At 46.6% G+C, this 72089-nt stretch overlaps 1 protein-coding gene across 4 annotated transcripts; it reads left to right on the top strand.

The window, feature by feature from the left end:
- The first annotated feature begins 14817 nt into the window (after positions 1–14817).
- On the top strand, positions 14818–68646 carry LOC141073434 (uncharacterized). 4 transcript variants are annotated; one of them, XM_073560637.1, is made up of 17 exons: positions 14818–15038; positions 15374–15441; positions 21056–21075; positions 21155–21410; positions 38510–38707; positions 41786–41881; positions 42449–42538; positions 48056–48151; positions 48930–49010; positions 49115–49140; positions 50113–50380; positions 59127–59300; positions 63861–63917; positions 64993–65021; positions 66852–67137; positions 67504–67698; positions 68126–68646. In XM_073560637.1, the coding sequence occupies exons 2-17, from the start codon at positions 15378–15380 to the stop codon at positions 68155–68157; spliced, it is 1968 nt and encodes a 655-aa protein (XP_073416738.1). In that variant the 5' UTR covers positions 14818–15038; positions 15374–15377; the 3' UTR covers positions 68158–68646. The 4 variants fall into 4 exon arrangements, with proteins under 4 accessions (XP_073416738.1, XP_073416737.1, XP_073416740.1 ...); XM_073560636.1 differs by having other exon boundaries at positions 14819–15038; positions 59127–59321; XM_073560639.1 differs by lacking the exon at positions 21056–21075 and having other exon boundaries at positions 14819–15038; positions 59127–59321.
- Positions 68647–72089: the final 3443 nt, after the last annotated feature.

The following is a 72089-nucleotide window of genomic DNA, read 5'->3' as shown; positions in this document are numbered from 1 at the left end:
AGCTTAGGGTTCTGCAATCTGCTTAGATACCAACCATTCTGGTTATCTGGTTGCCTAGCTTATTCCCCGGTAATCCTCCTCGGTGACCTAATCATAACAGTCCTCCTCTAATATAAATTTCACCAACGTCTCTGTATATGATTCAGCTCTGTTAGTAACAATTCTAACAATTCTCATAATTAATCTCAACATTGAAATAGCAACAAGAAACGTCTTGGAATTATGGAAATTATAGGATGGATACACAGGTTACTGATTGCAAATTATGAAAAAATGGAAACAATATTTTCAAAAAAATCGCGATTTATTCAGTCTGGAGTATAAGCACCACTGGTACAAGCATACACTGCCAGTGTGACAATCCCTTGTGAAGGACTTCCCATGCCTTTTCCATTTGTTGGTCTCCACACTAATCTCCGGCTAGCACTGAATCCGAGAGAAAAGCGGGACTCATCACTGAAGAGGACAGACCTCCATTCCAGCCTCCTTTGCGTCTTTTCCTCTGCACCATAATGGCCTTTGAAAATGATGGTGAAAGGTTAATGGACACCTCTATCTAGACAGTTGGCTCATATCTCAATGTCTTCTACATCGGGGATTATGGTGCGGGGAGATGATATACAGCAGCCGGACTATAAGATTCTCCATTCCAGGTGTACTAACAGCTCAGAGTTACATTGGTTCAGTGGTAGAGCTAGTGGTGCAGCCATTCATCCAAAGTGTCCTAGAAGCCGTGTTTCGGGCCACATGTGGCCGGTTCTACTGTATGACCTATACGCGCTCCCATAGCTTTAGTGTCTCCTGGACTTGTCTCTCCCATCGAGCACATCTGGGCGGTCATTGGTTGTTGATTACACAGTTGACAGGAACATATCTGTTAATGACAGGTATAGGACTAGGGTTAAGATTAAGCCTAGGCTTAGTGCTAGAATGAAAGCTTGGTGTTAGGGTGATACAGATACAGTAATAAAGTTTATGCATTAAAAATTAAACAAATTGAAAATAAAAAAAATAAGCAATATAATAACAATAATATTTGTAAGATGTTTTTGAGGCTTATATTCCAATGAAATGTATTCAAGAACATGTAATACTGTAAGGCTGAGAAATGTAACCTATCAACATTTTTAAATGTTTGTTTTGAGTGTTATATATCACAAAAATGTACCCCAGAACGCCGAAGAGTGCATGGATAAGATATGGTAATAAATAAGCAAAATTTTCAAACACTTTGGTACTGTTATTCATCACCAAAATGTAATAGAAAGCACGTAATACTGTATGGATGAATAATCTAATCATGAAATATTAAATATTACAAACACTTTATGTGCTGCTGTCATCTAATGGTGTGGAAAAGTGTGGGCTAGTCCAACATTTGCTCATTTTTACGACAGTTCACAAAGCCACATTATCTCTGTGATCAGCTTAGTACGTCTCTTTGATAATCCTGATTATGTTATGTAATTGTATATACTGTATTGTTTTGTCCCCTTTGTAAAATATTTCTGCAAGTTTTTTATAAAAGCTGTCTAATGTTCTGGATAAATATAATATTTAAGATTTCTGACCCTTTTGTTCTTTAAACCACACCCTGAATCCATATGCTACCAGAACCAGGCCTCTAGTCAGCCAGTCTATAAAAAATGACTGGTGGCGGCAGCGAGTTGTGCTGGGCTAGTCGTGGTGCTAGCAGTGACTGTACCGAGGTTATATATATTCCATAAGTTGGAATCGGAGGTGTATATACCATATGCTCACTGTTAGTTTCCCAATAACCGTCCTTAGGGGAAAGAGCTGCAGCCTTTTCCGTCAATTGCATAATTGTCAGGACAATAGGGGGATTTTCGTGACAAAAAGATAACAGCGTGGGTGGTTCAGTGTGACTCCCCTGGTCGTGATCTTTGACAATTGGTGTCAAGCGGTGGAATCTGCATGACATCTCCGGTGTCGTTCCTTGACAATCTGAATTAGGGTCCTCCAGACAGGGAGCTGCTCATTCTGATTCATGTTGGGGGCTCCACTCATCACTGATGTTAAATCGATGACATCTTGTCTCTTATTTGATTTTATCAGATAATGTTATACTTTTCCCCATCTCAGAGATGTGGCCCCAGTCCTGTGTAGATGAACACTTAAAGGATGAAGGATTAACGGTGTAAGGGGAATCTGTCACCAGTAGAGTTGAGCGAAACGGGTCGAAAAAATTCAAAAGTCGCCGACTTTTGGCAAAGTCGGGTTTCATGAAACGAAACCCGACCCTAGGATGAGGTCGGCCACGAGGTCGGCGACTTACGCGCCAAAGTCGCGTTTCAAAAGTTTGTTTTGCGCTCTTTTTCAGCCAATCAGGATCCACGGACACTGTGGGCAACGTGATGACATAGGCACGGGTCACCACCATCTTTCAGAAGGGCATGCAAGTGATTGGCTTGCTTTGGTGGGCGTCACAGGGGGTATAAAAGGGCGTGCACGCCGACCGCCATCTTACTTCTGCCGATCTTAGCATAGGGAGAGGTTGCTGCTGATTCTGTAGGGAGAGCGTTAGGCAGGGAAGAAGACAAAAAAACTGCTTCTGCTGCTAGCGATTTGGCCTGTACAACACACCAGTCACTGTGTGTGCAGTGCAAGGGGAGGCTATATAGTGGTGTATCAGTGGTGTTGGTTGTTGGGCTGCCTTCTAAGGCTTCCTGACAGGCTGGCATTGCTGTTTACCCACTGCTCCGCAAACTGCTTTTTTAAAAGCAATCCAATCTCCCTTATCCTCTAGTCACTTTGGTCACAGCTGTGCCATCGAGCCTGTCACATAGCGCTCAGATATTCATTGGGCCTCACACAATCCAAAAGTGTCCAGTGTCCAAAAGTGTACGCAGAGATTCAAAATCTCCCTTATCCTCTAGTCACTTTTGTCACAGCAGTGCCCTCGAGCCTGTCACATAGCGCTGAGATATCAGTGGGCCTCACACAATCCAAAAGTGTCCAGTGTCCAAAAGTGTGTGCAGATATTCAAAATCTCCCTTATCCTCTAGTCACTTAGGTCACAGCAGTGCCATCGAGCCTGTCACATAGCGCTGAGATAACAGTGGGCCTCACACAATCCAAAAGTGTCCACTGTCCAAAAGTGTGTGCAGATATTCAAAATCTCCCTTATCCTCTAGTCACTTTTGTCACAGCTGTGCCATCGAGCCTGTCACATAGCGCTGAGATATCAGTGGGCCTCACACAATCCAAAAGTGTCCAGTGTCCAAAAGTGTGTGCAGATATTCAAAATCTCCCTTATCCTCTAGTCACTTAGGTCACAGCAGTGCCATCGAGCCTGTCACATAGCGCTGAGATATCAGTGGGCCTCACACAATCCAAAAGTGTCCAGTGTCCAAAAGTGTGTGCAGATATTCAAAATCTCCCTTATCCTCTAGTCACTTAGGTCACAGCAGTGCCATCGAGCCTGTCACATAGCGCTGAGATAACAGTGGGCCTCACACAATCCAAAAGAATCCACTGTCCAAAAGTGTGTGCAGATATTCAAAATCTCCCTTATCCTCTAGTCACTTTTGTCACAGCAGTGCCATCGAGCCTGTCACATAACGCTGAGATATCAGTGGGCCTCACACAATCCAAAAGTGTCCAGTGTCCAAAAGTGTGTGCAGATATTCAAAATCTCCCTTATCCTCTAGTCACTTAGGTCACAGCAGTGCCATCGAGCCTGTCACATAGCGCTGAGATAACAGTGGGCCTCACACAATCCAAAAGAATCCACTGTCCAAAAGTGTGTGCAGATATTCAAAATCTCCCTTATCCTCTAGTCACTTTTGTCACAGCAGTGCCATCGAGCCTGTCACATAGCGCTGAGATATCAGTGGGCCTCACACAATCCAAAAGTGTCCAGTGTCCAAAAGTGTGTGCAGATATTCAAAATCTCCCTTATCCTCTAGTCACTTAGGTCACAGCAGTGCCATCGAGCCAGTCACATAGCGCTGAGATAACAGTGGGCCTCACACAATCCAAAAGTGTCCAGTGTCCAAAAGTGTGTGCAGATATTCAAAATCTCCCTTATCCTCTAGTCACTTTTGTCACAGCAGTGCCATCGAGCCTGTCACATAGCGCTGAGATATCAGTGGGCCTCACACAATCCAAAAGTGTCCAGTGTCCAAAAGTGTGTGCAGATATTCAAAATCTCCCTTATCCTCTAGTCACTTTTGTTACAGCAGTGCCATCGAGCCTGTCACATAGCGCTCAGATATCAGTGGGCCTCACACAATCCAAAAGTGTCCAGTGTCCAAAAGTGTGTGCAGATATTCAAAATCTCCCTTATCCTCTAGTCACTTTTGTCACAGCAGTGCCATCGAGCCTGTCACATAGCGCTGAGATATCAGTGGGCCTCACACAATCCAAAAGTGTCCAGTGTCCAAAAGTGTGTGCAGATATTCAAAATCTCCCTTATCCTCTAGTCACTTTTGTCACAGCAATGCCATCGAGCCTGTCACATAGCGCTCAGATATCAGTGGGCCTCACACAATCCAAAAGTGTCCAGTGTCCAAAAGTGTGTGCAGATATTCAAAATCTCCCCTGTCCTATAGACACCTTGTACCTTGTTTTACATGACTATATAGTTTGTTGGATTTTGTCTACATTTCTACCAAAAATGAGGAAGGCTGGTGGAAGAGGCCGTGGAATTGGGCGGGGGTTGGCAGCTGGTAATGACGGTGTTGGTGGTGGATCTGATGGTAGTGGAAAGAGCAAAATAGGACCGAATGCAGGAGGTGCTGACCCTGCGTCATCGTCTGGCTACATAAGGCCTCGAACGCTTAGTTTTCTAGGAGTTGGCAAACCGCTTTTAAAGCCAGAGCATCAGGAAAAAGTTTTGTCTTACATTGCTGACTCAGCCTCCAGCTCTATCGCCTCCTCTTCTTCAGTTGTAAAAAGTAAAAGCACTGAGTCGTCATTGGAGGCTCATGTTCATGAACCACACCTTTCCTTGTGTCCTTCACCCCAACCAAGATTGAAGAATGACGCAGGCCATACTACTGATTACTCCATGGAGCTGTTTTCACATACCATGCCTGGATTATCAAGTGAAATGGTGAATTACCCAGGCCAAGATGAATCTGACATGGAGTGCACTGATGCACAGCCGCTGATGGATGATTCTGCTGGTACATTCACTCAGAGCACTACATTGTCCTCGCAGTGTACAGAGCCAGATTCTGACCCTGATGAGACTCAGGTGCCCCTTCCCGCACACTATACCACCATACACGGTGACACAGAGAAAGGTGCACATGACATAGAAGAGGAGGTGATGGATTACCCAGTTGTTGACCCAGATTGGCATCCATTGGGGGAAGAGGGTGCTGCTTCCAATAGCTCAGATGAGGAGCATCCACAGCAGACATCGACATCGCAACAGCTGTTATCTGGCAGGCCCGGAGCACTCCAAAGACAGGTTCCAAACATCAAAAGAGTTGCTGGACAGCTTGTCCAGAGGGTCAAAAGATCACAGCGTGCTAGGCCGCAAAATGTCTGCCAAAGTAGGAAGAGTGCAGTGTGGCACTTTTTTGAACAAAATCCTCATGATCAGGCCAAGGTTATCTGTAAGAAGTGCACAAAGACCTTTAGCCGAGGGAAAAATCTGAAAAATTTGAATACCAGTTGCATGCTTAGACATTTAACCAGCATGCACTTGCAAGCGTGGACACAACACCAAACCTCAAGTGCCACATGTGCAACTGATCACAACGAAGGTAGTCAGCAACGCTACATTGTTTCCCCCACTGTAAGCCCACCGGTTAGCACAGCAGCAAATGTTGAGGTGTCGTTGCAAGACCACAGCAGTCAGGGAATCCCACTGTTATATCAACGAAAGACTGATTCTAGGCCATCAGAAAGAACACCAACTCCATCACCATCATCAACCCTCTCTCAGTCCGCCCTGTCCACCGCTACTTCCACCATATGCAGCTCTCAAGTCCAGCTCACCCTCCCAGACACTATGAGTAGGTCAAGAAAGTACTCAGTCTCTCATCCGCGTACACTGGGTTTGAACGCCCACATTGTCAAACTAATCTCGTTTGAGATGATGCCCTTTCGGTTGGTGGAAAGCACAGCTTTCCGCGAACTCATGGCCTATGCAGTACCACGCTATGACCTACCCAGTCGCCACTTCTTCTCTCGCAAAGCCATCCCAGCCCTCCACCATCATGTGAAAGACCGCATTGTCCATGCACTCAAGCAGTCAGTGAGCGGAAAGGTGCACCTCACAACTGATGCATGGTCCAGTCGGCATGGCCAGGGCCGTTACGTGTCCATCACTGCGCACTGGGTTAATGTGGTGGATGCAGGGTCCACAGGGGACAGCGGTGGTGGGACAGTGCTGCCTAGCCCACGGTATAGGAAACAGTTGGCTGTAGGCGTTCGACCCTCCTCCTCCTCCTCTTCCAGAAGCGAAAGCTCGTCCACAGAGCGCAGTCGTACGAGCACTCCATCTGCAGCTGCCACTGTTGCACATGATGTGTCCCCCTATCGAGCAGCTAGTGGAAAGCGTCAGCAGGCTGTGTTGCAGATGATGTGTTTGGGCGACAGACACACCGCCGAGGTGCTGGCCGAGTACTTGAAGCGACAAACTGAGTCATGGCTGGGCAGTGTACATCTTGAGGCAGGCAAGGTAGTTAGTGATAACGGCCGTAATTTTGTGGCAGCCATAGCCCTTTCAAAACTCAGCCACATACCTTGCTTGGCTCACACCTTGAACCTGGTGGTGCAGTGCTTCCTCAAAAATTATCCGGAGTTAACAGCCCTGCTCCATAAGGTGCGAAGACTGTGCGCGCACATCCGCCGGTCGCCTGTACACTCCGTTCGTATGCAGAAGCTGCAGCGATTGCTCCACCTTCCCAACCACCGCCTCATTATCGACATTGCAACAAGGTGGAACTCCACCCTGCACATGGTGGAGCGGCTGTGCGAGCAGAGGCAGGCCATAATGCATTTGTGGGAGGATACACGGCCAGGCACTTTGAGAGCAGACATGGAGTTGACAGGTGTGCAGTGGTCGAAGCTGAAAGACCTTTGTAAAGTCCTTCAGTGTTTTGAGGAATGCACACGGCTGGTAAGCGCAGACGACGCCATCCTAAGCATGAGCATCCCACTTATGCGTCTGCTCATGCAAACTTTGACGCACCTTAAGGAGCAGGCGTCTGCAGCCAATGTTGATGAGGAGGAAGAGGAGGGAATCCTTGATGACATTCAGCCATTGTCTGCTCAGGGACCTCTCCTGGACGAGGTGGAGGAAGAAGAGGAGGAGGAGGATGATGATGGGGATGATTACTTAGGGGAGGAGGATGCATCTCGTGGGGCAAGTGAAAATGTTGGCGTGGCAAGGTCTGGTACAGGGTTTGTGCGTGACTGGAGGGATGTGGATTTGCCAGAAAGTGCTCCTCCACCCGGCACTCGCAGTGCATCATTGACACCGGGAACATTGGCCCACATGTCAGATTATGCCTTGCGGATCCTAAAAAGGGACCCCCGCATTGCCAAAATGATGAACGATGACGACTACTGGTTGGCCAGCATCCTGGATCCATGCTATAAAGGCAAATTACAAAACATCATGCCACAGGAGAACCTTGACCTAATATTGGCTAATAAACAAGCAACTCTGGTAAATCGGTTGCTTGATGCATTCCCAGCACACAGCAGCGGTGATGGTTCTCACACAAGCCGTACGGGCCGGGGGCAGCTTGGCAGAGGTGTTCGTGGTGCACACAGCAGAAGTGGCGTTGGAGACAGGGGTTTCATGACAATGTTGTGGACTGATTTTTCAAATACCGCTCACACAACTGGTAATACTGCATCGATGGAAAGTGACAGGAGACAGCAGTTGTCAACTATGGTTACAAACTACTTTTCCTCCCATATCGATGTTCTCCCACACAGGTCATTCCCCTTTGACTATTGGGCAGCTAAACTGGACACCTGGCCTGAATTGGCCCAATATGCCTTACAGGAGCTCGCTTGCCCAGCTGCAAATGTGCTATCGGAAAGAGTCTTCAGTGCAGCTGGATCAATCCTGACAGAAAAAAGGACCCGTCTGTCAACCCAAAATGTGGATGATCTAACCTTCATTAAAATGAACCACGCATGGGTTTCCAAGGATTTTGTCCCACCTTCCCCTGATGACACATAGGGTGACAGAAAAATGGCTTGCTTTGGTCCACCTCTTCCTGGTACTTCACCTATTTCGCCTTTTGCATAAGCTGAATGTCCAACATCAACATATGCCACTTTCTAAAACTCCCTAACTGTGCTGCCTCCCCCCCCTTGGCCGGGGTCACCACCTAGCGCACGACACCGTGCGAGTGCCGTTGCCCTGGACAGGTGGGTAGGCCGACTCTTGGGCGCGGGCACTGGCACAGGGTCCCTCATAGTGCAATCAAGTGTCTCTGACGGTGGTGGTGCACACCCGCCGTCAGACACACCGCTGTACTATGAGGGGCCCAGTGCCAGTACCGACGCCCACGAGTGGGCCCCCCTTGCTTGGGCAGGGCCCCAGCATTTGCGATCTTTACCTCTCCCTGCTCCTCCGCTGTGTAATCTGGGCCGTCAAATCCATACTGTGCCTGACACCATCTGAGCCTGCCTCCTGATGTATAGACATATATTTTGAATGTGTACGCTATCCATACATGTTATCCGGGGATACGGTACCCTTTCTAACCTTTGTGCAATCACGTGCAATCCATACTGGGCCTAACACCGTCTGAGCCTGCCTCATGCTGTATAGACATATATTTTGAATGTGCACGCTATCCATACATGTTATCCGGTGATACGGTACCCTTTCTAACCTTTGTGCAATCACGTGCAATCCATACTGGGCCTAACACCGTCTGAGCCTGCCTCATGCTGTATAGACATATATTTTGAATGTGTACGCTATCCATACATGTTATCCGGTGATACGGTACCCTTTCTAACCTTTGTGCAATCACGTGCAATCCATACTGGGCCTAACACCGTCTGAGCCTGCCTCATGCTGTATAGACATATATTTTGAATGTGTACGCTATCCATACATGTTATCCGGTGATACGGTACCCTTTGTAACCTTTGTGCAATCACGTGCAATCCATACTGGGCCTAACACCGTCTGAGCCTGCCTCCTGAGACATATATTTTGAATGTGTACGCTATCCATACATGTTATCTGGGGATACGGTACCCTTTCTAACCTTTGTGCAATCACGTGTAATCCATACTGGGCGTGAGAACGGCTGGCGAGCTGTTAAGCAAGCTACAGCACCTGTCCAGACAAGTACAGGGATTCCCTAGCGAGGAGACTTATTTGATTGTTTTCAATGTTGGGACAGCAATTTTTGGGGAGCACTATACTCTGGAGAATGATAGATGGGGCCCACCATACACTGGAACATTCCAAAGGTGGACATCAGACACTGGAGCAGCATGTACAGGGCCCATTATACACTAGAGCATTAGAAATGGGGCCCATTATGTTTGGAGCATTATTTGGGCCCATAAGACAGTGGAGCTTCATCCATGGGGACCAACATATACTGTAGCATTATGTGGAGCTCATCACATACTGTTTCAAACATTATATGGGACCAATGATTCTGTATGGAGAAATAGATGGGCCTCGTCATGAGATGTAAAAAGTGAGGTATTTTTCATTGGACTATACCGCTATTTCTCTGCCGTATCGGAGCATGATGAGTTGTGGTATGTGTTAAAGGGGCGCTCTTTCGCCCAGGGCACATGAAAACCTGGAGCCAGCCCTACCCCCACAGTTTGTAGCCAAATAACCCCCATTTTTCAGTGCGTAACTTGTATTATGAAGTTAATTAAGGTTGACAAGCTTAAGAAAGAAGAATTGATGCTTTTGGCATTCAAATGGGCACTGTAGGTGTGTTTCCTGTCCTCCTCTCACTGCCGACTTTTATTCCCCATTGACTTACATTGGGTTTCGTGTTTCGGGACGACCCCGACTTTTCCCTATAATCGGACGATCTTGCTCGACCCGACTTTTGGAAAAGTCGGGTTTCACGAAACGAAACGCGACCCTAAAAAACCAAAAGTCGCTCAACTCTAGTCACCAGAGTTATTATTATTTCATTTGAGAGCATCACAATGTAGGGCCAGATTAGGAAACAACGGATGCTGAATTGTAGGATCTGCCCTGATGACTCCGCTTGTTCTGCTGCATTGTCAGGTTATCGTGTCTGGAACAAGCCTTGTCTGTGGTCGAATAGATGAAAACCGGAAATCCCTTACTAAAGAAGCCTCCCATTAACCTTTCTATTTCTGTGTGTGCACAAGCATGTACTATAGTGTGAGTGTAATAATATACTCACCTACAGCTTCTCTCTCAGGTGTCCAGTGCCATTCTTCTCTGCTTCTCTGTGATGTCACCACTTTGCCGAATTCTTTCACCCTTTGTGGGAAAAATGGTTTTCTATCTTTCTTTGGTGATCTCTGTGACTAAACTTTGAGCTGCAACATCCTATGGCTATCCAGATTCATCTCAGCTGGCCGATGTTTTCCCTGCCTCGGCTTTTATACAGGCTATGATAGTCCCTCCTGATTGGAGAATGGAGAATGAGAATGTCCTGGTGATCATTGATGATCTGCAGGACAGTAGTGATTACCGGAGAGTGGGCATCCTACAGGAACAGCACAGCATGGTGGATCGGGCCGCTGACTTACCGCTGGTATCACATGATGATGAAGATGCATCTGGAGTTACTGAGAAAGAAAACCGATCAACTAAAGAGCCTTCCTCGAGATTCGAGTATGTTCATGTCCTGATTATCAGCTACATCAGGAACTTTCCATCTGGTGAGTGATTACATATGCTGAGGGACAATCCTTCATTACGTGACTACATGCTTTGCATGATACGGCCATGTTAGAATAGAAGCTTGTATTATACACAGAACTATCATCACTATTTCTTTGTTTCCTTATTACTCTGAGATAGAATTGTGCACAAATCACTGTCTTCTACCTTTTACACATTATCTTATTGACTCTGGACCATGGACCTTGGACAGTTTTAGAAATATTATCCCTTGTGTCACAAAATAACCGCATGACCCTATATTATATTTCTCTTTAACCTAATCTCCATATCTGCCGTGGTCACATATGGACAAAGCTGACATGATCCACATCATCAACCCTTCCTCAGATGTGTGGATACAAGATACAGATGAGACCACCAATAAGAGAGTGATCTGAGAAATAGGGGATAATACGGGAAGTGGACCAGGCGTTCCAGGACTTTACAGATGAAGGGAAGGTTAGAGACAGGTCTATAGTTAGTGGCACAGTTTTGATCGAGGGATTTTTTTAAAGTAATGGATGTATGATTGCATGTTTAAATCAGGAGGAAAAGATACCAGAAGAGAGAGAGAGGTTGAATATTTTTGTTAGGTGAGTGGTGGCAGCAGGGGAAAGGGTATGGAGGAGATGTGAGGGGATAGGGTCATGAGTGAATGTAGTAGGGCAAGAAGATGCAAGGAGCCTGATCACTTCTTCTTCTGTGACATAGACAGAGAGAGAGCTAGATGCAGTGGGGGAGGGAGGACAGTGCGTGGTATGAGGGGATTGGGAGAAAATTTCCTGTCGGATAGGGTCAATTTTTTCTTCAAAATAATTGGCCAGATCATCAGCGTGGAGATCCGTAGTTGGGGTCTGCATGCTTGGATTGAGAAGGAAATGAGAAGTGTCAAAGAGACATTTAGGGTTATGGGATAGTAGGTTTGTTGGAGAGGTGAAGGGCAGAGTTGCATGTCTTGATAGAGGATGAAAGAAGGTTGTGATCAGAGCGTGGGAGAGATGAGATAGTAAAATCATGCATGCAGCAGAGCTGGGAGAAGATCAGGTCCAGTGTATTTCTGTCTTCATGTGTAGAAGAGTTAGTATGATGTGAAAGGCCAAATAAGGAGGTTAGAGTTAAAAGGTGAGTAGCAGATGGGGATAGGGGAAAACCAATGGGGAATGTAAAGTCCTTCATGATGAGGGTGAGATGTCACAGGATAGAAATTCTGGAAGCAAGGTGGCAAAGTGATCCAGGAACTGACGGGAGGGGCCTGAAGGACGATACACAACTGCCACTCTCATGGAGAAGGGGGTGTAGAGTCTGACAGCGTGTACCTCAAAAGAAGGGAAGATAAGTGAGGGTACTTGAGGGATGACCCGAAAGGTACATTTGAGTGATAGGAGCAGACCAACGTCTCCACCTGCTCTGTTGTCTGATCTTGGGGTATGAGAGAAGTGTAGTCCACCATATGAAAGAGCAGCAGCAGCAGTGATGTCTGACTGCTGGATCCAGGTTTCAGTAAGAGCCAGAAGACTAAGAGAATCGGAAAGGAAGTGGTCATGGATGTAGGAGAGTTTGTTACACACTAAGCGAGAATTCCAGAGGGCAGAGGTAAAAGAGACAGAAGGCATGCAGGGAATATTAATCAGATTTGATGGGTTTCTGAGTGTAGTAGATGAGGGGTTTGACTTACTATAACATGAGGAGCTGGGGTTGTGAGAGATGTCTCGTGTGACTAGTAGAAGGAAAGAAAGAGAGAGCAGATGGTTAAGTGATTGGTGAGAGTGTCTCTTGTGTTGTATGGTGGATGTGAAGGGATCTATACAATTTAGGATTGTGAAAAGAGCGATGAGTGAATGCAGCAGCCAGGATATAATTTATACCAATACATATGGTGCATATTTGTTGCAATCCAAATGTTCTAGAAATAGGTTTACACAAGGTAAAGCTGTGCTCCAGCTACACACAGTGAGTGTACAGGGACTTTCTGGGATTTTATTTTTCTTAACAGTGCTTCAATGGCGATATAACACGATTGCTGGAGACAGAAACTCATCCTTAATAAACCGTACTAATTAATAGTAGCAGTACAAGGTATACAATAATAAGCATTATTCCAACAGCACAATGTACACAGGATAAAAAGGAAAACAGCACTGATGCCATGTAACTAGAGGAGATAGTATTCTGAGATTATTTGTAGGATTCTTGTACTTTTATGGCAGAGACCAAAGAGCAGCAGTCAATGATTGCAGCACCGCAGACTTCTTTCATTCCTTTACCATTCTCTAGTGTCGGCTGGGTTCTAGGCTCATGAGATAAACATCTTATCCTTAAAGGGATAATATAAGGCCATGTTCTGGGGGATATACACTGGGATGTGGGGTACACTGTGGGAAGACATTTTGGGAGTGCCTTCTATATTCTTGAGAGTAGATTGTGTGGGGAATATTCTGGGAGTTAATTCTCATGTATACGGTATATGGGGTTTCATGAATGTAACTTGTATACAATAAATGGGTAGAAAGTAATGCTGGAGTCTGATAGCTCAATGACGTCTCCAGAAAGTTGTGGTTACTTACTGGTTAATAAGTAGGGATGAGCGGGCACTAAGATGATTGCGTGCTCGTTGCTGGAAACGAACAATTCCTAAAACTCAGAAGCTCATTTCGAGTAACGAGTGTATTGGGAGTCAATGTGAAAGCCAAGCTTTTTTCCGGCAGACCCTACAAGGAGGTCTGGGGGGCAGTGAAAATGTTCAAATGATTGAAAAATGTGCAGAATGGAAGGAGAACAGCATGGGGAAGACCCCTGGAAGTATCTCTGAACCCCAGATCGCTGCTGAGAACAATGGGGTCACACATTTACTCCACTTTAAGGTCAGACAATAAAACATTCCAAATCAAACAGAACTTGGAGTTTACAGGAAAAAAATGTCAAGAAACATTCTTTCCTGTATAATGACTTGTATATAAGGCACGACTTAAAAAAGGATTTAAAAAAAATATTATTTAAGTAACCAGAATTTTTTTTTTATATTAAAAAGTAGCAAAATTCAGTGTAATATAGGAAAAAAGCAAGACGTGCCAAAAATAAGGCACTCAGGAACACCCCATATTAGCCATAAAGGAGGCCTCATACACATCTGTCACATTGTCATGCATTGGTCTCCTAGACACATAAAGGCTGTGCCCTTCTGGGGGTTATATACCGAGGAAATGTCCTCCAGACCACGGAATAGTCTGTAGGTGAGCAATAAATGCCAATAAGGGGATGTGCCCTTCTGGGGGTTATATACCGAGGAAATGTCCTCCAGACCACGGAATAGTCTGTAGGTGAGCAATAAATGCCAATAAGGGGATGTGCTCTTCTGAGAGTTATATACCGAGGAAATGTCCTCCAGACTACGGAATACTCTATGGGTGAGTCTTGCCCTTTACTCTCTGAGTAACGAGCGCATCCGAGCATCATGATCCTTGAGTGATAACCGAGTATCATCGAGCCCGTTTGCTCATCCCTGTTAATGAGTCTTGGGCTATTAGTGGCAACCCCCAACTCCAGTGTTGGGACCTTTATGCTTCATCATATTTATAGGAGACAGAGGATGGGAGTGATAGTTCTGGTTGTGCAGAAAACACCACTTTTTTGTAACTTTCGGATGTGATATCGACCTGGTCACATTCTCTTCGGACTTTTATGGGGGACAGTCATCAGAAGTAGAGCAAAGTAATAATGGAGGAGCATCTTGCTGCCATCAGTCAGGTGTCTGCTCTCTTTCTCCTGAGAGGAGTACTGGATCATTTTCTGGGGCAGTGGCTCCTTGTCCCCCTATTGTCCTAGTTTTGGTTGCTCTCCTCCATCCTCTTCTGGGACTTCGTCTTATGTTGAGATGTTTGTGAATTCCCCTCCCATGAATTCCTCTGCTGACTTCTCTCTCATATCTCTGGTTTAGAACTGAACATTGGACTCGTCCAAGAAAACTCTCTCTATTTCCTGGAGAGATAAGAATGAGGATCTTCTCAGGTTCATGTCTGTAGACATCAGTCTCCGGTGGCAGGTGGGCAGCAGAAGGACAAGAACAATTCCCGGCACAGAATGAAGACATAATGAGGCCACAACCAGGGAGGACGGTGCAGACAACCTGAGGGAGATCATCCTCCAAGACTGAACTGTGAGGGATCAGCACAACACAAGGATAATAGAGAAGGTAGGTAAATCCCGGAATAATCATCTTATGCTCAGATAATGTTAAGTTCCTTGACCCTAATGCAAAATCTGTAACCGACTCCCACCTACCATGTGTCATATTCCTAGTGTCTTGTGTTGTAGAGAGACATATGGGACCCCTCAGGTACCACGGCCTAGGTGTATGACCTTGGCACCTCCTACTTTCCCTGATAATAGATTTTATAGGTGGCAGTAAAGTGAGCCTGATCTCTGCACCGATCTGCAGGGCATGCTGCGATTATTGATAAATGGATACACAGTGACGACTCTCAGGATCTCATTTCCATAAAACCCAATGCTCTTTCTCCTGAACAGATCAATGTATCAGATCAAGATGGAGCAAGTGACTCTAAAGAAGTTTCAACAGATCAAAGACACCATGGGTGAGGTTTAGTCATCTTCATGATATATTTTCATATCACCTCTGTCCGTTAAGAAACCTCTGCAAGTCCTCATCTTGTCCCATCATGTCCTCCCGGGAACATGACCTCCTGCCACCATGTAGTTAATCATAGAGCAGTTATCTGGCTAAAACCTTGGTGATCAGTGGAGAAGAAGGGTTTAATGGAGGCCGTCCTGGCAGCTTAGGGCAGTGATAGACGCTTATTGAATCACCATGGACACATCTGTAGTAATCTAGTAGAGTGATGCCATCACTAGTGGTGTATTTTAGTATCGGGTATAATGGTGAAGTATATGACAGCGTGAGGCATCAGCGGGGTAATTACTAGACTCCTTATGGTCTATGGAGGTGAGGGGGCTGATAACGAGGACCCTGGTCGCTTAGAGTAATGAAGAAGTTTACATCAAATTCCCAAGTGTAGGATGTTAATATCCCTGGTAGCAGAGTAATTAGTAGTTTTATAATAAATTCCCTGGTTGTCTCAGGTAGTGACAGAAATAACGTTAACATCTCTGGTGGTCTGGGGCATTGTAAGAGCACTATAATTGACCATACTTACGGGGGTTTCCACTACTACTTCCCTTTCATGAGTCTATCTCTTCTTACCAATCACTTCTCTAATATACTCAATCTGGACACTGGAGTTGGACAAGGGGAGGTGTAACGAGGGCTGTCCTTCATTGATTGACAGGGGTCTGAGCGCATATGCTCAAGACCAGGCGCACCAAGGCTTTGATCAGATCCGGGCAGAGGATGACAGTGAAGTCAGTGACCTGAGCATCCACAATCAGACCCCCGTCCATCATGAAAGGCTGACTACTTGTCACCTGCTCTTGTCCAACTCTCGTGTCCAGATCGAATGTCCTGCGTGACAAGAAAGCATATGACCACACAGAGAAGCTCATAGAAACAGCACAGTGTATAGAAGTATGTTAGAAAAGTGATTGTAGGAAGAGATAGACTGATGAAAGGGGAAATAGTAGTGGAAACCCCATAAGTATTGCACGAATAAGTCTACATTTGTATCTGACACTAATGTCTGTGGAATGGCCTCCGGCTATAATGGCGCCTGCTGCTGACAGTCTCTGCCCGGATTATAGACACATTTATCCTGTACACGATATACAACTTCATACAGTATTATTATTATTATTTATTATTATTATAGCGCCATTTATTCCATGGCGCTTTACATGTGAGGAGGGGTATACATAATACATACAAGTACAGTAATCTTAAACATTACAAGTCACGACTGGTCCAGGTGGAGAGAGGACCCTGCCCGCGAGGGCTCACAATCTACAAGGGATGGGTGAGCATACAGTAGGCGAGGGTAGAGCTGGTCGTGCAGCGGTTTGGTGGATCGGTGATTACTGCAGGTTGTAGGCTTGTCGGAAGAGGTCGGTCTTCAGGTTCTTTTTGAAGGTTTCCACGGTAGGCAAGAGTCTGATATGTTGTGGTAGAGAGTTCCAGAGTAGGGGGGATGCGCGGAAAAAATCTTGTATGCGATTGTGGGAAGAGGAGATAAGAGGGGAGTACAGAAGGAGATCTTGTGAGGATCGGAGGTTTCGTGCAGGTAAGTACCGGGAGACGAGGTCACAGATGTACGGAGGACTCAGGTTGTGGATAGCTTTGTATGTCATGGTTAGGGTTTTGAACTGGAGTCTTTGGTTAATGGGGAGCCAGTGCAGGGATTGACAGAGGGGAGAGGCCGGGGAATAGCGGGGGGACAGGTGGATTAGTCGGACAGCAGAGATTAGAATAGATTGGAGGGGTGCGAGAGTGTTAGAGGGGAGGCCACAGAGCAGAAGGTTGCAGTAGTCAAGGCGGGAGATGATGAGGGCATGGACTAGGGTTTTTGCGAATTTTTGGTTGAGGAATGTATGGATCCGTGAAATATTTTTGAGTTCAAGTTGGCAGGAAGTGGAAAGGGCTTGGATATGTGGTTTGAAAGTGAGATCAGTGTCAAGGATAACCCCGAGGAAGCGAGCTTGTGGGACTGGAGAAAGTGGGCAGCTGTTTACTTTAATGGATAGGTCTGTTGGGGGTTCGCATGAGATGGGGGAAAGATGATTAATTCTGTTTTGTCCATATTAAGTTTTAGAAATGTAGCAGAGAAGAAGGATGAAATAGCAGACAGACATTGAGAGATTCTGGTTAGTATGGAGGTGATATCTGGTCCAGAGATGTAGATCTGTGTGTCATCAGCATAGAGGTGATACTAAAAGCCGTGAGATTCTATGAGCTGTCCAAGGCCAAAGGTGTAAATGGAGAAGAGCAGGGGCCCTAGGACTGAACCTTGCGGGACTCCGATGGATAGGGGGTGCTGTGAGGAGGTGGTGTGCGAGTGGGAGACGCTGAAAGTTCGGTCTGTAAGGCAATCCAAGATAGGGCCAAGTCTGTGATACCAAGAGATGAGAGGGTCTGTAGTAATAGGGAATGGTCCACTGTGTCAAAGGCAGAGGACAGGTCCAGGAGGAGGAGGAGGACAGAGTAGTGTCGCTTGGCCTTGGCGGCTAGTAGGTCATTGGAGACCTTGGTTAGGGCAGTTTCAGTGGAGTGGTGTGGCCGGAAGCCAGATTGTAATCGGTCAAGGAGGGAGCAAGAAGAGAGGTAGGAAGACAGTTCAAGATGGACGTGTTGCTACAGTAGTTTTGAGGCATAGGGGAGAAGTGATATAGGGCGATAGCTAGATACAGAGGATGGGTCAAGAGAGGGCTTTTTGAGGATAGGTGTGATTGAGGCATGTTTAAAGCTTGAGGGGAAAACACCAGTTGTTAGTGATAGGTTGAAGAGGTGGGTTAGGGTTGGGATGAAGACTGTGGTGAGTTTTGGGATGAAGTGGAATGGGATCGGGTCAAGGGCACAGGTAGTGAGATGTGATCTTGAGAGTAGAGTGGAGAGTCGATCTTCTGTAATAGTGGAGAAGTTGGTTTTGGAAGAGGAGGGCAGGGCAGTTAGGAGAACGGGTACAGGGGGTTGTTGACCAATAATGTATATGATGTTATCAATCTTCTCCTTGAAAAATGAGGCAAAGTCTTCAGCTGAGATGAGTGGGGAGGGAGGAAGTGCTGGGGGGCGGAGGAGAGAATTGAAGGTGTTGAATAACTGTTTAGGGTTGTGAGACAGGGAGGATATGAGAGATGAGAAGTAGGTTTGTTTTGCTGCAGCGAGTTTGGCCTTGAAAGTAATGAGGGACTGTTTGAATGCGATGAAGTCCTCATTGGAGTGGGATCTTTTCCATTTCCGCTCAGCAGGCCTGGAAGCCCGCCTCAGTTCTTTGGTCAGGCTGGTGTGCCAGGCCTGTCTGTTGATTTTGCGAGCTTTGGTATGTGTGAGAGGGGCAATTGATTCCAAAGCTACAGCTATTGTGGTGTTATAAAGAGCGGCAGTGGCATCCGCATTGTGTAGAGAACTTATGTCTGTAAGGCTACTTTCACACATCCGGTTTTTGTACTCCGGCGCCGTGCGGTGATAAGCCGTAGCAGCGGATCCGGGATGTGCCGGTGACACCGGATCCTTTTGTGTGGCCGGATACGGTGTTGCTCAGATTTAAAGGAGCAGCGCACTCGCACTGATGATCTGATCCGGAGAGGAGAGAGAGAGAGAATTTTTTCCTTTCATTCGCCACTTGTAGGGTTAAACTCACAGTCTCTGGGCATGCGCTGCAAATAAACGTTGCAGGGAATGTTTTCTGCATACGCCGGACAGCTAATTTTTGACATATCCGGCAACAATCGGACTCGACGCTTACCCATTCGGCACAATGCGGCGACAATTAAAGTCTATGGGACAAAACCGGATCCGGATCCGATTGTTACAAATTTCGCCGCATCGTGCCGGATTACAAAAGCTGGATGTGTGAAAGTAGCCTGAGGGAGGAGGGATTCAGACAGCGAGTGTAGATCGAGGTGTTGAAGATTTCTGCGAGTTTGTGCAAGTTTTTGAGGTGGGGATTGTGGACCTGAGGAGGAGAGGGAAGAGAATGCAAGTAGGTTGTGGTCAGAGAGAGGAAGAGGTGAGTTAGAGAAGCTAGATAGGGAGCAGAGGCGGGTGAAGATGAGGTCTAGTGTGTGGCCATCTTTGTGAGTGGCTGCAGAAGACCATTGAGTGAGGCCGAAGGAGGAAATGAGGGATAGAAGTTTAGTGGCAGCTGAGAGGGAAGTGTCAATGGGGATGTTGAAGTCGCCCAAGATGATAGTGGGGATATCAGTGGAAAGGAAATGAAGTAGCAAAGTGACGAAGTGGTCAAAGAAGGTGGTGACTGGCCCTGGGGGGCGGTAAATGACAGCTAGTTGGAGGTTGAAGGGGGAGTAGATGCACACAGAGTGCATCTCAAAGGAAGAGAGGGTGACAGAGGGTGGCAGTGGGATTGGGGTGAAGGAACAGTTATCTGACAGGAGAAAACCAACTCCTCCACCATGCTTGCTGCTGGGGCGGGGGGTGTGGGAAAGGTGGAATCCAACATACGAGAGTGCAGCAGGAGAGGCTGTGTCAGAGGGGGTGAGCTAGTTTTCGGTGATGGCGAGGAAGGAAAGTTTGTTAGTAATAAAAAGATCATGGATGAAGGAAAGTTTGTTGTAGACAGAGCGAGCGTTCCACAGAGCTCCTGTTAGTGGGACTGGGGAAGCTGGTGCCGGGCTAATGTGTATAAGGTTGAAGTGGTTACGGGAAGTTGTGATTGGGCATTGATGGGAGGTAGAAATTACTGTGGGAATGTGGTGAGGAAGACCAGGAGTTGGAGAGATATCGCCGGAGGTGAGGAGGAGCAGAGAGAGTGTTAGCAGGTGGGAGCAGGAGAGGGCATGAGGGGGCTGTCTGTGTTTGGAGACAGAGAATTGTATGTTGAGGAGCAGATCTGAGCAAGAGGTGAGATGGATTGGAAGGATTGAAGAAGAGATGAACAGCTCCTTGCTTGGTGCAGGGATTAGTGGGGTTATCAGAAAGTGAAGGATCATAGGGGTCAGGGTGGAATCAAACAGAACCATTGTCTACAGTGACTCTTTCCAGTTACCTTCTGTTCCCTTCTGGTTCAATTCTGGATTAATTCATATATTCATATCATCTCACACTTTTAAGATACACACTTCTAGGATACACACTGCAGACTAAAGTCTTGGCAAACTTGTGCTATGCAATATATGTGCTACAAAGTGCATTCAGGTGTGAAGCTGAGAGGAGTAGTCTGTGATCATCTTGGTCAGACAATTAAGAGTGGACAAGATGCATATGATCAAGGCAAAGTGAACAAGGTCATAAATAACACTGGGTAAAGCAGGGGGTTAGTTGGAAGACATAACAAGTGAATATTAGAATCAGTGGTAAGAAGTCTGTATGGAAAGCTGGGTGACGTACCTGTATGGAGAATAGATAGACACGTTGGTTAGAGTGCGATGGTGGCAGATGGCAGGGCACAGTCTGTATACATCAATCTGGATTAATTCATATATTCAAATCATCTCACACTTTTAAGATACACACTTCTATGATACACACTGCAGACTGTATATTATATTGTATATTATATATTGTATATATATTACGCCATATAATGATCTATGTGTTTTATCGAGATATTCTCCTCTGATTGACAGAACCCGAGGCAGATTGCACAGTAAGAATGATAAATCCTTTCAGATATCTTTCCTTCCTTCTTTCTTTCTTTCCTTGCCTCCATTTTTTCTGTTGCACAGGGATCAAATAAAGCACACAAGGTTGGGATCATCGTTGACTTCTTGGCAGAGGATAGTTTTGGATGGTTGCATGCAGCACTGAGTACTCATTACTTCTCAAAAATAATAAAGAAAATCGAACTCATTGACACATCTAATAACGACTCAAAGAAGATATTAAAAACGATGTCCTCCTGCACCTTCTACATCTACATGAACAGCGGCTATAACCGCGAGACATTTCCAGCCATAACACGGAGATTTGGGTCCTTGTTTGGTAAGAGATCAGCAGACTAATCCACAGAACAAAAATCCTAAATTAATGAAGGTTGTACAGAATAACCAGAAAAGCATCCATGATTAAATATTCTGCTGACCAGGTTTAAGGAGCTCACATGTAGATCCAGACACACAGGTAAAAGGTAACAGAGTGTGGGGCAGGATGGGCTTGGGCTCCACACCTTCTGCAAGTGAGGATGGGCTCCACACCTTCTGCAGATGAGGATGGGCTCCACACCTTCTGCAGATGAGGATGGGCTCCACACCTTGTCCTGATGAGGATGGGCTCCACACCTTCTGCAGGTGACGATGGGCTCCACACCTTCTGCAGGTGAGGATGGGTTTCACACCTTCTGTAGGTGAGGATGGGCTCCACACCTTCTGCAGATAAGGATGGGTTTCACACCTTCTGCAGGTGAAAATGGGCTCCACATCTACAGATGAGGATGGGCTCCACACCTTCTTCTGCAGGTGAGGATGGGCTCAGCACCTTCTGCATGTGAGGGGCTCTATGTCATCAGTCCCATTTGTCTATTTAATCCCTGACCAGGCCAGTGCCAATGCTCCAGTGGCTCCCACCATCTACAGTCATGACATCATGTACTTTACTCATGTGAGATTGCAGCCAATCAATGGCCTCTATGTCTCCATGAATGCTTTACATGACAACTTCTCTGTAGAACCAAAGAGGCAGCTGGACTGAAGAACAGAGGGGTTAAACAGGTATATAGGTACAATGTATATACAGTGGGGGAAATAAATATTTGATACACTGTTGATTGTGCCAGTTTTCACACCTACAAAAAATAATAATATTAATAATAATTTTTATTTTTATAATGAAGAGGTCTGCAAATTTTATCGTAGGCACACTTCAACTGTGAGAGACAGAATCTAAAAATAAAATCCAGAAAACTACATTGTAGGATGTTACTTATTTTATTTAAATAAGTACATTATGTAACGTCCCTTCTGTCATCACTGTGTGGCTTTCCATCTGACATCAGGCAGATACACCATCTTACTTACCCCTCCTGGCCATGCTGTGAGTTCTGCCCTCTGCCTGCTCCATGCTGTGAATCTCATGTCCTTGGCTTGCTGTGTGCATACTTCCTGGCTGTATGGTTAGGGTGGCCGTCTCCTGCTCTCCCTGAGTCTTATAGAAACAGTGTGAACTCTCCTAATATGTCCCCAGCCTATTACCAAGAGGTATTGGGTACTTAAGGCATTTCCACCCATAGGGAGATGCCTGAGCAACAAACTCTCTCAGTCTGTATTCTGCCACTGAGTCGCCAGGTCCTGTCCTGTTTTCTGCCTACCTGGGGGCTGCATACCCAGGCCTGAATCCTTTGTCCTGAACTTGTTCCTGTGTTCGTCCTTGTCTATATTAAGTCTGTTTCTTGTACCTGTTCATATCATTATTTGTGTGTAGCCTTTTGTCTAATCCTACTGCTCTCCTCTCCACTCCTCACCCTGCGGCTCTGCTCTTCGCTCTGCACCCTGCGGCTCTGCTCTGGTCAGCCCTCCGCACCCTGCGGCTCTGTTCTGCTCTTCACTCCGCACCCTGTGGCTCTGCTCTTCACTCTGCACCTGCGGCTCTGCTCTTCACTCTGCACCCTGCGGCTCTGTTCTGCTGTTCACTCCGCACCCTACGGCTCTGCTCTGCGCTCCGCACCCTGTGGTCTGCTCTGCTCTTAGCGCCGCACCCTGCAGCTCTGTTCTGCTCTTCGCTCCACACCCTGCGGCTCTGCTCTGTGCTCCGCACCCTGTAGCTCTGCTCTTCACTCCGCACCCTGTGGCTCTGCTCTGCTCTTCGCTCCACACCCTGCGTCTCTTCACTCTGCGCCCTGCGGCTCTGCTCTTCACTCCGCACACCACGGCTCTGCTCTTCGCTCTGCACCCTGCGTCTTTGCTCTGCTCTCTGCTTCACACCCTGCGGCTCTGGTCTTCTCTCCTTTTCACACTCTGCGGCTCTGCTCTGCTCTCTGCTCCGCACCTTGCGGTTCTGCTCTGCTATCGTTCCACGTCCTGCGGGTCTTTGTCCTTATAGTCTGAACTGGTTCCAAACAGTTCCTGTCCCTCCAGCCCTCCAGTCTGAAATGAGTCCTAACGGTTCCTGTCCCTTTAGTCTGAACTGGTTCCTATCTGTTCTCTTATCCTACCATGCCCGCCTGCCTGGCAGAGTGCCAGCCGTGCCCGCCAGAGTACTAGTAGTGAACGTCTGTACTTGCCCGCACCTATCATTAGTGTTCCGTCCCCCAGTGGGATCAGCTGCTCCAGCCAGACACCACCCTGGAGTGGTACCTGGTAGCTACCTGCCGCACAAGCCTGACCTCACCATCAGAGGCTCCAGTGAACACCAAGGTAGCTGCTTAGTCATGCCCCTTCCAGGGTAGTCTGGTTTGTGGCACAGTGGGGCCACAATCCTTGCTCGCGCCATCCAGTCAGGGTGCGAGCGTTAAACAATAGAAAAACAGAACTTAATATTTGGTGCAGAAACCTTTGTTTGCAGTTACAGAGGTCAGACGTTTCCTGTAGTTCTTGACCAGGTTTGCACACACTGCAGCAGGGATTTTGGCCCCTTCCTACATACAGATCTTCTCCAGATCTTTCAGGTTTCGGGGCTGTCGCTGGGCAACATTGAGTTTCAGCTCCCTCCAAAGATTTTCCATTAGGTTCAGGTCTGGAGACTGGCTAAGCAACTCCAGGACCTTGAAATTTTTCTTATGGAGTCATTCCTTAGTTGCCCTGGCTGTGTGTTTCGGGTCACTGTAATGCTGGAAGACCCGGCCATGACCCATTTTCAATGCTCTTACTAAGGGAAAGAGGTTGTTGGTCCAAATCTCATGATACATTACCCCATCCATCCTCCCTTCAATACAGTGCAGTCGTCCTGTCCCCTTTGCAGACAAGCAACCCCAAAGAGTGATCTTTTCCCCACCATACTTCATGGTTGGAACAGTGTTCTTGGGGTTGTATTAGTTCTTCTTCTTCCTTCAAACACTACAAATGCGGTTCATATCAAAAAGTTATTTTTTTGTCTTATCTGATCACATGACCTTCTACCATTTCTCCTCTGGATCATTCAGATGGTCATTGGGCCTGGACATGTGCTGGCGTGAGCAGGAGGACCTTGCGTGTCCTGCAGGATTTTAATCCATGACGGCGTAGTGTGTTACTAACACTAATGTTTGAGATTGTGGTCCCCGCTCTCTTCAGGTCATTGACCAGGTCCTCCTGTGTAGTTCTTGACTAACCTTTCTCAGAATCATCCTCACCCCACGAGGTGAGATATTGCATTGAGCCCCAGACCAATGAATATTGACAGTCATCTTGTGTTTCTTCTATTTTCTAATAATTGCGCCAACAGTTGTTGTCTTCTCACCAAGCTACTTGCCTATTGTCCTGTAGCCCATCCCAGATTTGTGCAGGTCTACAATTTTGTCCCTGGTGTCCTTAGGCAGCTCTTTGGTCTTGGCCATGGTAGAGAGGTTGGAGTGTGATTGAGTGTCTGGACAGGTGTCTTACATACAGGTAATGAGGTCAAACAGGAGCAATTAATCCAGGTAATGAGTGCAGAGTAGGTGGGCTTCTTAAAGAAAAACTGACAGGTCTGTGAGAGGCAGAATTCTCGCTGGTTGTTCGGCGATCAAATAATTATTTCGTGCAATAAAATGCAATTTATTTTTTTATAAATCATGCAATGTTATTTACTGGATTTTATCTTTAGATTCTAGTTTTGAGCGATACCACCCGATACTGAAAAATATCGTATCGGAATGGATCGGCCGATCTAAAAAAAATATCGGGTATCGCCGATTCCGATCCCGGAAGTCCCATTCAAGTCAATGGAACAGAAATATCGGAATTAAAAAAAACCCTTTCTTTCCCTGTAGGTTAATTCAACATGAAGAAAAACAACTAAGAATAATGTAGAATGTATTGTGGGAGGTGTAGGAGACATTAAAGCTATAGAGGTTTAGGCCAATCAAATGGAATAGCAGGTTTTTTTTTTTTTTAAAGACGTTCGTAGTTACAAAGATATTGACTATGTTAAAGTCTTTAATTTTTTGTCAGCTATGTATGTTTCACTACTTCCATGCTCTTCACCTTCTTTTTTACTTTTCCCACACTTTCTCCTTCATCATCTTCAGCAGCAGCAGTATCTTTTTCATCAACTTCTTCTTCTTCTTCTTCTACTTCTACTACTTCTACAACTTCTACTTCTTCCGATTCTTCTTCATCATATTCTTATTTGTGTCAGGCATTCCTGTAGTTGTTATCTATAAAAGATTGAAGATCACACCTTCCGGTCTGCCTGTCACAAAAGATTTACAACAGGATTTGTCCGCGTTCAGTTTGGCCTGCAGCAGCAGGCCTTTTCCAGGGGCACCACGAGGAGGAACAGACTCACCCCCATACACTGCTTAGTTTTCTTCTGCTTATAAATTTGATAATCTCATTTGCTCAGCTTTTTAGTCTTATGCTTAATGTTCTTCTGCTTTTGTTTTTTATGCTTCTTGGTCTTCTGTTTCTTGTTGTTCTGCATCTTGGTGGTTGCATTCCTTCTCTTTGTCCTCTTGGTCATCTTCTTCCGGGTCATCTTTTAGGTATTCTTCTGTGTGGTCTTCAGTGTCTTCGTCTTCAGGGTCATTGTCATGGAGATCCATAGTGAGAATCAAAAACCATTTCCACAAGCTTGATCTTGGAAAAGTAGCAGAAGTTACAAGAAGGCTGAGGAACTGGGGAGAACCAGCTGACGGTACTGGAACCCGGAGTGGCAGCAGAATGAACAAGAGCCAATGGCACAACCGTGGACCAGCTGACGGTGCTGGAACACGGTTACTAAGCAGGAGGTACCTGTGCTCCAAAGCACTACCAAGGACCAGCAGACGTTGCTGGAACTCGGATACCAAGAAGGAGGCACCTAGGCCAAAGGCACGGCCGAGAACCAGCTGACGGTGCTGGAACCCGGATGGGTAGCAGAAGCTACAATACTCAATGGAACTACCGAGAACCAGCTGACGGTGCTGGGACCCGGAGGGGCAGCAGAAGGAACAAGAGCCAATGGCACAACCGTGGACCAGCTGACAGTGCTGGAACACGGTTACTAAGCAGGAGGTACCTTTGCTCCAAAGCACTACCAAGGACCAGCAGACGTTGCTGGAACTCGGATACTGACAAGGAGGCACCTAGGCCAAAGGCTCTGGTGGGAACCAGCTGACGTTGCTGGCACCCGGATGGGTAGCAGAATGTACCCATGATTAACAAAGTTTCGCGTCCGCGAGCAGGCCGCAGTTACCGAAACCCACAGTCCTACAGGGGGTGCTTGTCCTATTGGCACTATGGAACCATCCTTCTTTACCAGAACCCGCAGCCCACATAGGAACCACCGAAACTGCAGGCACCATAGACTCGGCTAACCCGACCGCAACACGACAGGACAACGTATCGGTGGCAAAGTGACGTTGACACTACCCGAAAACAGCAGGCGTGCTGGAAGTACCCATGCCAAAGACACTGCCGAGAACCAGATGACGGTGCTGGGACCCGGATGGGTAGCAGAAGCTACAAGAGCCAATGGCACAACCGTGGACCAGCTGACGGTGCTGGAACACGTTTTCGAAGCAGGAGTTATCTGTGCTAAAAAGCACTACCAAGAACCAGCAGACATTGCTGGAACTCGGATACCGACAAGGAGGCAACAATGCCAAAGGCTCTGCCGGGAACCAGCAGACGGTGCTGGCACCCGGATGGGTAGCAGAAGGTACCCATGATCAACAAAGTTGCAAGGCCGCGAGCAGGACGCAGTTTCCAAAACCCACAGTCCAAAAGGGGGTGCTTGTCCTATTGGCACTACAGAACCAGCCTTTATTACCAGAACCCGCAGCCTACATAGAAAGCACCAAAACTGCAGGCATCATAAACTCGGCAAACCCGACCGCAACACGACAGGACAACGTATCGGTGGCAAAGTGACGTTGACACTACCCGGAAACAGCAGGCGTGCTGGAACCAGGCTGGGCAGGAGGGAGTACCCATGCCAAAGACACTGCCGAGAACCAGCTGACGGTGCTGGAACCCGGATGGGTAGCAGAAGCTACAAGAGTCAATGGAACTACCGAGAACCAGCTGATAGTGCTGGAACCCGTAGGGGCAGCTGAAGGAACAAGAGCCAATGGCACAACCGTGGACCAGCAGACGGTGCTGGAACCAGGCTGGGCAGGAGGAAGTACCCGTGCCAAAGACACTTCAGAGCTACAACTGACGATGTTGGAGCCCAGGGGTCAATCATGCAGCAGGCTGAGGTCTACTTGGAGCTAGTTTTATATTGGTTGTCCACAACTACTGATTTTAACCGGGCTCCACTTAGGCCTCTGGCTCTACTGTCTCTAGTATTTCCCCTGGCCTCCAACCCCGCCAGTCGCTGCTCTGAAGTAGCGTGTGCACAATCCACACTGGTTCCTGTGTGACTGTGGCTCTGTCATGTCAGTTGATCCACTGATGTGTGTCCGGCAAGGTCTCCTGCTCTGTCCACATTCCCACTACTAGTAATGGGAATGGGGACAGAGCGGCAGACATTGCCGGACACACCTCAGTGGATCAACTGACGTGCCTGAGCCACAGTAACACAGGAACAAGTGTGGATTGTGCACACGCAACTTCAGAGCAGCGACTGGCGGGGTTGGAGGCCAGGGGAAATACTACAGACAGTAGAGCCAGAGGCCTAAGTGGAGCACGGTGGAAAATCAGTAGTAGTGTGAGTTTGGAGGCAGCAGGAGACTTTGCCATCCACACAGCAGGGGAACAGCTGGCGTTACTGAACCCCACTAACACAGGAGTGAGTGTTTTAATCTGTGCGGACAGCACTTCCAGGCTACAACTGGCTGTGTTGTCGCCCAGGATCAATGCTCCGAGCAGGCTGAGGCCTACTTGGAGCGAGGAGAAAATGCATTGTAGTGTGAGTTTGGAGTCAGCAGGAGACTTTGCCATCCACACAGCAGGGGAACAGCTGGCGTTACTGAACCCCACTAACACAGGAGCGAGTGTTTAAATCTGTGCGGACAGCACTTCCAAGCTACAACTGGCTGTGTTGTAGCCCAGGATCGATGCTCCGAGCAGGCTGAGGCCTACTTGGAACGAGGAGAAAATGCGTTGTAGTGTGAGTTTGGAGGCAGCAGGAGACTTTGCCATCCACACAGCGGGGGAGCAGCTGCCGTTACTGAACCCCACTAACACAGGAGTGAGTGTTTTAATCTGTGTGGACGGCACTTCCAAGCTACAACTGGCTGTGTTGTCGCCCAGGATCAATGCTCCGAGCAGGCTGAGGCCTACTTGGAGCGAGGAGAAAATGCGTTGTAGTGTGAGTTTGGAGGCAGCAGGAGACTTTGCCATCCACACAGCAGGGGAACAGCTGGCGTTACTGAACCCCACTAACACAGGAGTGAGTGTTTTAATCTGTGCGGACAGCACTTCCAGGCTACAACTGGCTGTGTTGTCGCCCAGGATCAATGCTCCGAGCAGGCTGAGGCCTACTTGGAGCGAGGAGAAAATGCGTTGTAGTGTGAGTTTGGAGTCAGCAGGAGACTTTGCCATCCACACAGCAGGGGAACAGCTGGCGTTACTGAACCCCACTAACACAGGAGTGAGTGTTTTAATCTGTGCGGACAGCACTTCCAGGCTACAACTGGCTGTGTTGTCGCCCAGGATCAATGCTCCGAGCAGGCTGAGGCCTACTTGGAGCGAGGAGAAAATGCGTTGTAGTGTGAGTTTGGAGTCAGCAGGAGACTTTCCCATCCACACAGCAGGGGAACAGCTGGCATTACTGATCCCCACTAACACAGGAGCGAGTGTGTGTTTCTCTGTGAAGACGACACTTCTGAACACCAACTGGCATTGTTGGAGCCCAGGATGAGGACTTGGAGCAGGCTGAGGCCTGATGGTGTTGGCATGTGGAGGCAGCAGGACACTTTGCCGTCTACACAGCGGGGGAATAGCTGGCATTACTGATCCTCACTAACACAGGAGCGAGTGTGTGTTTCTCTGTGAAGACAACACTTCTGAACACCAACTGTCGTTGTTGGAGCCCAGGATGAGGCATGGAGCAGGCTGAGGCCTGATGGTGTTGGCATGTGGAGGCAGCAGGACACTTTGCCGTCTACACAGCGGGGGAACAGCTGGCATTACTGATCCCCACTAACGCTGGAGCGAGTGTGTGTTTCTCTGTGAAGACGACACTTCTGAACACCAACTGGCGTTGTTGGAGCCCAGGAAGAGGCATGGAGCAGGCTGAGGCCTGATGGTGTGGGCATGTGGAGGCAGCAGGACACTTTGCCGTCGACACAGCAGGGGAACAGCTGGCATTACTGATCCCCACTAACACAGGAGCTAGTGTGTTTTTCTCTGTGAAGACGACACTTCTGAACACCAACTGGCGTTGTTGGAGCCCAGGATGAGGCATGGAGCAGGCTGAGGCCTGATGGTGTTGGCATGTGGAGGCAGCAGGACACTTTGCCATCTACACAGCGGGGGAACAGCTGGCATTACTGATCCTCACTAACACAGGAGCGAGTGTGTGTTTCTCTGTGAAGACGACACTTCTGAACACCAACTGGCGTTGTTGAAGCCCAGAATGAGGCATGGAGCAGGCTGAGGCCTGATGGTGTTGGCATGTGGAGGCAGCAGGACATTTTGCCGTCTACACAGCGGGGGAACAGCTGGCATTACTGATCCTCACTAACACAGGAGCGAGTGTGTATTTCTCTGTGAAGACGACACTTCTGAACACCAACTGGCGTTGTTGGAGCCCAGGAAGAGGCATGGAGCAGGCTGAGGCCTGATGGTGTGGGCATGTGGAGGCAGCAGGACACTTTGCCGTCAACACAGCAGGGGAACAGCTGGCATTACTGATCCCCACTAACACAGGAGCTAGTGTGTTTTTCTCTGTGAAGACGACACTTCTGAACACCAACTGGCGTTGTTGGAGCCCAGGATGAGGCATGGAGCAGGCTGAGGCAAACTTGCTGCACGTTTTAGAGAGTTTGAAGACTACTAATGATTGTAACCGTGCCACACTAAGGCCCCCGGCTCCACTGTGTCTAGTATTTCCCATTGCCTCCAACCCCGCCAGTGACAGTTCTTAAGTGGCGTCTGCACAATCCACACTTCTTCCAGTGTAACTTGGCCTCAGTCACGTCAATTGATCCCCTGATGTGTGTCCGGCAAGGTCTCCTGCACTGTCCACATTCCCATTACTAGTAGTGTGAATGAGGACAGAGCAGGAGACCTTGCCGGACACACATCAGGGGATCAACTGACGTGACTGAGGCTAAGTAACACTGGAACAAGTGTTGATTGTGCAGACGCCACTTAAGAGCTGTCACTGGCGGGGTTGGAGGCCAGGGGAAATACTAGACACAGTGGAGCCAGAGGCCTAAGTGGAGCAGGGTTAAAAATCAGTAGTAGTTTGAATGTGGATGGAGCAGGAGACTTTGCCGTCCACACAGCAGGGGAGCAGCTGGCGTTACTGAACCCCACTAACACAGGAGCTAGTGTTTTTCTCTGTGCAGACGACACATCTGAGCGACAACTGGCTGTGTTGAAGCCCAGGGATTATAGTTCAGGTGGTAGAAACATGAACACAACAGGAGACCTGGATACTGTTGCCAACCTATTATTTAGTCGGGAAGAGGACTGGCAAATTCGGGGGAGATCTAGGCCTTGTTCATTTTCAGAAAAGTAAGCCGGTCAACGTTATCGGAAGAAAGTCGCGTGCGACGGTCTGTTACCACACCACCTGCGGCACTAAAGACGCGTTCCGATAATACACTGGCAGCAGGGCAAGCCAGCACCTCCAATGCATACTGGCTAAGCTCTGGCCATGTATCCAGCTTAGAGACCCAAAACTTGAAGGGGGAAGAGCCATCTGGGAGTACACTCACAGGGCAAGACATGTAGTCTGTCACCATCTGACGGAAACGTTGCCTCCTGCTGACTGGAGCCGTCAGTGATGGTGTAGACAATTGTGGCGGACACACAAAACTTTGCCACATTTGGGCCATAGTGGTCTTGCCTTGTGCTGAGGCGCTGCCTCTGCTCCCTCTTTGTGCCGAGTTTCCTCCACTGGCTCGACGCACAGAGGTACTTTGTAAAGCAATAGCACCACTGCTGTCGGGTGGTATGGAAAACATGATGGACTGCACCAGTGTGTCTTGGTACTCCCGCATTTTCCGCTCCCGGTTCAACGTTGGTATGAGGGTTTGCAAGTTGTCCCGGTAGCGAGGATCTAGGAGGGTGTACACCCAATAATCAGCCGTGTAGAGAATGTGGGCAATGCGGCGGTCGTTTCTCAGCCACTGCAGCATGAAGTCAACCATGTGCTGCAGACTCCCTACTGCCAAAGAACCGCTGTCCCCTGCTTGAGGCATGATCTCTGCCTGCTCTGCATCACTCCACCCTCGCTGTACATACTGACTAGAGCTTTGTGTAGCTCCCTCCTGTGGAGAGATGTCTTCCTCCTCCATCGACTCCTCCTCCTCACAAAGTGTCCCCTGCCTAGGCCTTTGTGAGGAACCACGTAGCGCAGACTGTCCAGAAGCAGATGGCATTTGGGACTCCTCATCCTCCACCTCTTCCAAAACCTCATCCCTTAGTGCTTGCAGTGTTTTTTGAAGCATGCAGATAAGGGGGACAGTCATGCTGACTAGTGCATCATCTGCACTCGCCATCCGCGTGGAATCATCGAAGGCACGCAAAACGACGCAGATGTCCTTCATAGAGGCCCATCCAGTGGTGCTGAAGTGTGAACGGCGCACAGTGCGACTTGTTTGCGCCTGATGCAGCTGGTACTCCATGACTGCTGCCTGCTGCTCACACAACCGCTCCAACATATGTAACGTAGACTTCCACCTGGTGGGTAGGTCACATATGATGCGATGTTTCGCAAGGCGTAATCGGCGCTGCAGAGCAGCAAGGCGCGATCTTGCCGTGCTGGAACGCCGCAAGTGAGCGCACTCTATGCGGACCTTGTGCAGCAGTGCATCAAGATCCGGATAGTCCCTCAGAAAGCTCTGCATGACCAAGTTGAGCACATGTGCCAGACATGGGATGTGAGTGAGGTTGCCTAGGCCAAGAGCTGCCACCAGATTTCGGCCATTGTCACACACTACCAAGCCCGGCTGGAGATTCGCTGGCACAAACCACACATCGCTCTCCTGCTTGATGGCATTCCAGAGCTCCTGCGCTGTGTGGCTTCGATTCCCCAAAGAAATTAATTTAAGTACGGCCTGTTGACGTTTGGCCACGGCTGTGCTCATATCGGTCGGAACAGGCTCCTGCTGCGCTGTTTCAGAGGAACTTGAGTAGGAGGAGGAGTCAATATGTACAGACTGCATTCCTGCAATCCGTGGAGTTGGCAGAACACGTAGAACGCCACTCTCCAGATCTGTACCCCGCTCCACAACATTGACCCAACGGGCAGTGAGGGAAAGGTATCGTCCCTGTCCATGGTTACTGGTCCACGCATCAGTGGTCAGGTGGACCTTGCTACTGACGGTGTTTAGTAGCGCATGCTTGATGTTTGCCTCCACATGTTTATGCAGGGCAGGGACTGCTCGCCTGCTGAAATAAAAGCGGCTGGGCACGGTGTATTGTGGGACTGCCAATGCCATGAAGTCCCGGAAGGTGTCAGTCTCCACCAGCCTGAATGAGAGCATTTCAAGTGCCAGTAGTTTGGCAATGCCAGCATTCAGAGCCTGTGCTCGGGGATGGTGTGCCGAGTATGGCCGCCTTTTCTCCCATGCCTGTGCTACCGATGGCTGCCGAGTGGTCTGGGAGTGTGAGGATGACTTTGAACGTGGTGCTGTGGGTGGAATGTCACAGGGTCTCCGGACAACAGTGCCAGAGGCTCTTCCTTGGCGATCCTGTGAGGAAACCGAACCAGCTGTGTGTGAGCTGGAGGAAGAGGCCCCAACACGAGCTGAAGAGGTGGTAGGTGGTGCTGTACGTTGGCCTACGTCTTCAGTGTGTCTGTGTAACTCCACCTCGTGTTTGGTCCGCACATGTTTCCACATATTAGTGGTATTGAGGTTGCTGACATTTTTCCCTCTTTTGACTCTCTGATGACACAGTTGCATTTGACAAAGCAAATGTCATCTGCAACTGTGTCAAAAAAGGACCACGCACTGCAAGTCTTGGGAGCACCCGTTTTGCCTTTTGAAAGTGGAATGTTCCTAACTGGTGCCGAAGTGGAGGCTACAGACAACCAAGTCTGCCCCCTCCCTCCGGTTTTGGCCGTTCGGGGAATCTCTTCCTCAGAGCTGCTCCCACCACCTTCCTGTTCCTCACGCCATGATGGGTCAAGGACCTCATCATCTACACTCCCCTCTTCAAACACCTGCTTCTCCTGGGTTGTCTCGCCAGCACCGTACGCACCAGAAAGTGGTAACTGAGTCTCGTCATCATCTGATGCGTACTGAGGTGTGCTGACCATAGGCACTGGGCCACCCACCTCTTCAGATTCAGAGGCACAAAGAAGTTGGGCATCACTGCATACTCCCTCTTCTTCACATTCTGGAATGCTGCTTGGCTGGCCCCCTCTTTCCAAACCAACAGATTCCGAGAACAGAAGTAGAGACTGTGATGGCTCCTGTCCAGGGCTCTCTGACTGCCTGGGCAGTTTGGCGGGTGGTGAAGAGACAGATGGTTGCTCTTCGGTGCTCTGGCCCTGAGAGGATGTGGACGGAATTGAAGTCGATGCGTTAGCTGCCATCCATCCGACAACGGCTTCAATTTGTTCCTCCCGCAGCAGTGGGGTACGGTGAGGTCCTACAAAGCTGCGCATAAAGGACTGTTGCCTGCTAAAACTGGGGGATGCTGACTCACTGGTGCCAACAGCAGGCACAGAATCCCCACGTCCTCTCCCAGCAGAATCCCCACGTCCTCTCCCAGCAGAATCCCCACGTTCTCTCCCTGCTGAAACTCCATGCCCACGGCCACGTGCCTTACTCCCTGCCTTCTTCATCTTGCTAGACTGAGAAAGATAGGCAGAAAAGTACAAAGGGGTGCATTAGTGTGCTTATTCCTGAACAGCTGGTTACAGGTATAAGAAACACTAATTTTATGAAGTGTGTGTGTCGACTACACTTTAATGGGAGCTAATGTGGCCTACACAACTTTCAAATGTAGTGTTTGGTGAACTTTGCTGTTTTTTTGTTTTGGAAAAAAAACTTTAAGGATGTGACCAAAGATTTTAAAGTCAGAGTATCACCAACTTTCTGGAGCTATTACAATGCAGGCAGGTAACCTACAATGCAAAAGATGAGGCTCCAAAAAAATTGGGTGATACTAATCTGGCTGCAGCTGAAGGGCACAAGCCAGAAAAAAGGCTCCTCTATCTACTCCTATATAGTGTTTGCAACCAACCAATGTAGATGGATACGGATGGATGCACACTAATAGGAGAACAAATGAGCTGCAATTAAAGCAAAATATGTGTGAGGCAGTGACGCCCGCTGAGCGTCCTACAACCAGACGTAGCTGCAGGACACACTACTCAGCGTGAGCTGCACTCACACACAGTCAGAGACCTCTCAGACAGCCTAGAACAGTGCAGCTAAGTGGGCACTAGCACTGAAAGGCTGCAGAAAGGCTCCGCTGTCTACTACTAGTGTTTGCAACCATCGTATATGGATATGGATGGAAGCACACTAGATAGAATTTAAGAAAAAGAAGCAGCTCAAAAATAAAAATATGTATGAGGCAGTGATGCACGCTGGGCGGCCTACAACCAGACGTGGCTGAAGGACCCACTCCACAGTGTGAGCTGCACTCACACAGCCCTTGCAGACAGCTGTGAACACTGCTGCTAGGGCAAAGCAAGCTACAGTGGTGGTTTATGTAGCCTGGGTAAAGCACAATATGTTTGGCGGAATCGCTATTTCTAACTGTCCCTCACAGTCTTCAACAGCAGCCTGTCCCTAACTGAATTCACAGCAGAGTGACCAGAAATGGCGGCTGCGGTGGCTTTTATAGTGCATCATGACATCATTTCAGCAGCCAATCACAGCCATGCCAATAGTTAACATGCCTACATGCCTAACAGGATGTGCCTACACTTCTGAGGATTCCCATTGGCTGAATCAAAGCGAGCGGACTGATAGCATTATGGGAACTTCCGATTCCGGTATCGATATGAAAAAAGTATCAGAAGTCAGTATCGGAATTCCGATACAGCTAATATCGGCCGATACCTGATACTTGCGGTATCGGAAAGCTCAACACTATTAGATTCTGTTTCTCACAGGTGAAGTGTACCTACAATAACAATTACAGACCTCTCCATTCTTTGTAGGTGGGAAAACTTGCAAAATCGGCAGAGGATCAAATACTTATTTTCACCACTGTATATATTTGATAGCTTTCCATGTTCTCAGACCATTTTCTTAAAATTCTGACAACCTCTTTAGCTTTTCAGCAATTTAAATTCCAGTTTTTATTATTTGAGATTGTCACGATCCAGCCGCTGACACCGGTATGTCACGGACGGAGGGATGCGACGCACTGCCGACACACTGCTATCACAGGTGCAGGGGGGCTTATTTTAGTTATCCCACCACTGGCATCATGTGATAAAAACAGCAAGCTAGCCTTGCCCTAACAATTTATCGCTCCACCACTGCTAACAATCTTCCACGAACTGCGGGGATTTATGCATATCCCACTTTCTCAGTTCCAGTTTGGAACTCGCAGCTCTCCAGCGCCCCCCCTTACCCTCAGGTCAGTCAAGGAACTACACCTGTGATAATTGGTCGCTGGCCGGCTGCTTCAATGAGGTCTGGCCACCCAGCACGCTGCAGTGAGGGAATTTTAAATGCTCTGGCCGCAGCCACCCAATTAGCTTATCAAATCCCTTTCCGTCACAGCCAGCAGTACCCAGGGCCCAAATCACATTTCGCTGCCACCAGCTACGATTCACTTAATCAATGAGATAATTAAGAGGGTCCATAGCAAACCCCCAAATTAGTAGCAATTACCTTAAAGGCGCATAAGTTTGTTTCTTTGAGCATGAATACAGACTAATAAATTTATCATTTATTCCCAAAAAAGGTGGGCAGTGATTGCAAAGATAAAAATGTAACAAAGTTGAGACATTAGCTAGGTACAATGCAAATATAAAATAAATGGGATTAACATAAGGATCAACACTTACAGTTGCTTAAAGGTCTTTAGGCAAGCCATGTGGGGAAAGAAGGTGGAGCCACACGTCTCCACTCATCTGGGGTTCTTGTCAGCATGGACTCTGCAGCTCGACTGACTAACCCCAGAGAGGGAATGCATTATAGATCTGAGTCCGTGAGATCACGAAAGGGGCGGTCTAGGGATGTTACTCTCCCTACTCTAGGAGCACAATTCTGAATACAAAACTTATAATAACCATATCACGCAGAGGGTACCTCGTATAAGCAAGCACATGGTATAATTTTTTGTAGTTCGTTGAATACAATAATTCAAAACCAAACATGCAGTAGTTATGACACACCATTTAGAAGGAACTCATTTCTCAGTTTCTGGGGGTGCTAGAACTTGGAAAGAGCCACTGTAGTGAAGCCAGATCAGCGCATATCACAGAAATGTCCGTTTCATTTTTCTGTCGCGACCAGAGTCCGCGCTAGGCTTCTTTTAATATTTCCCAAAACTGAATTGGCCTCATGGCTTCAAACAAAGACATTCTTCCCCCTACCTGTGTAGGGGGGGAGAGAGAGAGAGAGAATCTGCACTGGAGTCTCAGATTTCACAGAGCTGCAGGCAGAGAGACACTGGTGTGTGTGAAAGGGCTGTGGGGGAGGAAAGAGGAGGGGGTCACTTCTGCAGCGTGTGGCAATCAGAAATCTAATCTGAAGTGTAACAATGGAGGATTCTGGAAGATTCCAGAAGTCATACCTTACAGACATATCTTACTTATTATTACAGAGATCAAACCTAATGGGCTAGCCTACACACGTCAGAGAGCTTTGTGCGCCCGTGTCCCTGTCACTAATTCAATTCTAAATAATTACCCGGTCAAAAGGAGCGCAAAGAGAGGGGATGGTGGATTTAAAATCTTCTTTTTATAGCATAGTCCACAATGCGTTTCAACAGAGTCATCTGTCTTCCTCAGGTGGCATCCCAATCCCCTCTCTTTGCGTTCCTTTTGACCGGGTTATTATTTAGAATTGCAATTACCCTCCTCTCTAGATGCACCCGGCTGGAGCTGCATTGTTCCCCTAATTACTCACGGCTGGTGCTCCTTCTTGACCATCATACTATTATCTGACCAGTCACTAATTCGGCTTCCGTGTAAGACTTTAGGCAACCACTAACTCATGCATAACATAAACACCCAACAAGATCTTCCATGTAATGGAAATACCCCACAAAACCTACAATTTACCAGGAACGCACCTCATGGCCCACCAAATACTGGGAACCCCACACAAGACCCACCAAATACTGTGAACCCCCCACAAGACCTACCAAATACTAGGAATCATCTACAAGACCTATCAATTACTGGGAACCCCCACAAGACCCACCAGGTCCTGGGAACCCCCACAAGACCCACCAAATACTTGCAACTCCCCACAAGACCCCACAAATACTGAGAACACCCCACATGGCCCACCAAATATTGGGAACCCCCTCGCAAGACCAACCCATTACTAGGAACCCCCCACAAGACCCAACAAATACTGAGAACCTACCATAAGACCAAACAGATAATGGAAACAGTCACAAAACCTGCCATATAATGTGAAACCCCACAAGACCTACTGTATAAAGGGAGCACCCTGCAAGACCCGTCGTAAAACAGGAACACCCCACATAGCCCTGGAGGTGACCAGTTATCCAGACATCACAATTTCACTCATGATAAAGCCCCTCAGATCCTCACTCTTGTCTGTTGTTTCTACTTCCAAATTATTAGGTTCAAGAACTGACTGTTCACTTGCTGCCCAATATATTTCTACCCATCCATCCCTGACATAGTCTGTGTTATGTCTGACATCGATGTTCTTAGTCTCTGAATCTTTACTTTATCCTGTGATGTTTTCTGTGCAGAGAAGAATTCAATCATCATTATTTACAGTCTGGAGGACAACAGTGAGAGGGAAAAGGAGAGAATCCTACGAGAAGATGGAAACTGGGTCCAATGCAAGGACAAAGTTTTTCTCTTCAGCAAAAAGGAACTAAAAACTGATTATCTGAGTCGCTTAGTGAATGACCATCCCCCGGGGAGCGTGAGAAAGAAGAAGAAAGGTTAGATATGGAGAACACTGAAATCACTGATTGTAACAACCCTGCCGGCATCACTGCATGGCTTCCCATCCCCCTCACACCAACTTACTTACTGCTTCAACCCATGCTGTGAAATCTGTCTGTTGCCAGCCCTGTGCGCTGTGCCTCTGCTCTCCTGCATGCTTCCTGGCTATGTGTGTATAGGGGGGTGGCGCCAGAACTCTCTGGTTCTTATGCAGTCAGGGTGCACCTGTTTAATCTGTCCCTGACCAATTACCTAGAGCCCTCGACCGCCACACCCACTGGAACATTGCCTGTGCAATGTGTCAAACTCAGTTAGCTCCTTGCTGCTGAGGAAGCCAGGCCCTGTCCTATGTCTTGCCTTCTCTGAGAGGCTTTACTCCTAGATTTGTCTTACACTCTGGTTGCCCGCCAGGAGGCTATATCCTGGTCCCTGTCTTCTCCTAGCATTGTCTGCGTACCTTGTCTGGTACTTCTCTGCCCAACTGCCAGGAGGCTGAATATCCTGGTCCTTGAGTCTTTGTCCCTGTACCTTGTCTGAACTCTGTCCTACCCCTGCCTCCTTGTCCTTGGCTTTCTCCCTGCTGTTTCTTTCCTTGTGTCCTCCCTGTCTGTGCATCTGCACCCTTGCAGCTCCGTCTGTGCATCTGCACCCTTGCAGCTCCGTCTGTGCATCTGCACCCTTACAGCTCTGTCTGTGCACCCTTGCAGCTCTGTCTGTGCTTCTGCACCCTTGCAGCTCTGTCTTCTCTGCTGCTGCAGAACCTCTTGCTGCAGCTTCTATCCACAGACTTTGTGGTTCAGCTTTGCTCCGCTCCTGCTGCCGCTGCAGAACCACTTTCTGCAGCTTCTCTCGGCACTCTTGTGGCTCCGCCTACTCCGCACTCCTGCCTACACCTGCACCTCCTGTGTGAACAGGTCCAAACCTGTTCCTTCATATTCCACTCCTTCCTGCCTGTATCCATACCTGCACCTCCTGTGTGAACAGGTCCAAACCTGTTCCTTCATATTCCACTCCTTCCTGCCTGTATCCATACCTGCACCTCCTGTGTGAACAGGTCCAAACCGGTTCCCTCATATACCACTCCCGCCTGCCCTGTGTCTCAAGCCGTGCCCGCCTGCCCTGTGTCTCAAGCCGTGCCCGCCTGCCCTGTGTCTCAAGCCATGCCCGCCTGCCCTGTGTCTCAAGCCATGCCCGCCTGCCCTGTGTCTCAAGCTGTGCCCGCCTGCCCTGTGTCTCGTATGTACCAGCCTGCCCTGTGTCTCCAAGCCGTGCCTGCTTGCTCTGTGTCTCAGCCGTGCCTGCTTGCCCTGTGTCTTAGTCATACCTGTTTGCCCTGTGTCTCAGCCTGCCTGTTAGTCACACCTGTCCAAGTGACTTGTCCCCAAGTGGGATCAGCAGCCACAGCCAAACACCACCCTGGAGTGGCACCCGACAGCTATCTGCCACACAAGCCTGACCTCACCATCAGAGGCTCCAGTGAAGACCAAGGTAGCTGTCGTAGTCACGCCCCTTCCAGGGTAGTCTGATTTGTGGCACAGTGGGGCCACAACCCCCCGACTCGCGCCATTCAGCCTAGGCACAAGCGTGACACTGATAAATCCACATTAAATGTCAGTACTTTTATTAAATAAATAAATGTATATATTACAAGGTGTAAACTCTCATGTGTTAAGTGTTTTGTATCATCAGGGATGAATAAATGGGTTTTCCCATGAGCAAAGTACACATCAATAGATCTTGAAATAATAATAATTTCCACAATTGGATGTGTGTAAATAAAATGTTCCTGTGCTGAGATAATAGTATAAATGTCTCCTGCTGTGTACTGTGTATTGACCTTGTCACTCCATGTAGAGCTGCAGCAGTTCATGCTCAGCACATCCTGTTCAGAGGAGGAAACATAACTGAGTATACTGATGACACAGCAGGGGCGCTCAGCTGCTGCTTTGTGTGAGGGGGCATATTTATCTGCATTTTTTTATCACAGGAGTGAGTGTTTCTGGCTCATCCCTGGTCCTCTGCGCTCATCATAAATCAAGCCAGTGACTTAGCAGCATGAGCTCATGTGTTATTGACTTGGTTTATGATGAGCTCAGAGGTTTGGTGACAAGGCAGAGACACTCGCTCCTGTGTTAAAACAAAACAGGGAAATGATCGGCTGTGACTCCCTGCTATGTCACAAGTATGTTTTATTATGCTTCTTCCCTTGGACATGAGCTGGGGTATGTGCCAACCCTGAACTGGAGCAGCCCTACAGGGTCAGACACAGCCATTACACAGTACACAGCAGGGGAGCATTTATAAGATTATCACAGCACAGGAACATTGTTTTTTAACTTCAATTATTTTTCCAAGATCTATTGATTAAAATCAACTGTGGTACTGTGATACACCCCTTTTGCATTTATTGTAACAAATGAACGGCACTACTTACATTTCTACATGCCGTTCTTTTATGTATTATTAATGGAAATAAAGACAATAATGTGCGACATCCTTAAAGGGGTTGGCCACCTTTAAGAGCATTTTGTTTTAAATTAAATGCATTTATTTTGGAATACAAATTATTTTTACATTTGTTTTCATTACAAATTATGTATTTCTCGGCTTTTACAGGCTCCTTGCTTCTTTTTTCAATTTTAATGCAGACTGAGGTCAGAAATCAGCTGAGAGGAGCTAAAAAAGAAAGATACAAGAGTTCCAATGTCTCCTGTCAGGATGGGCTCGCTGACGGCTCTCAGAGGTCGGCCACCTTCTCTTGTAGTGCAGCTTTCCTCACTCGTAAGAGAAAGTGGCCGACCTCTGAGAACTCGTCACCGTCGTGTTCTGAGCTCGTCTCCGCTGATTCCTCATGAAGGCTGAATGTGCAGGAAACAAAGAGACTGTAAAACGTGTAATAAAACCGAATGGGAACATTTCAGCCCAAGATACATGCATTTAAAAATACAAATGTCCCTAAAGACGGCCAACCCCTTAATGTAAAAAAAAATGGTGACCATTGATGTTCCCTGATCCTACACCGGATGTAATAGGGCTCAGTGCCGCCATCTTCATTATCTGTGGGGTCATTTCAGGGACACAATCTATGGGCAGGAGATCAGCAAGGAATCTCTTCAGCAGCGATCACCATCACCAGGAGCCCAAAATCATCAACTGCAACAACGGAAAAGGTGAAAATCTCACAAATAAGTAAATTCTCCACCGCACATCAATGAAAAAAAGTAAATATTCATATTTTTCCTTCATTCCGCCCTTCTTCCCCCAATTCCTTCCTTTCTTCCATCCTTGGTTTCTCTACTTCTTTCCTTGCTCCCTTCCTTTCTTTCTGACTTTCTTCACTTTCTCCTTCCCCTTTCTTTTCTATTTCAATTTCTTTTCTTTCTTCTCTAACTGCTTCCATTCTCAATTCCTTCTTTTGCTTCTTATTTAATCCATTCTTTCTTCCTTCTCTCTCTCTGTCTCTCCTTTTCTTTCTCTTTTCCACCTTCCTTTCTTCCTTCATTACATCCTCACTGTTTCTTCTTCCTCCTTTTCTTGCTTCTTTCACTACTTTCTTTCTTTCTCTCTCACTTCTTTCCCTCATTTCTCCTTCTGTCACTTCTTTCTGTCACTTCTTTCTCTCATTCCTTACTTTCTTCCCTCCTACTTTCCTCTTTGACTTATTTCCTCCATTTCTTGTCACTCCATTCTTTCTTTCCTTCTTCCTTCCTTCCGCCATTCCATTTCTTTTCTTACAGGTAAGCAAAAAATGTCAGCCACTCTGCCGACCAACAGGAAGGAAACCCGTCAGGTCCGTGGCTCTGAGAAGTCGATCTTCAGTATATCCTGTAAGTAAATCCAGCGCATCGATCTGGACTGTAAGGAAACCTTGCACTTCTGATTAACCCCTTTTTTACTTGCTAAGATTACAAGCCTTGTGTCACCGTCCAAATATTTCTGGTCTTAACTGTAAGTGAACAACCCCTTTAATTCAAAACAGACAGTATAAACCTCCTGAGTCTCACCCAGCACAGGATGTGATGTTGAAGACTTACACCAATCCTTGTTGGGAGCAGACGTAAAGCAAACTAGTATAACTCCTTACAGCGTTAATTATACAAAACTAAGAAGTTTGATAATATTCTGCTCTTGATGCAGAGAATTTGTGTCCCTGATAATTCAGTTATGGTCAGTGACATCTTATCTCAGAGTTCATAGAAATAAAATGCAGTAGAAGTGTCCTCAGATCTCCTCCCTTTACCAGATGAGATGATCTTCTCCATGCTGATTACTTGCTGTTGTGCCATTCTGAAATCTTTAGACCTCACCGATCTTTTATTGCCATTATTGTTTGTGTGTCTGAGACTTGTTTCCGAATGTCAACTTTTTCTGCTCCTGTCCTTTGGTCAGTGCGTTCTCTGGCTCCTGTTCTTTGGTCAGTGCCATTCTCAGACTCACGTCCTTTGTCAGTGCCATTCTCGGGCTCCTGTTCTTTGGTCAGTGTCATTCTCAGACTCACGTCCTTTGGTCAGTGCCATTCTCGGGCTCCTGTCCTTTGGTCATTGTCAGTGTCATTCTCAGGCTCCTGTCCTTTGGTCAGTGCCGTTCTCAGGCTCCTGTCCTTTGGTCAGTGCCATTCTCAGGCTCCTGTCCTTTGGTCAGTGCCGTTCTCAGGCTCCTGTCCTTTGGTCAATGTTATTCTCAGACTCCTGTCCTTTGGTCAGTGCCGTTCTCAGGCTCCTGTCCTTTGGTCAGTGACATTTTCAGGCTCCTGTCCTTTGGTCAATGCCATTCTCGGGCTCCTGTCCTTTGATCAGTGCCTTTCTCTGGCTCCTGTCCTTTGGTCTGTTTCAGTGCCGTTCTCGGGCTCCTGTCCTTTGGTCAGTGCCATTCTCGGGCTTCTGTCATTTGGTCAGTGCTGTTCTCGGCTCCTGTTCTTTGGTCAGTGATATTCTCGGGCTCCAGTCCTTTGGTCAGTGACATTCTCTGGCTTCTGTCCTTTGGTTAGTGCCATTCTCGGGCTCCTGTCCTTTGGTCAGTGTCTTTCTTGGGCTCCTGTCCTTTGGTCAGTGCCATTCTCGTGCGTCTGTCCTTTGGTCAGTGATATTCTCAGGCTCCTGTCCTTTGGTCAGTGATATTCTTGGCTCCTGTCCTTTGGTCAGTGGCATTCTCTGGCTCCTGTCCTTTGGCCAGTGCCGTTCTCGGGCTCCTGTCTTTTGGTCAGTGCCGTTCTTGACTCCTGTCCTTTGGTCAGTGCCGTTCTCGAGCTCCTGTCCTTTGGTCAGTGCCATTCTCGAGCCTCTGTCTTTTGGCCAGTGCCGTTCTCGTTCATCTGTCCTTTGGTCAGTGCCGTTCTCAGGCTTCTGTCTTTTGGTCAATGCCGTTCTCGGCTCCTGTCCTTTGGTCAGTGCCGTTCTCGTGCGTCTGTGATTTGGTCAGTGCCGTTCTCGTGCGTCTGTCCTTTGGTCAGTGCCGTTCTCGGCTCCTGTCCTTTGGTCAGTGCCATTCTCAGGCTCCTGTCCTTTGGTCAGTGCCGTTCTCAGGCTCCTGTCCTTTGGTCAATGTTATTCTCAGACTCCTGTCCTTTGGTCAGTGCCGTTCTCAGGCTCCTGTCCTTTGGTCAGTGACATTTTCAGGCTCCTGTCCTTTGGTCAATGCCATTCTCGGGCTCCTGTCCTTTGATCAGTGCCATTCTCTGGCTCCTGTCCTTTGGTCAGTTTCAGTGCCGTTCTCGGGCTCCTGTCCTTTGGTCAGTGCCATTCTCGGGCTTCTGTCATTTGGTCAGTGCTGTTCTCGGCTCCTGTTCTTTGGTCAGTGATATTCTCGGGCTCCTGTCCTTTCGTCAGTGACATTCTCTGGCTTCTGTCCTTTGGTCAGTGCCATTCTCGGGCTCCTGTCCTTTGGTCAGTGTCTTTCTTGGGCTCCTGTCCTTTGGTCAGTGCCATTCTCGTGCATCTGTCCTTTGGTCAGTGATATTCTCGGGCTCCTGTCCTTTGGTCAGTGATATTCTTGGCTCCTGTCCTTTGGTCAGTGCCATTCTCTGGCTCCTGTCCTTTGGTCAGTGCTGTTCTCGGGCTCCTGTCTTTTGGTCAGTGCCGTTCTTGGCTCCTGTCCTTTGGTCAGTGCCGTTCTCGAGCTCCTGTCCTTTGGTCAGTGCCATTCTCGAGCCTCTGTCTTTTGGCCAGTGCCGTTCTCGTTCGTCTGTCCTTTGGTCAGTGCCGTTCTCAGGCTTCTGTCTTTTGGTCAATGCCGTTCTCGGCTCCTGTCCTTTGGTCAGTGCCGTTCTCGTGCATCTGTGCTTTGGTCAGTGCCGTTCTCGTGCGTCTGTCATTTAGTCAGTGCCGTTCTCGGCTCCTGTCCTTTGGTCAGTGCCATTCTCGGGCTCCTGTCCTTTGGTCAGTGCCATTCTCGGGCTCCTGTCATTTGGTCAGTGCTGTTCTCGGCTCCTGTTCTTTGGTCAGTGATATTCTCGGGCTCCTGTCCTTTGGTCAGTGATATTCTCGGGCTCCTGTCCTTTGGTCAGTGACATTCTCTGGCTTCTGTCCTTTGGTCAGTGCCGTTCACAGGCTCCTGTCCTTTGGTCAGTGCCATTCTCCGCTCCTATCCTTTGGTCAGTGTCTTTCTTGGGCTCCTGTCCTTTGGTCAGTGCCGTTATCGTGCGTCTGTCCTTTGGTCAGTGCCATTCTTGGCTCCTGTCCTTTGGTCACTGATATTCTCGGGCTCCTGTCCTTTGGTCAATGCCATTCTCGGGCTCCTGTCCTTTGATCAGTGCCATTCTCTCGCTCCTGTCCTTTGGTCAGTTTCAGTGCCGTTCTCGGGCTCCTGTCCTTTGGTCAGTGCCATTCTCGGGCTTCTGTCATTTGGTCAGTGCTGTTCTCGGCTCCTGTTCTTTGGTCAGTGTCTTTCTTGGGCTCCTGTCCTTTGGTCAGTGCCATTCTCGTGCGTCTGTCCTTTGGTCAGTGATATTCTCGGGCTCCTGTCCTTTGGTCAGTGATATTCTTGGCTCCTGTCCTTTGGTCAGTGCCATTCTCTGGCTCCTGTCCTTTGGTCAGTGCCGTTCTCGGGCTCCTGTCTTTTGGTCAGTGCCGTTCTTGGCTCCTGTCCTTTGGTCAGTGCCGTTCTCGAGCTCCTGTCCTTTGGTCAGTGCCATTCTCGAGCCTCTGTCTTTTGGCCAGTGCCGTTCTCGTTCGTCTGTCCTTTGGTCAGTGCCTTTCTCAGGCTTCTGTCTTTTGGTCAATGCCGTTCTCGGCTCCTGTCCTTTGGTCAGTGCCGTTCTCGTGCGACTGTGCTTTGGTCAGTGCCGTTCTCGTGCGTCTGTCCTGTGGTCAGTGCCGTTCTCGGCTCCTGTCCTTTGGTCAGTGCTGTTCTCGGGCTTCTGTCATTTGGTCAGTGCCATTCTCGGGCTCCTGTCCTTTGGTCAGTGCCGTTCTCGTGCGTCTGTCCTTTGGTCAGTGCCGTTCTCGGCTCCTGTCCTTTGGTCAGTGCCATTCTCGGGCTCCTGTCCTTTGGTCAGTGCCATTCTCGGGCTCCTGTCCTTTGGTCAGTGCCGTTCTCGGGCTTCTGTAATTTGGTCAGTGCTGTTCTCGGCTCCTGTTCTTTGGTCAGTGATATTCTCGGGCTCCTGTCCTTTGGTCAGTGATATTCTCGGGCTCCTGTCCTTTGGTCAGTGACATTCTCTGGCTTCTGTCCTTTGGTCAATGCCGTTCACAGGCTCCTGTCCTTTGGTCAGTGCCGTTCTCGGCTACTATCCTTTGGTCAGTGTCTTTCTTGGGCTCCTGTCCTTTTGTCAGTGCCGTTCTCGTGCGTCTGTCCTTTGGTCAGTGCCGTTCTCGGCTCCTGTCCTTTGGTCAGTGATATTCTCGGGCTCCTGTCCTTTGGTCAGTGATATTCTTGGCTCCTGTCCTTTGGTCAGTGCCATTCTCTGGCTCCTGTCCTTTGGTCAGTGCCGTTCTCGTTCGTCTGTCCTTTGGTCAGTGCCGTTCTCGGCTCCTGTCCTTTGGTCAGTGACATTCTCAGGCTCCTGTCCTTTGGTCAGTGCCATTCTCGGGCTCCTGTCCTTTGGTCAGTGCCATTCTCAGGCATCTGTCTTTTGGTCAATGCCGTTCTCGGCTCCTGTCCTTTGGTCAGTGCCGTTCTCGTGCGTCTGTGCTTTGGTCAGTGCCATTCTCTGGCTCCTGTCCTTTGGTCAGTGCCATTCTCAGGCTCATGTCCTTTGGTCAGTGCCGTTCTCGGGCTCCTGTCTTTTGGTCAGTGCCGTTCTTGGCTCCTGTCCTTTGGTCAGTGCCGTTCTCGAGCTCCTGTCCTTTGGTCAGTGCCATTCTTGAGCCTCTGTCTTTTGGCCAGAGCCGTTCTCATTCGTCTGTCCTTTGGTCAGTGCCGTTCTCGGCTCCTGTCCTTTGGTCAGTGACATTCTCAGGCTCCTGTCCTTTGGTCAGTGCCATTCTCGGGCTCCTGTCCTTTGGTCAGTGCCATTCTTAGGCTCCTGTAGTTTGGTCAGTGCCGTTCTCAGGCTTCTGTCTTTTGGTCAGTGCCGTTCTCTTGCGTCTGTGCTTTGGTCAGTGCTGTTCTCGGGCTCCTGTCCTTTGGTCAGTGCTCTTCTAGGAACCATTTTATATCTCTTTGTAGCATATCTTCTATAATTCTATCTTGTCACAAATTGATTTAATTTTTTTTACAAAAAATGATATTATATTATTAATCTGATTGATTTCCATGTCATTATTTGCCATAGCATAAAACATATTTGGACTCACCTTTCTTCTACTATTCTCTCTCTTCTTAGTCCAATTTCTATGTCCCATTCAGAGTAACTCCGCTCCATTAATCTTCTCACATTAATTCTTTTTCTCCTGTAAATTTTCCTGTTGGATCAGCTTTATCACACATCCTGGATTACGTGAATCTGTTCGCAGTTTATTACCAGGAGTCGTTCAGAGAGTTTTCAGCCCATTGAGGCTCCAGCTACCTGGACACATTAATGGGTATTAATAAATATTCAACTGCAATGATCCTATATTCTTCCAGATTGTCAGAAACGTTGTCATATACTGTAAGTGAAAAAACAATGTAAAGCCCTTGATCATGTGGGAAAATAACCTTGCAGGCGATCCAACAATATGTTAGTAACCAAGTTAAATGATATATTTTCAAAGCAAATACCCCAGCCTCATCTGGCCTAAGAGATCTTTGTAATGTTGCATACAATTTATATTGTATAATCTGGTGACAGATCTACTTTAAGTAAAAAAAAAAATCAACATCAATGATTCCACATAAACCAGTCACCATTAATGTAATTCCTGACAGTATAACTGATGTAATGGGGCACAGTGCCTCCATCTTTATTATATGTGGGGTCATTTCAGGGAGACGTCCTATGGGAAGGAGATCAACCAGGGAACTCATCAGCAGCGATCACCATCACCAGGAGCCGCAAAACACCGGATACCGTGACAACGCAGGTGAAATGTCATAACTATGTGATCATCTCACTTTTCTTCCTTTTTCCTTTCAGCTGGGTTTTTTCCTCTTTTTCCCCTTCATATCGTAGACATTTTCTACTTCCATTCTTATCTTCAACCTTTCTTTCCTTATTTTTTCTTCCGTCTTTTATTCAATTTTCCTTCTTTCCTCCATCTCTACCTCCCTTTTTTCTCCTTTCATTTATACCTTCCTTCCATTCTTCCATCATTCCTTTTCTTTCCTTCTTTCCTCTGTTCCGTCCGGCCTAGCTTCCTCTTCCCCACCCATATTTTCTCCTTTCATTAATTCCTTCTTTCCTCTCTCCATCACACCCACTCATTCTTCTTCGTTTTCTTTTTTCCTTCCTTTCTACCTCTCAATCATCCAGTTTTCCTTCTTTTAATACTTCTTCCTTCCATCTGTCCTTGCTTCCTCTCACCCACTCATCTTCTGTCTTTCCTTCTTTCTTTCTTTCTTTCTTTCTTTCTTTCTTTCTTTCTTTCTTTCTTTCTTTCTTTCTTTCTTTCTTTTTTCCTTCCATCCTCTTTCCTCCTTCCTCATTTCTTTCCATTCCTCCTCTTTTTGGTACCTAATCGCTCCCTTTCTTTCTCCATTTTATTTCCTTTTCTTCTTTCCTTCTTCCCTCGGTTTTTTCTTCTTTTCATTCCGTCCTCCCTTCTTTCCTTTTTCCCTTTTTTTCCATTTCCCTCTACGGTAATATTCATTATCTATGAAGCTTCCAGTCTTCAGTTTGTGAATCATTTGTTTTCTGGACAGATGCTATATTAACCACAGAATCGGTCACAATAGACGGCGTTCAGCAGCAGAAATGGAAAATGCTAAATCCTGACACTAAAGGTCACAGCTGGGTCTAATTTTTAAGTTTCCTCTTTTAAATAAAATGGCAGAAAGTTTGGTCTGATAGTGAAGGCGCCGTCTCATCTTCTCTGTCTCCTCCACAGGTGACGCTGGTGAACATTTCTCCCAGGTAAGAGATCTGGGTTTGGGTTCTCTATCAATCAATAGGGGTCACAGTGGTAAGACCCCACAAATCTGTCATTTATCCTGTATACTGTGGGAGAATGTTAAGAGAATCTCCATTAATGAGTTAACACTTTAATGCCAAACAGTAATAATAAAGGTCAACTTTATTCCTCCTCATCATCTGCTACTCCTCCTCTTCCTCCCCTGCTACTCATCCTGATCACTTACTGCTACTCCTCCTCTTCATCCCCTCCTCATCTAAAGCTTCTCATCCACCTCATCTGTGGCTACTCCTCCTTCTCATCTCCTGCTGATATTCCTCCTCCTCATCTCCTACTGCTCCTCCTCCTCATCTCCTGCTACTCCTTATCCACTGCTACTCCTCATCTACAGCTTCTCCTCCACCTCCACCTCATCTGCTGCTCCTCATCCTCCTCATCTCCAGCAACTCTTCATTATCATCTCTTGCTGCTACTCTTCCTTTTCTCCTGCTGCTCTTCTCATCTTCTGCTACTGCTCCAAATCTGCTACTCCTCCTCATCTACTGCTACTCCTCCTCATGTTCTGCTACTGCTCCTCCTCATCTCCAACTACTCATCCTCATTCCCAGCTACTCCTTCTCCTCCTCCACTGCTACTTCTCCTAATCTCCAACTACTCCTCATCCTCATCTCCAGCTACTCCTCCTCTTAATGTCCAACTACTCCTAATCCTCATCTCCTGCTACTCATTTTCCTCATCCCCTGCTACTCCTTCTCTTCTTCAGCTTCTCCTCATCCTCATCTCCAACTACTCCTTCTCCTCATCTTCAGCTACTCTTCCTCCTCATCCTCTGCTACTCCTCCTTCTCATCTCTTCCTACTCCTCCTCCTCATCTCCTCCAGGATATTGTTCCCAGTTCTGATTCCACTCTCAGTACATGTTACTGCCCCCAAGATCTCATCATATTGAACCTCATGTGTTTCTCCTGTTATCAGGTGATAAAAAGACACCGAGTAGGAATCTTCTCCCGATCCAGTGACAGTGATTACTCCTGGCTGGTGCAGATGCTCAGACCTGATGATTTCCGCCCTCATATTAGTCATGTCCAAAATTTCCGTATGTCTAAAGACAAAGTCAGGGAGTTCATACAAGAAGTCAGGAAATGCACATTCGGGATCCTCTACCAAACCCAGAAGATGGAGAGGAACACGGGGACCACTATAAAGTTTGACCTGGAGCTGCAGACCCTTTATGATACGCTCGGTAAGATACAAGATGAACAAGTTTAAAAATATAAAACAGTTGTTAAAAGTTTAGTTACTCTCTAAAGGAAATCTTTGGAAAAACAGTGGGCACCCGCCTGTAGAAAGGAGAAAAATGGTGCCAAATACCACTATAACAAACAAGTATAGCAACACACCAAAAAGGAAAAAGGCAACAACATAAAGCAGGTTACACTAAATAGGAAAGGGTTCTTTACAGTTGCTGGCCACGAAAAGGAGTAATGGCCGATACTTTACCGAAGAGACGGAGGCTTTTCTGACGACAGATGTCATTGTGACTAATAAATAATCTAGTGATAGAGAAGATACAGCTGGTGGAGAAAGGAGAACATGGCTGACCGGAGTCTTTATTACTAACTAATAACAAAGTAACTACAGTCATGGCCAAAAGTATTGACACCCCTGCAATTCTGTCAGATAATACTCAGTTTCTTCCTGAAAATGATTGCAAACACAAATTCTTTGGTATTATTATCTTCATTTAATTTGTCTTAAATGAAAAAACACAAAAAGAATTGTCCTAAAGCCAAATTGGATATAATTCCACACCAAACATAACAAAGAGGGTGGACAAAAGTATTGGCACTGTTCGAAAAATCATGTGATGCTTCTCTAATTTGTGTAATTAACAGCACCTGTAACTTACCTGTGGCACCTAACAGGTGTTGGCAATAACTAAATCACACTTGCAGCCAGCTGACATGGATTAAAGTTGACTCAACCTCTGTCCTGTGTCCTTGTGTGTACCACATTGAGCATGGAGAAAAGAAAGAAGACCAAAGAACTGTCTGAGGACTTGAGAAACCAAATTGTGAGGAAGCATGAGCAATCTCAAGGCTACAAGTCCATCTCCAAAGACCTGAATGTTCCTGTGTCTACCGTGCGCAGTGTCATCAAGAAGTGTAAAGCCCATGGCACTGTGGCTAACCTCCCTAGATGTGGCCGGAAAAGAAAAATTGACAAGAGATTTCAATGCAAGATTGTGCGGATGTTGGATAAAGAATCTCCACTAACATCCAAACAAGTTCAAGCTTCCCTGCAGTCCGAGGGTACAACAGTGTCAACCCGTACTATCCGTCGGCATCTGAATGAAAAGGGACTGTATGGTAGGAGACCCAGGAAGACTCCACTTCTTACCCCGAGACATAAAAAAGCCAGGCTGGAGTTTGCCAAAACTTACCTGAAAAAGCCTAAAACGTTTTGGAAGAATGTTCTCTGGTCAGATGAGACAAAAGTAGAGCTTTTAGGGCAAAAGCATCAACATAGAGTTTACAGGAGAAAAAAGAGGCATTCAAAGAAAAGTACACGGTCCCTACAGTCAAACATGGTGCAGGTTCCCTGATGTTTTGGGGTTGCTTTGCTGCCTCTGGCACTGGACTGCTTGACCGTGTGCTTGGCATTATGAAGTCAGAAGACTACCAACAAATTTTGCAGCATAATATAGGGCCCAGTGTGAGAAAGCTGGGTCTTCCTCAGAGGTCATGGGTCTTCCAGCAGGACAATAACCCAAAACACACTTCAAAAAGCACTAGAAAATGGTTTGAGAGAAAGCACTGGAGACTTCTAAGGTGGCCAGCAATGAGTCCAGACCTGAATCCCATAGAACACCTGTGTAGAGATCTTAAAATGGCAGTTTGGAGAAGGCACCCTTCAAATATCAGGGACCTGGAGCAGTTTGCCAAAGAAGAATGGTCTAAAATTCCAGCAGAGCATTGTAAAAAACTCATTGATGGTTACCGGAAGCGGTTGGTCGCAGTTATTTTGGCTAAAGGTTGTGCAACCAAGTATTAGGCTGAGGGTGCCAATACTTTTGTCCGGCCCATTTTTGAAGTTTTGTGTGAAATGATCAATGTTTTGCTTTTTGCTTCATTCTCTTTTGTGTTTTTTCATTTAAGACAAATTAAATGAAGATAATAATACCAAAGAATTTGTGTTTGCAATCATTTTCAGGAAGAAACTGAATATTATCTGACAGAATTGCAGGGGTGTCAATACTTTTGGCCATGACTGTATATTATTATTATTTATTTATATAGCGCCATTAATTCCATGGTGCTGTACATGAGAAGGGGGATTACATACAAAGTTATAGATGTCGTTAACAGTAAACAAATTTACAATGACGGACTGGTGCAGAGGGGAGAGGACCCTGTCCTTGTGGACTTACGTTCTACAGGATAGTGGGGAAGGGACAGAAGGTCGGGGGTGCAGCAGCTCAGGCGATGGTGAGGCGGCAGAATGGTCATTGCAGGCTGTAAGCTTTCCTGAAAAGATGGGTTTTCAGGTTCCGTTTGAAGGATCCGAGGGTGGTGGATAATCGGACGTGTTGAGGCATGGAATTCCAGAGGATAGGGGATATTCGGGAGAAATCTTGGAGGCGGTTGTGTGAGGAACGAATAAGTGTGGAGGAGAGTAAGAGGTCTTGGGAGGACCGGAGATTACATGAGGGAAGATATTGGGAGATTAGTTCAGAGATATAGGGAGGAGACAGGTTGTGGGTGGCTTTGTAGGTCAGTGTTAGTAGTTTGAACTTGATTCGTTGGGGAACTGGAAGCCAGTGGAGGGAAGAGTCTTGAGGAGATCATTTGCATATTCCCAGTGCCTTCTGGGATAAGTGAAGAGTCTCCGCGAGCTCAACGATCACTGGGTTTTGGCCGTTGCAGCTGAAAAGAGGAAATCGGAAAACCAGGGGAAGAGTCTTGAGGAGATCATTTGCATATTCCCAGTGCCTTCTGGGATAAGTGAAGAGTCTCCGCGAGCTCAACGATCACTGGGTTTTGGCCGTTGCAGCTGAAAAGAGGAAATCGGAAAACCAGGGGAAGAGTCTTGAGGAGATCATTTGCATATTCCCAGTGCCTTCTGGGATAAGTGAAGAGTCTCCGCGAGCTCAACGATCACTGGGTTTTGGCCGTTGCAGCTGAAAAGAGGAAATCGGAAAACCAGGGGAAGAGTCTTGAGGAGATCATTTGCATATTCCCAGTGCCTTCTGGGATAAGTGAAGAGTCTCCGCGAGCTCAACGATCACTGGGTTTTGGCCGTTGCAGCTGAAAAGAGGAAATCGGAAAACCAGTTGAAGAGTCTTGAGGAATTTGGGCTCATCTTTCATCGTTTTTAAGAAATCTCAAGATGGAAGAGGCCAGGAGCCATCTGGTGAGCTGCATTTCTTGCTACATGTTCACAGACTTACCAGTGGAAAAGCCAAACTTCACATGCCACAAATGCAAGCTTGTGTCCCTGTTGGAGGAAAAGTTGCAAAATCTCGAAGAGAGGTTAGCTACGTTGAAGATCATTAAGGAAGGTGAAGAGTTCTTGGACAGAGCAGAATTATCTCTTCATGTTACAGAAAGAGAAGAAATTCGAAGTGCACCTGAAGAAACAGAGGAATGGAGACATGTGACCCAGAGAAGCAGGAGGATCAGAAGGCAGTCAGCACCCATACTGCTCAGAAACCAGTACCAGGCTCTCACGCAGGAAAACGATGAAGTAATACATCAGGATAAGACTTTGCCAACAAGCAGCAACCTTGTACGCCTTCAGAGTCCTCCTGGATGGAGAAAGAAAAATGTTGTGAAGAAGAAACGGAGAGTGGTGGTCATGGGGGATTCCCTGCTGAGAGGAACTGAGGCCGCTATCTGCAGACCGGATATAACTACAAGAGAAATGTGCTGTCTTCCAGGTGCAAAAATTAAAGATGTGTCTGACAGCATATCAGGACTCTTCAGACCTACAGATGACTACCCATTCCTGCTACTACATGTGGGGACAAATGACACTGCAAGAAACGACCTGGAAACCATCTGCAGAGACTTTGAAGACTTAGGCAGGAAAGTGAAAGAACTGGGAGTGCAGGTGGTCTTCTCTTCCATCCTCCCAGTGGATGGCCATGGAACAAGGAGGTGGAATAAGATTCTGCAGGTGAACAACTGGCTACGTCGATGGTGCCATCAGCAACGATTTGGATTTCTGGATCACGGAGTGAACTACTTATACGATGGACTACTTGCTAGAGATGGGGTGCACCTTACGAAGACTGGTAAGCATGTATTTGGAAGTCGCCTTGCTACACTTGTAAGGAGAGCTTTAAACTAGAACAACATGGGAAGGGAAGCAAAAGACCAGAAAAAGCCATACACCTGACAAATGCTATTGAGAACTCTGCTATTAGAAGTGGAAAGGAAGAACAAAGACGAAAGAATCTAATTAATAAAAATATTGGAGAAAGAGAAACCAATCACAAACTAAAATGTTTCTATACTAATGCACAAAGCATGGGCAACAAACAAGGAGAATTGGAACTACTAACACAGGAAAAGAAATATGATGTCATTGGAATCACTGAAACTTGGTGGGACGATACACATGATTGGAATACAAGACTAGAAGGATACAACTTATTTGCAAGAAACAGACTTGATAAACGAGGAGGGGGTGTCGCATTGTATGTTAGAAACGCGTATATCTGCACAGAGATTGAAGCTTCAGAGACTGGGAGTTCTGTGGAAACTGTTTGGGTAAGAATACAAGGACAGAACAATGGAAAGGACACCATTGTAGGCATTTACTACAGGCCGCCTGTGCAAGCTGAAGCTATGGATGAACTCTTTATGCATCAAATGGCCAAGTTCTCCAAAAAATATGACATAGTTGTCATGGGAGATTTCAACTATCCAGACATTTGTTGGGAATCTCTCTCAGGCAAAACTAACAGGTCAAGGAAATTCTTATCCTCTCTTGCTGACAACTTTATCTTCCAAAAGGTAGGGGAGAAAACAAGGGGAACTGCTACCTTGGATCTAATCCTTATAAACAGGGAGGAAATGGTTGAGGAGGTAAAAGTGGCTGGGACCCTAGGAGGTAGCGACCATGCTATTTTAGAATTTTGGATAACTAGAGGCGGAAGACCTGTGAAGACTCAGACGTCAAGGTTAGATTTCAGAAAGGCAGATTTTAAGGGATTCAGAAAGAGAATTGGAGGGATCCAATGGCTGGATATCCTTAAAGACAAAAATGTCCAGGAAGGATGGGAAATCTTGAAAAATGAAATTCTCAAAGCACAGTTGTTAACAATTCCGAGAAGAGGGAAGAATAGGAAGCAGTTAAGGAAACCAGGATGGATGAACACAGAACTTAAGCACATGCTAAAAAGGAAGAAAAAAATGTTTATAAAATGGAAAGAGGGAGGCATATCTAAAGAAGAATATAATGCTGTCTGCAGAACCTGCAGGGCACAAATCAGATTATCTAAAGCTGAAAATGAATTGAGGCTTGCAAGAGATGTCAAAAGCAATAATAAAGGATTTTGGGGATATGTCAAAAGTAAAAGAAAAGTCAAAGATGCTATAGGATTTTTACAGGATGAAAATGATGAAATGGTAAGACAGGATGTTGAGAAGGCTGAACTTTTAAATTCCTATTTTGCATCTGTTTTCTCTCAGAAAGGAAATGTAACATCAACTGTTATTCACTGTCCTATTAAGGGAATAGAAGAATCCAGGATATCTATAAACAGAAAGATAGTGAGGAAACACTTAGCTAGCCTAAATGAATTCAAGTCTCCAGGTCCAGATGAATTACACCCCAGAGTACTGAAGGAGATAGCAGAAGAAATTTTTGAACCCCTCTCTATAATCTTTGAAAATTCTTGGAGAACAGGAGAAGTGCCAGAAGACTGGAGAAGAGCAAATGTTGTTCCTATCTTCAAAAAGGGGAAGAAGGTGGACCCAGGTAACTATAGGCCGGTGAGTCTGACTTCTATACCAGGAAAGATCTTTGAACAAATTATTAAACAACATGTATGTCAATACCTGGATAAGAATGAAGTGATTAAACAGAGTCAGCATGGGTTTGTAACTAATAAGTCATGTCAGACTAACTTAATTTCCTTCTATGACGGTATCACTGATTGGTTGGATCAAGGAAATGCTGTAGATATAGTATATCTTGACTTCAGCAAAGCATTTGACAAAGTCTCTCATACAATCCTTATTGAAAAAATGATTAAGTATGGAATGGACAAGGCAACTGTTAGGTGGATTCATAACTGGCTTAGTGATCGGACCCAAAGAGTGGTCGTAAATGGCTGCACATCCAGTTGGAAGAATGTCTCAAGTGGGGTACCACAGGGCTCTGTCCTGGGCCCTGTATTGTTCAACATCTTTATCAACGATTTAGATGAAGGAATTGAGGGTAAACTGATTAAATTTGCTGATGACACAAAGCTAGGAGGGATAGCTAATACTAGAGAAGAGAGAGAGAGGATTCAAAAAGATTTAAATAAACTGGAGAAGTGGGCAGCAACTAACAGAATGGTTTTTAACAGGGAGAAATGCAAAGTACTACATCTGGGCAATAAAAATGGAAAAAGCATATATAGAATGGGAGGAATAGGGCTAAGTGACAGCACATGTGAAAAAGACTTGGGTATACTAATAGATCACAGACTGAATATGAGTCAACAGTGTGATGCAGCAGCAAAAAAGGCAAATGCAATTCTAGGATGTATTAACAGAAGCATACAGTCTAGATCACGTGAAGTCATTATTTCCCTCTACTCCTCTTTGGTCAGACCTCATCTGGAATATTGTGTCCAGTTTTGGGCACCACATTTTAAAAAAGACATCAACAAACTGGAGCAAGTTCAGAAAAGAGCGACCAGAATGGTGACCGGTCTGCAAACCCTGTCTTATGAGGAAAGGTTGCAGGATTTGGGAATGTTTAGTTTGCAAAAGAGAAGACTGAGAGGAGACTTAATAGCTGTCTACAAATATCTAAAGGGCTGTCACATTGTAGAAGGATCAACTTTATTCTCATTTGCACAAGGAAAGACTAGAAGCAATGGGATGAAACTGAATGGGAGGAGACACAGATTAGATATTAGAAAAAACTTTTTGACAGTTAGAGTGATCAATGAGTGGAACAGGCTGCCACGAGAAGTGGTGAGTTCTCCTTCAATGGAAGTCTTCAAACAGAGGCTGGACAGACATCTGACTGGGATGATTTAGCGAATCCTGCTTTGAGCAGGGGGTTGGACCAGATGGCCCAGGAGGTCCCTTCCAACTCTACGATTCTATGATTCTATGATTCTATGATTTGCAGAGTGGAGAAACAGGGGAGTAGCGAGGAGAGCGGTGGATTAGTCGGGCAGCAGAGTTGTGAACAGACTGGAGTAGTGCAAGTGAGTTGGCGAGGAGGCCACAGAGGAGAGTGTTGCAGTAATCAAGGCGGGAGATGATGAGGGCATGTATAAGAGTTTTAGTAGATTGAGGGCTGAGGAAGGGACGGATTCTGGAAATATTTTTGCGTTGGAGGCGACAGGAGGTGGCAAGAGTTTGGACGTGTTGTTTGAAGGACAGGGCAGAGTCGAGAGTTACTCCGAGGCAGCGGATTTCAGCAGATTACTATATGTAACAATGACTGATTTGCCGTCTTTAAGGGGAATCTGTCACAATGTAACCCCTCCAAAACTGCTGTATAAATGAAATACTCCGAGTCCAAATACATCAATTCTATCTCCGTACTAACTGACATTAGCTCGCAGTCTGAAGCTTCGGGGTCCTCTCTATGATAGCACCGGGTGTAGGAGTCCTGGGTATGTATTAGCAGATACTCACCGAACATGTGCAGATTTGCTTTCAGAGAAATGCCAGTAAGTAATAAGATAACAATGTCATATTCATATTCTGCATCTTTTCATATATCGTAGTGTTTTGGGGGATGGGAGGTGAGATTATCCCTGTAAGAGAAAAAACATACTTTGGCATTGTGGCATCCATAAGGGTCTTCTTCTAGCGGTGAGAGCAGGTCGGGCAGCCTGGTACCAGTAGTACAATGTCTGCCCGACCTGTTCTCGCTGCTGGATGAAGTCAAGTGAAGCAAATTCAAGGATGAGGTTCAACTCCCCTAAGTGTGCTAAAAAATAAGAAAAAACAAATGTAAAAATAAAACTGGAATCGCCCTCCTTCCTTCTTCTCCATTGAAAAATAGCCATAGTTGACAGTCCGGTATATCAAAATATAAAATTACATAAATAACCCATAAGGTAAATGCCATAAACAGAAAGATAACCAAAATGACAGAATTGTGTTTCTTTCTGCTAGCAAACCTGCCTAAAAACAATGAAAACATTGCATGTACCGAAGAAAGGTATGAGTACAATCGTCAGATCAGCACACAAAATGCAAGATGGAAAAATAAAAAGGTTACGGGTCTCAAAAAATGGCGCCATAAACCAAATGTTATGTTTTTGTAAACTTTAGATTTTTTTACTCAACATTTGAAAAATCCCTGTGAGTTTGGGATCGTCGAAATCACACTGACCATTGATTGTATTGAAGTCATCATCACTTGTAATAAAATTAAAAAAAAAAAAAAAATCCCATACCTGTCCGTCGTTCTGTCCCACGCCGTAATCCATGTCTGGGGGATAAACAGTTTCCAACCTGGACGGTGCCAAGGTGCGACCGTCCGGGCTGAGGATTACTGGGAGAATTTAGGATTGCTACTGCCAATAGGTGGTACTAGAGTTCTAAGCCTCTTCCTCTCTTAATTTGCATATTTAATTTCCCAGAAGAACATTGCAAGGCATAAAAGTCTCCTCACCTTGGTATGTCAAGCTTGCCATGTCACTCTCCGCAAAGAGAAACATTACCCCATGGATCCCTTTTTAAGTCAGAGGACATTCATTTCTGCCTCCTACCTTTATGATCTGTGACCTTTGCTGTCTACAGGGAAGCAGAATGTGGCCATTATCATTGATGACGTGGAGGACAGCAGTGATCGAGAGAAGTCCCACATCCTGGCCACACATCCCCGGGCTGCAGAATGGGCCGGTAACGTACTACTTGTATCCTACCGAGACAAGATGGAGAAGAGGCGGATGGAAAAAGTAAAGATGGAACTGAGTATGCAGCTGCGAGGTTCAGGTGATGGAGGCTCATAGTTCTTGTCGGCCTCAGTATTGGTAAAGGAGGATAAGTGTACGCATGTACATTACCAATGTGGTCATGAGATGGGGGGCTCAATTTGACAACACAAACATTTGGAGCTATGAAGCTATCGGTGTTGATTACACACTCCTCAACATTCAAATTGCATCACCAAGAAGGAAAAGTGGTAGAATTCTGGAAATCACAGGATGGAGATGTCACTGATCTGCAGATGATAGAAAAATAAAAAAACTGTAAGGTACCAGAGGGCAGGAGTCATGAACGAGCTGGTACTTTACAGAAATTTGTGTCCCAATTCAAGTGTGCTCAAACAAATAAGGTAGCACACTGCAGCACTATAGCATGCAAACATGAAATATGAAAATGGAATTGCATTATTGCACTGGAAATATGAAAAATTGAGAATGCTTAGCATATAAAGTGGCCAATTCATGTGTACTTGGAAGCCACGTTAAGGTGATTCTCGTTTCCAGGACCTAACCTAACGCCAATCCTCTCTTACACTAAAGTCTTTATCTGTATGGGAGCCTAATGTGAATTCTCTCCTAGACTAAAGTCAATATCTCTGTGGAGGGGTAGAATCCTGCTGTGATTAAAAACTCCTGAGGCTAAGAGGCGGAGGAGTACTCAGTCAGAAGGCTAATCAATACAAATTTCAAAAACCTGACAGTCACATCCAAACATAAACTAAGTGTGAACAGATGCTTACCTAGAGTCACCAACTCATATACACTCAAATAAATAAGGCAGCACTCTGTAGTGCCATAGCATGCAAACATGAAATATGAAAATTGAATTGCATTACTGCACTAGAAATATGAAAAATTGAGAAAGCTTAGTGCAAAAATTGGCATTTTTAATCACAGCAGGGCCATTACGCCTCCACAGAGATACAGATTTCAGTCTAAGAGAGGATTCACATTAGGTTCCCATACAGATGTAGACTTTAGTCTAAGAGAGGATTGGCATTGTTAGGTCCTGTAAACGAGAATCGCCTTAACGTGGCTGCCAGGTACACATGAATTGGACATTTTATGCGCTAAGCTTTCTCAATTTTTCTTATTTCTAATGCAGTAATGCAATTCAATTTTCATATTTCATATTTGCATGCTATGGCGCTACAGAGTGCTGCCTTATTTGTTTGAGTGTATATGAGTTGGCGACTCTAGGTAAGCACCTGTTGACATTTAGTTTATGTTTGGATGTGACGGTCAGTTTTTTTAAATTCAAGTGTGCGGTCGTATGTTGGGAGCATGACACTCACTTGTTGGCCGCAGGCCTCAGCCGTCTCCACATCTTCAGTTTCAGGAGGGGCGACACATGAATCGGGGGACACCCAGTTTCTTTCAACGCTTAAAAGTTTACAAAATACCTTAATACAGTTCATGTTCAGGATTTCTATCTGTTCCTCCTGGACTATCCTGGAGGTCACTGATCATGTCAGCCCCAGAGATTCCCAGTCTTGTACACCCGAGATCCGTTACCTTCCCCACACGTGGTTCCACGTCCATTTTCCTCTGCATGTAAGGATTCGAGGTGCTCTTCATAATACCTGTATTGAGCCGGGAGCTCCGGACATTGAAGAAATGTCCGCAGGGAATTTTTTAAGGCCTTATACCACCCAGAACAATATGTACTCACTTCTGCTATCAATCCACTACACATTGATCTTGTCACACTTGCTAACGAACTCAACAACTTTTAATTGTAACCTTTGTGAATAAACAAAACCTTTTGGAATAGCAGTGTTCCCACCAGATTGGTGATTCAGTCGGAGACTAGATTGGACCACACACTGGGATTAAACCTTCAAACGGAAGCACCTCCGGAACGTCCATCTATATAACTACAAAACAGGAAGTAGTCTCCTGTTATTGACACTAGCCCCTCCAACTATGGGCTAATCCTAAACATTAACACTTTCGTACCCTAAGGTCACAATCTATCTACAGTCACTATCATTGCTACGTATCTTATGTCCTATAACATTAACCTACATCTTACTCTCTACTTATTCTGCACTGTACACTATTAACATTGTCCATAACCTTTGTGTTACCTAAACATATCATAATACAAGGCAATTCACATTATACCACATAACTGCACAATATAGTTCTGAAAACAGCAGGACACAGTTACCTGTTGCGTGACACTATTCACATTACTTTATAACGATTGGTGTCTTCAGGGGTAGGAACTTGACAGTACAGGCCACCTCCCGTACACAGCACTTTCACAACATGGATTTATTCAGCATCCAGTATAGATTAATGGATTAGGCAAAATTCGAATTCACCTGCTTATGTGGATTTTTCTGGCAAAATTTTTTTCGCAGAGAATTTATCTCCACTAATTGAATGTCCCTTATGATCTATCCAGACTCCAGAACATAACGTAAGGTGTAAAAAATAAGGATAATCCTCACCACTCATCTCTCTCACCCATCCGCTACTCACCGTCACCTGTTCGGTGCTCACCACATCTTCAGATCACCACCACTCACACTAAAATTCTCGGGTCTATCTCACTAGGCCGGGACTTTTGGCTTTGATGGTGCCCGGTGAGGCTCTGTGCATTTGCCCACAAGAACCTTTTACATGTTTGGGAATTTAATGGGAGTGGCGGCGATCTGAAGTTGAGGCCAGGACCGGACTGGTCATTTTGTTGAATCCATGGAGATGCAAATTGCGAAAAAAAAATAAGTATTTTGGTAAATGTCGATTTTTGTGAAATTTGAGAATTTAATTCCACAGTAATATATTCACTAATGTCTGGTACCGAGTATGAACGCCAAGCACAGAAATCCAGTAACTTCCATTCTGACTGCAGTAAGGTTCAGCCAGGACCATAGTCGTGGCCGAGGACTCCAGGGCAATGGAGTTGTAACGGGGTGTAACCAAGCTGGGGTACCTCTCTCAGTACCACCCCGTGTTTTCAGAGGTCCGCTCTGCGTTGGCTGGAGTCTGAATGAATGACGCTGGCTGGAATCCCTTGGTTACATGGGCGCATATAAAAGATCACTGCTTCTCCACGTATTTCCAGTCTGACAACACTTTACTCACAGGACACAGAATATATCACACAGATACAGAGGGCAGGCCAATAGAAAAGCGGCAGGCCAGACATGCATTACAAAAGCCACAGGTGGCCGGAGCCTGCCGGAGTTTACTGTGGGAATTACAAAGGTGGGGGAGGGCGGACAAAAGGAGAATATCGTGTCCCCTCTGCCCAGGGGCACAGCCTGTGGGCTGATGCATTAGGGACATTCATCTCACATAGAACCTATTATACATACATATAACTGCACAACATATTCTGGGTGCTGAGTGGTTCTGTAACACGTAACAGGAGTCCTGGCCTCCCCTCACATAGATGTGACAGTTTTCTGTCCGCATACCTGTCGCTTTCTCCAGCTCCCCCTCAGGGCTTTCTGTTATGCACTGCACATTCTCCTCAGACGATGTGGAACAGAGTCACAGTCCTGTCAATACTTGAACAATCAACTTTACTGTTTCCTTTACCCAGCATCAGGGCTGGTAATGGACATTTTCTCCTCTGTCCCTGTCTTTCCCTCTCTTCCACTAAGCTCGCTTCTGGGACGGACCGTGCTCTCCGGTCTTTCAGCATCATCTCTGCTCTGTCTTACTCCAGTAGGGGACCCTCTTAACCGTTTAGCCCCGGTCTCAAAAATATCCACAGATGAAATAAGCTGCCACATTCTGAGTGACCTGCCCATACTGCTTAGTCTTCTTCTCGCAACAGCAGACCCACTAATTCTGCACTGTCAGCACTTCTCCTGGTGTTACTCCCCGATGAGATACTGGCCCAAATTCTGTATGACTGGGCTCTTGACTTTAACGTTACGGAGACAACAGCCCTGTTAGGGCGCTCCCGCCCAACTGATTCAAATTCCAGATGCCACTCAAGCGGCTCACAGTAGTACATGCAGCCTGGGGATGTCATGTTGTAAATATGTCCCTGGGGCACATTGGAGAAATGGTCAAAAACTAGTTCCATCAACAAATCAATGTGACGCCGAGCTGCCAGTCTATGTTGAATAAAGGCTAAAGGGGTCCAGCTTCTGGACATTATGCCATCTCTCCACCACAATCTTAGGAATGGTGCAACCAGTGGTGCGGCCATTTTTTCAAAGTGTTGCAGGCATCATTTTTCCACACGACAACCCCAGGTCACAGATCCACTGCTTTCACTGATTGTCCACTCCTTTACAAGGACAGACCATAAGGTTGCCAATTCGATTTTTTAATTTTTCCAAACATTTTATTTTATGGAAACATTGAAAATCCATAGTAATCATGATGTTGTGGCGCTGAGATGACACTTGTGACCCATAATCTAAAGCAATGAGATAACCCTGCTCCCCCTGATGATAGTAATGCTGAGCGCTGTGTTGTCTGTATGATGATAATCTGATAAGTTATAAGAGACATTTCGTGTCGTGCAGAGAAATGTTCGCCCCTTATTATATTGTGTATGATTTCTCCTCTGCAGATTTCATCAAACATGACCAGAGAACGAATTATGAACCGAGAACATTTCCTACATCTGGTAAAGATCTCATTCATTGTATTTATGATCATACAAGTATTGATGCAAATCAGTAGAATTTTAGGAAAGTCGTAGGTTCTGGCAAATTTGAAGAACTTACAATTCGATTTGTGTAGATCACTAAAAAAATGCTCTCCGACTATGTATAGAAGATTGCATCAGCCACCGAAGGCTCAAATGATCTCAGGGGTGACTGATCAGGTACCCCATAATGCCTTGCAGCTATCACATCACATTGTATATTTCAGCCTCTGAACCACCATGCTGTCCTTGAGTTTCCTAAGGATAGGCCATCAATAAAAAAGTAGTGGACAAACAATTTAGCTATAGAGTTGGCCAAAATGTATGGTAAAAGAAAAAGTGGTAATAGTAATGGACTTGATAGTCTAAAAGAAGCAAAAAAAACATACCATGACTATGAAAGTGGGAGTTGCGAGCAGCAGCTGTTGTAATCACCACTGGCTCGGGCAGTAGCATTATCAAACGCAAGTCACAATTGGTCTCCTTTGCCTCCAGAAAGTGTATTTGTGGGGAGAAAGCAAAGGGCATCATCAAATATATGGCACAACATTCGTCTCATCCTCAGCAGGAGGATGTTACCTCTGACAGCGACATAGTCAGTGTTCTACCCAGAATGATCAGCCTTGTCACAATTGACTAAGAAGGATAATTTTTGGACTAATTTTTAATTTAAAAGCATGAAAAAAATCTATCATTGCACTGTTATTATATGAGTTGTTGGTTAGTACCTGGTTACTATTTGTTTCTATGATGAGATCACTGTTACACTGACATTACTGAGGCTGTGATTGTGGTAAAAGAGTTTGAAGAGTTGGATACAGTCCTACTACAACACAGAGTGTTACAAACATACTTTCAGGGCAATTGGAGGATTTGCTGTATTGAGGCTTGTAGCAAATCGATTCACTTGAAAATGAGGCTTGTTTTTGTTTACTTGACAAATCTGAACTCAAATTTCAAAAGGTTTCATTATCTGGAATAATTAATAATGTGAATCCTAGAATCATACACTAATACAAGAAAACTACAATCATCCTATCACTTTAATCCCCAGGTACCAGACATGGACCTCTCTCCACACAGGTAAGATGTCATGAGTCATAATGGAATATTGAAGACCTCATATATTAATAACAGATGAAGGGATCCCACACTGGTCCTATGTGGAGGAACTCAGACTTCATCATCTCCTCGACCAGCTCCAAAATCCTTATATTGTTCTTGTAAGCAATACTGTGAGTTCTCTGACGTTCTACTTGCTATCGAGATAAAGCAACTAATCAGTTGGGATTTTCTTGCTTACATAGTGACTCTGAATTGCACAGTTCGTAAGGACATGGGATTTCTTTGTGAAACAACCACTTTTAGATACTATCTGGTCTCTAGGACAAGAAATAAAAAAATATTGTCATAAACATCAGCCCTGGTCAATAATGAACACTTGTAACTTAATATTCATCATTAATGGTTTTAGGGCACTTTTGCTGAGATCTGGGAGAATCCACAATGCAATCGATAATGATGTTCTTTGCTTTTTATTTATTGAGAAATTGTCACGATTCCTCCGCTCAGTGAATGATTGCTATGATGTTCTATGTAAACTGTCTTGCTGACCTGTCTGTGTCTTGACAGCTTGGTTGTCCAATCCTGTGATGGGCTTGCTGGGCTGATGGTGCCTTGATTGATAACTTAGCTGTCCAATCTCTGACTGGGACGTACAGGACTTTCTGCAGGTGTTCAGTGTTCTGGTAATCTCATAGCTACTTAACTGAGCTGTCTGTCACTGATCCCTGCCAGACGTAGTTTGTGCTTCTTGGTGAGTGTTAGCCTGATTCTGTTCCTCTGAGTTCTGATCTCCTGCTGCCTGACCCTTTGGGCCGTGTTCTGACTATCCCTTTGTCTTGTCCTTCGGCTTTTGATCCGCTATCTCCTGTTATTGACCCTGGACAGTGACCTGACTTACACCTTTGTCTTTGGTTATCTACATACTCTCTCGGTATTGACCCCGGAATGTCTGACACTTCTGCCTCACGGCCTGTCCGTGGGTAGTGACTAGCATCACATTACTCTTCTGTCTCACAGCCTGTCCGTGAGTAGTGACTAGCGTCACATAACTCTTCTGTCTCACAGCCTGTCCGTGAGTAGTGACTAGAGTCACATTACTCTTCTGCCTCACGGCCTGTCCGTGGGTAGTGACTAGCATCACATTACTCTTCTGCCTCATGGCCTGTCCGTGAGTAGTGACTAGAGTCACATTACTCTTCTGTCTCACGGCCTGTCCGTGAGTAGTGACTAGCGTCACATAACTCTTCTGTCTCACGGCCTGTCCGTGAGTAGTGACTAGCGTCACATAACTCTTCTGCCTCATGGCCTGTCCGTGGGTAGTGACTAGCATCACATTACTCTTCTGCCTCACGGCCTGTCCGTGGGTAGTGACTAGCATCACATTACTCTTCTGCCTCATGGCCTGTCCGTGAGTAGTGACTAGAGTCACATTACTCTTCTGCCTCATGGCCTGTCCGTGAGTAGTGACTAGAGTCACATTACTCTTCTGCCTCACGGCCTGTCCGTGGGTAGTGACTAGCATCACATTACTCTTCTGCCTCATGGCCTGTCCGTGAGTAGTGACTAGAGTCACATTACTCTTCTGCCTCATGGCCTGTCCGTGAGTAGTGACTAGAGTCACATTACTCTTCTGTCTCACAGCCTGTCCGTGAGTAGTGACTAGCGTCACATAACTCTTCTGTCTCACAGCCTGTCCGTGAGTAGTGACTAGCGTCACATAACTCTTCTGTCTCACAGCCTGTCCATGAGTAGTGACTAGCGTCCCAGAATTGAGGAGTGATGTGACTGCATTTGAGTTTCCCAATGTTCCACCCCTGAGCATCATCTATCTGTTCTATCTCTTATCAGGGGCCAGTAATAAAACATCACTGGATTGGATTCTTCTCCAGATCAACTGACAGGGATTACTCCTGGCTGGTGGACATACTCAGATCTAATGAATTCAGTTCTCTTGTTGCAAATGTGAATAGTTACTTAATCTACAACAGTCAGAAGTTCCAGGACTTCATAGATGACATCAATCAGAGCACAGTTGGGATCGTTTATCACAGCAAGAACAGAGGAAGAGTCAACGTCACCAATGTAACCGATTCTCTGTATGACCAAGAACTAGAAACGCTTTATATGATACTTGGTAAGAGATGAGATATGGATGGACAGGTTCTACTTTATAGTTATTTATTTCATGGGTTGTCACAGTCAGCTTACAGAGAGTAATATAGTGCAAGACATAACAAGCCAACACCATAAACCCGCCATAGTGAACGGTCCAAGGTATTAATCTGTATGAAGACGACCACTAGAGATGATTTCGACATAAATTATGGCCATTTTTGCAGTGATTCTGGACAGGCAGGCATAGTGGTTCTACTTTCATATTGCTTTATAAGAATCTACTTTAAAATTGACAACCAATATGGCGGCACTTCATTTTGTCAATTTTGCAAAATGGCCATCACAGCATGAAAATTGCGACTGACTTAAGTTCTTCTGTGTACAGGGAAGAGGAATGTACTGGTGATCATTGATGACCTGGAGGATAGTGGTGATTACCGGAAAAAGGGCATCCTGCAGGAACAGCATAGCATTGCAAAATGTGCCAAAGACTTAATTCTGGTGTCACATGATGATAAGATGGACCCGAGGTTACAGAGAATGATAATTGATCAACTAAAGGCTTTTCTCCGAGGTGCAGGTATGTCCATGTCACAGATTTCAGCTGTTCTGGGAACCTTCCATCGGGTAGGAGACCACATGGCCTTCATTGGCTCCTTGCCTGGTGCTAGAAAGGACCATGAATTTCATGTTGCTGTTTCACAAGACAGTTTATAAAAACCTTGTAAAAAATGTCCACATATACACACAACACTGCCACTCATGAAGTCAAACCCATTTTTGTCTTTTGTTATTTTGTTCTACACATGATCTCCATGAAAATTCCAAACCCAGATAAGACGTAACATTTTAGATGTTCTCTCAGAAGTGCGACCTCATATTGAGACCTGAAACGTCATGTGATCAGATCTTTACCTTGGTGAAAAATTACTAATAATTGTCTTATGGAAGATCTGCTTTAAGTAACATAAGGTATAATATGATATTAAGTCTCCATTGTTGCTTAGTTCCAGGATCTACCGTCTCATCAGGGGTGTGAGCACCTGGCATAATACGATCCCATGGTTCTCAGATGAAGACGACATTGATCACACTGACTATGAAGACAATTCTGCCGAGATACTGAACTCCTTCCATGGCCGGAGGACGGATCACCAGACGTGAAGGATCCGATGAATCCTGCAATCAGATCACGTGTTTCGGTCTCTCTCCTTCGTGTAAATGCTCCTGGACTCGGCAATGACTCGATAGGTTTCAGTCCTCGAAAAATGTTCAACATGAAGTCACAAAAATCAGCAGAATATTGGGAACAACATGACTAATGTGACTAATGGAACAAGCGATTTGCTATTTTGGGTTTCTTCTATTTTACAGTAGAAAAATTTATCTGCTCAATCGGTTTATCGGAAAGTTGTACTCGTATTTACTGATGGACATCACTGGATGTCTCCTAATGTGAGCACCACAGAGGCTGGAAAACAGCAAGACAATAAATTATCATAGGGAAAGTAAAAAGTTATTAAATTAATGCACTCGGCTCATTACGTGGAGTATGTATGACCACCAGCACTCCGCTCATTAGGTAACGGTGACTGAGCATGTGTGTCCAACAGCATTTGACTCATTAGGTGGCGGTGACTGAGTGTGTGATTGCACCAGCACTTAGAGTATTAGATGAAGGGGATTGAGCATTTGTGTCCACCAGCACTCGGCTTTAGGGAAAGGCGAATCCCTGGACATTCGATTTTCCCGGGATCATACGAATTGTATTCCAGAGTTTGGTTTGGGTACCAGAACTTGATCTCGTACCCCATAGGAGTCAATAGGAACCCAAATTGATTTAAACAAACATAGAATATAAGAAATAACATTCTAGAACCAGGAGATGGAGGTCCAAGTGCAGGAGGATGTGGAGGTGGACTTGGCAGTGTAGGTGGAAGAGGCAGAGGAGGAGGTAACCAACACTATTTTTGTGCTTTTTGCATTTTTTTTAAGGAAATTACTTAAAATAACATCTAATAAAAAAAAAATAAAAAACAACATACTAGAACCAGGAGGTAGAGGTCCAGGTGAAGGAGGAGCTTGAGGAGGTGGTGCAGGTGGAGTGGCAGTGTAGGTGGAAGAGGCAGAGGAGGTAGCCAACACTGGTTTTGTGCTTTTTGAGTTTTTTTTAAAGGGAAATTACTTAAAATAACAGTTAATAAAATAAAATAAAAAACAACATTCTAGAACCAGGAGGCGGAGGTCCAAATGGAGGAGGAGATTGAGGAGGAGGTGTAGGTGGAGTGGCAGTGTAGGTGCTAGAATCAAAGGAGGAGGAAACAACACTGTTTTTGTGTTTTTCTTTTCTTTTCTTTTTGTAAGTTACCCAGAGGTAATGACATGCTGTCCTCAGTGCGAGGTGAATCCTCTGAGTCCTCTATATTCCTCCAGTCATGCTCCAGTGATGCCCATGAGCTGCTTTGAGAGCCAGACTGTAGTGAACACGGTTCCGACTCCTCCTACAAAGTTGTGCCATGGCTGGACAGTTGTGTACCTTGCCACTGTTGGTACAGGAACCTCTTGCTGCTCTCACAGTCTGGCCATTATCGTCTGTTGCTCGCACAGTCTGTCTATTATCGCATGCTGCTCGCACAGTCTCTACAGCATTGCCTGCTGCTGCTCGCACAGTCTCTACAGCATCACCTGCTGCTGCTCGCACAGTCTCTACAGCATCGCCTGCTGCTGCTCGCAGTCTCTACAGCATCGCTTGCTGCTGCTCGCACAGTCTCTACAGCATCGCCTGCTGCTGCTCGCACAGTCTCTCCAGTATCGCCTGCTGCTGCTTGCACAGTCTTTCCAGTATCGCTTGCTGCTGCTTGCACAGTCTTTCCAGTATCGCCTGCTGCTGCTTGCACAGTCTCTCCAGTATCACCTGCTGCTGGCACAGTCTCTCATATGCAGGGTGGAGATCCACCTTGTTGGTACGTCACATATGAGACGGTGAGCAGGACGGCAGAAGTGTCGCTGCAGCACAGACAGACAAGCAGCAGGGTGAGAACGCCGAAAGGGCACACAGATCGGCCACACTTCAGCACCAGCTCTGACATATCAGAGTAATTTTTAAGGAAGTTCTGCACCACCAAGTTCAGCACATGTGTAAGGAGAAATACCAGGCTGCAGGTGCCTGCATCATGCTGGGTCTGGTACTGCTGAGGCTGTGTCCTATGTTGCCTGGGGGAAAGAATAGGGGACAGGACAGGCCCCATGACCCAGGAAGAGGGGGTGTGGCTAAGTCAGGCAGTGAGGAGAACGCGCAAAGAAAGGGTCAGTTCCCCGCCGACAGTGAGAGCGGAGGCAGGTGTGCGGCACGCTCCGCGGTGAGAGATGCAGCGTGGAGCCATGCTCCAGCTGTGCAGAGTGCGGTGCTTGCGCGGTGGAGCAGAGGTCAGGTGCAGGATCTTGAGGTGTGTTCCCCAAGGCTGATTGACGTGCAGTAGCACCCGTGTTGGTCAGAGTACTCCGAGCAGGAGTTGGTTGGGAACAGCTCCCAGCCGCAGAGCACAGATCTGAGTGCTGCTGTGTGAGACTTACAGCGTGAGAGATTTACTGGTATCGGTGGACGCGCAGAGCAGCGCAAACCGAGCAGAGTCGTGCAGAGCAGCCATTAAGGTGACGGCAGCTGCTCAGAGAGAGACACGTGCGCTCTGTGACCATGAGTACAGCACCCGTGCCGCATAGAGAAAGCCGAGTACTGGACAGATATTTGTAGCCTACCTTGCCAGTTGACACATCCACAATGGACTCTGTCAGTGCTGCCACACTGTTTGTTTTGGCCGCACCAACTTATGGACTAGGTGCTCAGCGGAAGGTGCCGCCAGAAGACAGACCGTTGTGTGCAGGACCCCACTGGAACAGCACCGCGCCAGCTGTTGTTGGCGCCACTGCCTTCAAAGCTTCAGTTGTGGACTGGGAAGCCTCTGACATGATAAGTGATTTAAAGAACTGCCGTTATCTTGTTTACTAGAGGTGTGCCGGATGCTATTCCATCGGGAGGTAAGTGTGTGTGTGGGGTGTGTGTGTGTGTGTGAGTATGTGTGTGTGTCTACGTGTGTGTGTGTACATGTACGTGTGTGTGTATGTGTTTGTGTGTGAGTACGTGTGTGTCCCGCAGCTGCCTGCCCACCCACCTCTGTGCAGTCACAGCCGGCAGGAAAGAGGGTGCTTTGCGGCCTGTGCTGGAGATGTGAGTACATGTGTGTGTATATGTGAGTACATGTGTGTGTATATGTGAGTACGTGTGTGAATGTATGTGTGTGTGTACACGTGTGTGAGTACGTGTGTGTACATGTGTGTGTACATGTGTGTGTATGTACATGTGTGTGCATGTACATGGTGGGCAGGCAGCGGCAAGGGGGTCCAGCGGCGGGGGGTCCTGGCGGCGGGCCGCCGGCAGTAAAGACCGCAACTTGTGGCCTGTGCTGGAGATGGGGCGCGGTGCCACCAGAGGGCGCCCGCACCCCATCTCCAGCACAGGCCGCAAGTCACGGTCTTACCTGCTGGCTGTGACTGCATGGAGGTGGGTGGGCAGGCAGAGGCGGGTCCGGCGGGGGGTCCTGCAGCGGCAGGTCCAGCAGCGGTGGTGGTGGGTGGGTCCGGCGGCGGTGGGGGGATCCTGTGGTGGGTGGGTCTGGTGGCGGGGGGTCCGGCGGCAGCGGGGGGGTCCCAGCGGTGTCCCGCTGGTGGTACTGTGGAAGGTCCTGGTACCACCAGCGAGTGCCATCACTTGGGTATTCCAATATGGCGGTCAGTGTACTTCCAGTGCGGCGCGATGGATTGTGGGATTCGGGGACATCCAGACGGAAGTGGATGACGGACAATTTAGGCCAATTATATATATAGATTACCCATTAACTTTGCCTATAGCTTGCCATTGAACTGTTTAACCCTCATTTAACCATTTATCTCCCTGCAAGGAGATAACCCCCTGTT

This window comes from Dendrobates tinctorius, unplaced genomic scaffold, assembly GCF_039654945.1.
Source record: "Dendrobates tinctorius isolate UK_male_01 unplaced genomic scaffold, ASM3965494v1 ptg000301l, whole genome shotgun sequence".
Classification (NCBI taxonomy): Eukaryota; Metazoa; Chordata; class Amphibia; order Anura; family Dendrobatidae; genus Dendrobates; species Dendrobates tinctorius.
Note: the sequence above shows the minus strand (reverse complement) of the source record. Positions and strands in the feature narration are given on the sequence as shown.

Coding starts and splice junctions, on each gene's coding strand:
- LOC141073434 (XM_073560636.1), top strand. CDS start 15,378: ATGTATCAGATCAAGATGGAGCAAGTGACTCTAAAGAAGTTTCAACAG. Junction 41,882..42,448: donor CAACTGCAACAACGGAAAAG/GTGAAAATCTCA, acceptor CTTTTCTTACAG/GTAAGCAAAAAATGTCAGCC. Junction 67,138..67,503: donor AACGCTTTATATGATACTTG/GTAAGAGATGAG, acceptor TTCTGTGTACAG/GGAAGAGGAATGTACTGGTG.